The sequence below is a fragment of the Passer domesticus genome, chromosome 10 (genome assembly GCF_036417665.1).
Source record: "Passer domesticus isolate bPasDom1 chromosome 10, bPasDom1.hap1, whole genome shotgun sequence".
NCBI classification, from domain to species: domain Eukaryota; kingdom Metazoa; phylum Chordata; class Aves; order Passeriformes; family Passeridae; genus Passer; species Passer domesticus.
The window spans coordinates 30,834,786-30,906,874 of NC_087483.1; the positions used below are offsets into that span (position 1 = coordinate 30,834,786).

General features: G+C 38.5%; 2 long non-coding RNA genes across 3 annotated transcripts; both read right to left on the reverse strand.

Moving 5' to 3' along the window:
• Nucleotides 1-891: 891 nt before the first annotated feature.
• On the reverse strand, nt 892-16,900 carry LOC135309072 (uncharacterized). Its single transcript, XR_010369377.1, has 3 exons — nt 16,733-16,900; nt 9,969-10,072; nt 892-5,299 (listed from the first exon to the last, which is right to left on the reverse strand). It is a non-coding gene; the product is annotated as an uncharacterized LOC135309072 (long non-coding RNA).
• Nucleotides 16,901-34,176: 17,276 nt separating this feature from the next.
• Nucleotides 34,177-43,979, reverse strand: LOC135309073 (uncharacterized). 2 transcript variants are annotated; one of them, XR_010369378.1, is made up of 3 exons: nt 43,661-43,979; nt 37,034-37,276; nt 34,177-35,153 (listed from the first exon to the last, which is right to left on the reverse strand). It is a non-coding gene; the product is annotated as an uncharacterized LOC135309073 (long non-coding RNA). The 2 variants fall into 2 exon arrangements; XR_010369379.1 differs by lacking the exon at nt 34,177-35,153 and adding an exon at nt 35,416-36,329.
• Nucleotides 43,980-72,089: the final 28,110 nt, after the last annotated feature.

Genomic DNA, 72,089 nt, shown 5'->3' on the forward strand with positions numbered 1-72,089 from the left:
TTCAGTCTAATGCTTTGGATGTAAAACTAAACTCCTTCTGATAAGGATACCAACTCTAGCTATAAATTTTGTCCTGCAAATGCAGCAAAACACCACTAAGGCTTCTCATCTCTTCTTGCCGCAGCTTTGACTGTAATAATTTCTACACTCCAGTGTAGATGTTGAATTATTTGTAAAGTCTAACTTAGACTCTTATAGCCACCTCCTGACCTTTAGTTAAATCGAAAAAATTGCTACCAGCTGAAAATGATTTGGTGGCTTGAGTAGCAAGGCTGGATTTGGGAACAAATATCTGCCTAAATCCTGCCACTGGAGATAGATGCTTCTGCAGCAGCTCTCAGTCTGAAAAGACCATGATAATCCAATCATCCTTAAGGATTCTGTTTCATGTATCTCTCAAGCTCTAGCTGCCTCTTCATCTGTACAAGGAGACATTCTTTTCTGTGAGAGAATGTCATGCACAGTGAAAGATGCTTGGTTTGTCTTAACCATCAGAGCTCAAGTGCAAACAGTACAAGCACTTATTTCACCTTGACAGAACATCTGGCTCCTGGGCATCTGATGCAGCAGGAAATAATTTGCTTTGTAATCCATATTTGAAGAAGCAGTTTATGCTCCTGTATTCTTTATTTCTGGGTGTATGAAAATGAAATAAGCAAAGGGAGATTTCTAGCAGAACCCTGAATTTTGTGGGCACAATCTGTAACCTTCTAAGGTGCTCAGTAACACAACGAGGGGAATGAAAATTTTCTGCCTGTTTGTCTCCTTAGCAGACAGACAAGAAACAGGAACCAATTCTCATACACCGACAGCTTCTATCTCACTTTCTTTCTTTCTTTCTTTCTTTCTTTCTTAAGCTTATTTTTATTACTTCAAAAGTCCATAGTGGGTTACCTCAGGATTCTCTCTTCACCTTCACTTCCCTATATCCTGAGGAAAACACCTGAAAAGAAAGGCATGGGAGGGATTGTGGCAGGATGCTCTGGTAATCAAAGATTTTTTTCTCTTTACATTGAACATAAGTCATTAATTTTTGATGTTAAGAGATTAATCTGTGCATGAAGCAGAAAACCCACTGACTGCTATTTCCCTGGAACAGACAGATGTTCTAAATACCATGTAGCAAAGAAAATCTCTGTGCAAAGCAAAGGAAATCTGGTGGCCTTCCTGAAAGGTTAAAGTACAATTATAATTCATAGTGCTCCTGAATGTTGGTCCAACCAGTCTATATAACTTAGGACCATATTCTCCTGTAGTCACCTGTAAGTTAGGATCATATTCTCAACACAGTCACCAAACCACTTGTTGTTATTTTGTTGGAGTGAGTTTAAACCTTAGTTTCCTGTATGTGAATATTCCTGTAGAATTTAGTGACAGAGTAGCCTAAACAAGTAGGGTCTTAATATTTAATTTGATAATACTGATGCTTAGTATCTGTGGTATGGCAACTAAAATGGTGTTGGAAAATCTGATTTTCAGCTCCCCCACATACCCAATGTACGATTAGAGCTAGGCCAAACAAGCTCTCTGTGCTTTAGTTCCTCTGCATGCCAGTAGGATACAATAATTATTTCTCTACTTATGAATTTAGATTGGAAAACAGTTTTTATTCTTTCCTAGAAAGGAATATAGCTCACGATGTGTCCAAACAGCATCTCAGTCCTGGCTGGAATACCTTGATGTCACTCTTCTCAAGATAATAATGACAAAACAAGTACAAAATTTTCTCTTTTCAAAACATGTGTTTCCTGGGATGAAGTAAGGTTTTCTGCTGGCTAGAAAGTTTCTAAACTGGACAGGATCAGGCTAGACAGAAGGCCATCCACCTCAATAGACTGCTCTCCACACACAGAAGTTGCACTGGAAGCATTTGGAGACCTCTCAGCCCTTTAGGAAAGCAACACTGAAGTCACTGTTGGAAAAATTCACTCCTGCCTGCCAATTTAATCCCGTGATGCTGTCTCAGAGTGGGACATGTCAGGCATTGAGCCCAACCAGGGCATGACAGCACATTCCCACGAGACAGGACATGATCTTGAGTCTGATGTAAGATTCAGGGCAGAGCAACATGCTTCCCTGAATCATGCTTAGTGAGATGATCCAGAGCTGGGATGAAGAGATGCCCAAGCCCAGGAGTAGGCAGAACAGGTGTAAGGACAGGTCTGAGACCTCTGCAAGGGCTAGAAGAGCGAAAAGTATAAAGTCTGCAAAGTTTGCACAGCCAGAAGCTCTAGGCTGATAGTGAATACCAACACCTTTTGAGAATAGAACAATTATTTATGTTATTTACATTATTATGTAATGCAACAGCACCTTAAAATGGTCAGAAAGGTTTGTGTTTTGTGCAAGCTGTGATATCTTACTTTAGAAATCAGTTCAAGTGTATTGAAAAGCATAACAGCACAAAATGATCTTCTTAAAAACAGGGCAAGCCACTGTGAGGGTAAAGCAATACAGAAAAGTATAATTTGTATGATTTTCTTTCCCTGCTCCTTCCAGATGATTACAGTGTCAATTTGTAAACCACTATAAACCACTATAAAACTAAAGTACCTTAACAAGAGAAAATTAGTTAAGAAAAAATGTAGCTTTCAAGTACAGGAGCAGGTAAACTACTTCCAAATCAAAAGTTCAATTTAATCTGAAAGGAAAACAAATCCATCAATGTCTATTCAATTTGCAACAGCCTAGAGGGACACTCAACTCAGCTTCCACTGTGTCTGTATGTATGCTGTTTAAGATTTAAGTTCTCTGTTTTCTCAACATAAGCTTTCCACTTGGCTCTCTAATTTAATTTTCATTTCACACATCTGTGCATGTCTAAAAATTGTTGATTTTTTTCTAGTAGACCCTTAGATTTTCAGCATTCTCTTGGGTTTTCTTGTATTTGCTTATTTTTTGTGCTAAATGCCATGATATTTTTTATTTGACTTAAGACTTGACAATTTTAGTTACAGCGACAATCCCACAGGTTGTTCAAAAGGCACGTGGGCAACTTCACCATAGCAGACCTTTCTTTACAGTGGGAAACTGTAGAAACGTATTCCTATGACCTGTGGGGGACATTGCTAAAAGCTGAACAAGTTGCCAAAAGAGCTGGATAATCTCAGATAGCAGCCTAAGTGGAAAAAGATAAATGTGGGAAACCAGTGCTTGGCTTTGCTGTTATTCAGTGTGCAGCAATGTTCTGCTTTATAAAGCACAGGCAGTGAATTTGTACTGGGTTTGTGTGGCCAGGTTTTGGTAGCAAAGGGCTGCAGGGGTGGGTTTTCTGAGAAGTTCCCAGAGGCTTCCCCTCTGTCATCAGAGCAAGTGCTGCTCAAGGCTGGGTCCATGAGCAATGGCAGTGGAACCTCTGGGATTCCTTCAGGATCTGATCCCTGGCTGCTTGGACACTTTCTCTGTAATCCCCCTGCACTACCTGTTCTTGGTACCTTTTTGCATTGTTTTGTGTTACATTATTTAATTTTATTTTGGTTTTTGATGTGAGATTCCTACATGGACGGAATCTCCCACCAAGCTGTGTGAGTGCAAGTTTCTATTCTCCCTATAAATATCAGCTCTTTACACAATAATTAATTACTATATGCTGGTGTGCCTTGAAGTCCCTATGTAAAATAAACATTCCATGGAGACACAGATGATGTTCTGCAGAAAAGAATTGAGAATTGATCCTTCTTTTTCCCTTAGTATCTTAATCAAACTCTTGTGTAGTGCTAATGAAAAAAACTCAGGTGTTCTTATTCTCTTATTTTATTTTCATATCCTTATATTTATGAATAGATGTACTGTAAAACTAAATAGTTAACCCAATGCTGTGAGTGGGTTGGGTTTTTTTAAGGAAAAAAAATAAATTAATAAAAAAATATATATATATACCACTGAGAATGTGAAAGTATTGGAATTTTTCTACACATTGAGGTTGAGTCAGAACCATCAGTGCCTCATGTTCCCGTTCTTTCAAAACTCTTAGGGGGAAATTTACAGAAAACTAATATTAGTAAGAAACCTCGGGCCTTTTCTGTCCTTTGTTCTGCAGTGTGAAAATACACTTGTTTTGTTGAATCTATGGCAGTTTCACTCCGCTAATCCATTGCTGCACAAGGGGCTGTAGAAACTGACAAAACTTGTGATCTCACTTATTCTTCCCCACCATTTACTCAGAATTCTTGCAATGTTTTTCTTTCAGTCTCAAACTCGAACACATGGAAATGTTTTACGGCCTGGTATGTGTGGTGGTATCTTCTATGGGCCTCCCAAAAATCAGATTTCTGGTGAATAATTATGGTACCTAGGACTCTGTATCCCAGTTTGCCCCTTCCTTTCCCCCACTCCTTTGGTTCAGAATTCACAATAAAAACCATCCATGTCCCCAAAACAACCATGGTCAGCAAACCACTGAAAATCTTCATCTTAATCTATCAAATCTGGCAGTCATCACCCTTTAATATGGAAAGGGGCACACTAGAACCACCTGACAATGCAGCAGGCTACACAGAGGTAATAATCATGCCCTGCTGTGGAATAATCTGCACGTGTTGTAGAATTATCCAAGTGCCATGAGGCACTCAGCTGGACACTGGAGGTTTTGTTGGTTTGTATAAGCTGTATCTCTAATGGTATAAAGCAGGGTTGTTTTGAAAGATTTAGTTCTATCAAACGCTTCAAGTGTCACAGGCCAAATAATATTCCAAGGGTCTGAAAGGGGATATTTTCTTGCATGGCTAATATTTTAAAGTAAAAGCGAGTGGGAAGAGAAATGGGTTTGCCTCTTGCACTCAGATCAATGAGTTTAAGCCCTTTTTTATGCAGGGAAAAGAAAGAGCAATATTCTTAAATGTTTCCAAAATGACTGGAAAGTCACCTTTAAGCAATTTGTGTCCTTGTGAGAGATGTTTGATGAATTTCCTGCTGTTTTCTGCTTTGCGGTAAATTTTCAGTCAGCAAATGAGGTTTAGCTTCTCATATGGAGTCTAGTGACTAAACTTAGTGTGGGTGTACACACTCTGTAAATCAGCTACAGAGCTGAAAAGCTCCAAGTCAGACTTAAGAAATATTTGCAGTAGAGAGGGGATTTGATTACATGTTGGGGAAATCTATTTCTTGCAGGTTTTTTAATGATATTTTGTCTCCTAGATGCCCAAAGACATTGTCAGTAAGTGGAAAAATAAGCAGAAGCTAATTTTGCTGTTTTGATGGCTTGTTGGCTCATGTCTTGTCTGAAAGACCATATTCCTCTTCACTGCAATTCTGCAGCATCTCTCCCATGGTCGATAATATCACAATGCACTTACATTACCTTAAAAAAAAAAAAAAAAAAAGAAATAATTCAGCTCAAAGACTTCACATTTCTTGCCCACATATCAGTAGGTCGGGTGCTTAGCTCACATCTGAGCAGCTAAGAAACTTGACAATTAACATGCAAATGCTGTGGGTGAATGAATTTTTCCTTTTGCCTTCCTGACCCCTTGGCAGAAACAACCTAAATGGGAACTTGTATTTAATCATAGAGGATCTCCCTGAGGAGAGAGTGTAACCTCTGATACTTGTCATGGCAGCACACTAATTAGATGTCCCCTTCACAGAGGAACAAACAGAATGCTTCTTTCATATCAGGAGGCTTTCACAGATCTCCCCCATGGGGCAAAATTTCTTTAGAAGGACTCCTGTCCCTCACGCATCGATTTGCAGTCTAACAACTTGCAGAATTGTTTTACATGGATTGATCTTGTCATGTATTATCCAGCTTGCCATAGCAGAGCTTCTGACAAGGTTTCTCAATGGTACATCAGGCTGCCCATAGAATCTTATCACAACACTCCTGACCTAAGGAAAAAGGTAGAATAAAACCAAGGGAAAAAATACGATAATTTTATAAATTTTGATGCTTTGAAATTATATGTTCAATATGTTGGAAAGGTAAACATAGGTCGACAACAAAATTGTGAAAAATGTATTTTTATTTTTTATTTAAGGGAATTTTTTCATAGTGAGGTATTTTAAATAATGCTAAATTTTTAGCTCATACGACTCAAAAAATAAATTCTTTAGGGCAAGACTGAAAGTGTTGGATGTCCCAATGCTGTGCAGTACTATTGAATACTTGGGGGATAGAGTTTCTTTATACCTCTGTCCCATTCCACTGGGTCTCCAGGCCAGATTACACTGACTGGGTATGGCTGAATTTGGAGAGGATTGCCCAAGCAGCTGCTGGAAGAGAGTGCAGCTATTTGCCTTCTCCAGAGTTTCAAGTGCTATGAATACACTCAACCATAACTAAGTTTTTCATTAAACTCCTAATTAATTTACAATACAGTTTTCTATTTCAACCCACAATTTTGAAGCAATCAGTTTTTCACACATGCTCTCCATGAACAGAAGAGTTTTGATCCATGGTTGACAGTGAAAAATACACTCCTGATGAAGATTTCCAAGCCTAGGAATGTCAGCAAGATAAAACATTCACTTGTTAGGGGATCTGACAATAACTCCAATCTGAGCACCTCAATCCAAAAAAATCCTCTTTAAAACTGTCTTTATGAAGGGAATGATTCTTTCAGTATCAAAAAAAAAGGGAAAATGTAACGAAAATTTCATTAAACTTAGCATGTTTCTGTTGACACTGTTTTCACGTGGAAGATGCACAAATAGTAGAGTATAACAGCTTAAATAAAACTTTAAAATGTCTGTGCTACCTCCATTGGTTGGACATGAATAAAACAAGGCATCCAAGTTCCCTGGGGGCTTCCTGTTAAAATGTGTTATCAGTAAGTCTGTTATGGGCATTTCCCAATAACTTAATTAATGCTGTTTTAGTCCTAAAAAAACCAAGCAACTGAGTACTATTTACATAGTTAGCAATGAAAATCAGGCTGGTCAAAGAATTTTTATTAAATCTTTTCACCATTTTTTTAACAGAAAGTGTTTCTGCCAGGTTCTGGTGGGATTTTTTTATTATTATTTTTTATTATGAGAAGTGAGTTTTAGATATGCTGCCAAGGCATCTCATGGGAATTGCAGATCTGACATTTCATTTTTCTAACTTCCTCTGTGGGGCAGATTCCATGCTGCATTTTTTTTTCTATTTTATGCATAAGGCTCAGTTTCTCTAAAATACCTATGAATATTGGCTCCAGCAGAGCTAATTTTGTATCCAGATTGCTTACTGTCTGAAGCACCTGCCTTTGGTTTAGACCTCATATTTTTGTCCATAGTACCAACCATGCACTGCTTTCCAGTCGAGAGTTTTCTATTTTCATTTAATATGGCTAAACATTTATCCATATTACATCACCAGATTGACAGAGAAGACAAGAGCATTTAAAGTCTGCTTAGAATGAAATTCCACAGATTTCCCTACCAGAATGAATTGAATTTTACAAACATTTAAAATAGCCACCTGCCCATGTTGCTCTTTTTCTCACACATCCAACTAAAAGTTGCAAGAAGTAATTGGTAGAATTATCTCATGTGTTTTTTACTATATTAAATCCAAGTGTAAGACATAATCGGTTTAAGATAACACTTATGCTAGATAGCAGACTTAAAGTGGAAATCCATAACAAATTAAGGATTTTCTTTAGATTAATACCATGTTTGCTACAATGTGCAGAAAACAAGGCCAAAATGCACAATGCAAACAGGACTGCTACAATATCTGCTGTTCCTTGACTGATTCAGTAATTTGTCTTCTGAATTTCCTGGCACATCACACTGTGTTTAATCAGAGGCAGAATTATGTTCCTACCTCTCTGAAACTCTGCAGTGTCTGACTCAAAACTGAGCTGTATGTATTAACTCAGATTGGCTTTTCTTGACATTCTGCTGGCTGAATGTTAGATAATTGGCTCAGCCTCATGCAAATCCTCTGAAATTTGCAGAGAGCCTATATGAGCTTTACCATTATTCCAAGAATGAAAGCCTGCTTCTTAAACCTCCTCAATCAATACAGTTTTCATCAATACCCAAAATACATGGAATCCATGGTATGATGGGGGATGGGAAGCAAAGCACACACAACACAACACACAGTTATTATTAGCCTTTTTACTCAGATTTATATACAGGTCCCAAATATAGGTCAACACCTGTCATGGAGAAAACTCAATAATACAGTTAGTTAAAAGTTCAAGGCTAGATTATTCCCACTTGGTTTTGCTGTCTTCCTTTTAAAGGTTGAAGGAAGTGCAAGAGTCCTTTTGAGAAGGAGAGGAAGGCATGGGGATTTGGAGGCTATTCTGGTTTTACATTGTTCGTTTAGTCAGTATTTATAAATGTCACTTCTGTCTATTGGTATTTTCTTCTCTCAAGCTGCTGCAAATGAATTGTAATTGTTTTAGATGCCATTCAGAGACTTTAGGAATAAATATCTACATATATCCCGCACACAATTAGGCACAGGAATTTCTCTTTTGGATACCAAATTAAATACCTTATTTTCTCATATGGGGATATTCATAACAAAAATAATCCAGTCAACTCTTTGCTATCAGCTGCTACCAGATTGGTGTGAGTGGCCCAAAAGTAGCCTCTGCTGCTGTTGGACAGAGCTGCCCAAAGAGTGGATGTAGTTAATAATAGGGAAATTACCTAGTGAAGAGAAACACAGCAACAACAAAAAACTTCTTTTTTCCCTTTTTTCCATATTGTTAAGTCCCTGGCAGGGACAGATGCCAGGCATTGTTGCCCAGGTTCTTTGATTTAAGCCATACAGTATTCTGTAGAAACTCTGCTATTAATGTGTGATGTATAATCTGTAGCCAGGACATAATAATATTCCAGTTTATATGGAACACCATATTGCTTTTGAGTGAGAAAAGTTAATTTATACTCCACCAACCTCTTGGTTATGCATGTGTGTGCATCCAGTTGCTCCAGGCTCCAGGTAAATGATACAGTCTAGACTTCATGTAGCTCATTAGATCAATATTCTATCTCCTTACATGGATGGAATTTGTGATGTCCTCCAAAGTCCAATTTTATTTCTTTCACCTCTCAAATTAAACAGTGCCTTAAAGGTTTGCTTGATGGATTACTCTGTTTTATCTGATGATGGTCGTCAAGGCACATGTGGCAGTATATCTTATCCCATTAGTAAAGATCATTAGCTACAGCTAAATTGCCTCTCTATGACACATAATAGTTTCATCTATTATTATCGTTCCTGTCCTGTAATTCAATTTCATGATTATGGTTTAACAAATCAAGGGGCACGGCAAACAATATATTTTAGCCATCATTTAAAGTAAAGTCATGTTACTGACAAGATACATAGGGTGGTGCTACAAGACATATTGTGATTTCACTCTTTTTGGTTTACTGAAAAATTCTCTATCCTCTCTCATTTCCTAACGTAGAAAAATATTGAATCAGAAAAAAAAGTCAGCTCTTGTTTCTTTAGGAGAGCATCTGTACCTTGCTGGAGGCTTTCCAGGCATTGAGGGTAGCCCTGGTTTCCAGGGGATCAGGATTATGAAACAATGACACTTTCTAAGAGTGGCTCGTTAGGATTTGCCTAAAGGACATCTATTCCATAAGAATTTACTCAACACTCTACCTCACTTAAAGCTTACATGAGAAATCTCAAAATTCATCCCAACAACACCTGATAAACAGAGAGGAGAGTAAGTTAAGGGGTATTCTTGCCCTAGAGCCAATATCAAGAAAAGAAAATAAAAAATGTCTATATATACATATGCTGGGAAAGTCTTTCTTTTTCGTTTGCAAGCAGCTTTCTTTTTCATTTGAAAATGTATATTTTCAAGTACTCACTGGGCACTTACATAAGCATACATAGCCCAGGAGAGGACTGATATCCTCTCGCATCTGCAACTTCTCAGAGATTTCACCTGCAATAGAGTTTTCCCATATTTCTAAGGATCGATTTTGGGGCATTTCTCTGAGGCTATCAACTTTCGTCACTCCTTAACAAGCAGACCATTAAACCATTTCCCTCTCTTCTTACTCACTTGGTTTCATTGAATAATTATCCTTAGTTCCAAAAACTGTAATGGATGCTTTATCTCCTCTCCAGTGGCCGTTCACCAGAAAATATGACGCATAATTAAGAACTCTGGGGGGAAAAGAGAGAGAAGAATTATTCCCATTATGCAGACAATTTTTAATGAATTTTATATGAATATGAATTAATATGATTTAAAGCTAATTACCAGAGAGACATTAATTCTAACATACCTAAGTAAACCCTGGTAGGAACAGTGACCAGTGATTACTGGTTATCAGTAGTGCTGATGTTTTTATTTGGGAGGGAAATGGAAGTAAATGTAATCAAATAGGCAGGAAGCTTCCTGAAAGCAGATGAAAGCTCTCACATTTGTTGAGGAATAACAATTGAACTTTGTTGCATTAACAGATATTACATTTCCTTCCTGGCTGCATTCATATTTTCTTCTTGTATCCAAGGAAGGCTTTAGGGATGTACAGCTCAAAGGAAAGGTGATTTTTATGAGGGTGGTTCTTCGATGATTGATTGAATTCTTGAAAAGAATTTTGTCTGGCCTTTGGAAAGTCATTTATTAGGGGCTTTTGCAGCAAGGCAATTAGGAGTGCTAGGTTTGCTAAGAAATGTTTACGTTTCAGTACCATGCATGATTATTTGCAAGTATATGTGACAAAGAATGATTCATTTTGCCAAAGCTGTCACAAAGTTTGGGCGTGGCTCCTACACTTAGGTTCTTTCCTGCTACCTGCTTTCCTCAGCCAGCTGAGAAGCCTGACCTCAGTGATGGAGAGTATCCCATCATGTAAACACCATGGAGGCAAAAAATGCAAAAGTTACCACAACCTAATTCCTGGGCAACAGATTTTATGAGCAACCTCAGAATCTCAGGTTCCAGGATTGTTGGACAAGTTGCTTTGTAAACCTGAGGATCCCAGGCCTTTCATTACCTTTAAATTTAAATTAAGCTTCCAGATATATCGTCTGTGAGCCCAGCTCCAAGAGGATGTTTATGGCAACCCCCTAAAAAGAAGACTGTAGGGAGAACTCTTTTTAATGTCTTGCACAGTTAACTGATAATTATGAGGGGTTTTCTCCTAATAGAAGTGTCTATTTTTAATTTTTTTAAAATGAAATATCAATTACTCCTACAATGGAGAAGTGTCTTTTCTGCCTGAGACTGCAGCGCCTTAATTTCCCTTAGGGCTCCCAGTAGGATTCTTCTATTTCTATTCAAAAATCCCAGACAGTACTAAGATTTTCTGATTGTGTGCACATGCAGTGTCTTTTCCTTGGGGGTTATATTAGACTTCCTGCACTTGAGTAGCTCCAGGTGCTACAGTAAAAGTGGTTATGCTCATTCTAATAAATGGTAACAAAAAATAGATCCTCAAGGCCAAGGAATTTCAGATTGTAGCCAGTTCCCCACATTCAAGGATGGATAACTTCAGCCTTGTTAAAAGTGGGCTGTTGCAATCATTTCGCTGAGGTGCTCTGTGAGATGAGGTGAAGAAATTAAGCCATTCCCAATTAAGAAGAGAGAATGGCATACATTTTTGCAAAATAAAATCAATCAACTCGTGCACCTTCACATTAACAGCTAATCAATTATTACAGCGTCACATCATAAAAAGAAATTTATTCTCTTCAGCAAGTGTTTGTTAGTGTTGGCAATATTGTGGGAAGAGACTCTCATGGAGATTTTTACAAATATTGAAGTATAAAACAATCATATATCTTATGTGAGTTGGCTGCAGACAGACACTTACCTGGAATAGGATATCAGAGTTTCCAGCTGTAGAAGATAGAAAATACCTAGACACACTTTGGCTCAGACACTTATTGAAATAGAAACACCTGTGTTTGGGTTTTCTGCCTTCGGGGCAGGAATAGAAGGAAACAACTAAGTAATAATCATTTACAAATGGGCTGGCTGAGTTTAGCAAAGGTCATTGGGTGGTGAAACTTGCGCTAGGAGTGTATATTGCTGACTGCGGGCTAAAGGATTTCTTTTTTTCATCTGATTTAGGGCTTTCATGCCAGTCTACATCCTAAGTGAGGGGATTTTTTTTTTCTGGAGGCAGAGCCCTGGCAAGATAATATGGCTCTGACTATGAAAACATGCAGATTAGAAAATCACTGCTGTTTCTATATAAGTGCTTATTGGCAAGGATAAGGATTTTTATTTCAGGCCTCTCTGATTTCTGATTTCAGGAGCAGTGTTAGCTAGCACTCACTCTGAAAGAAAAGACCTTATAGTCACACATTCTCTCTAATGAAAGATCACAGAAGATGTGGGAGTTCTCGTGACCTCTGCTGGAAATTCATCTTCACTGCTGCTCCTGCTCCTCTGTTCTCACCTCTCCCTGTCTGCATCTCCTGGGTCCTTGAACAGATACTAGAAATGAAGGGAAAGAAGGCCATATTCTCCTACTGTTACCTTGGAGTGTTCATAATTACCACCAGCTCAAAGGCCAAATGCTTTTGTAAGCACAGGGAAATGAAATGTTGGAGTTCAGAATGAGGGAGCAGGTGGAAGCTCCAGAGCAGGGAAACAGCAGCTGTGGGCCAGCCTGAAGCATCAGTAAGCCTGTGGGTACTGCAGCACTGACCTTAACAGCTCATGTCAGGGAAATCCTTCCTTGGAAGGGACACTGGATATGCCTACCAAATTGTTTCAATGAATTACCCTTTCTGATTCGTGTCCTAGAAGGGCTGCTGGATTTGAGGCACAAAGTGCCCTCGTGCTCAGAAATCCAGGGCTGACTGATTGATATCGCTTGGAGGAGTTTTGAGTCCAGCTAGAGCTAAATGAGAAAATGGTTTGCCCACAAACCCTCCATGTAGGAACTAACCTAAGCAAATCAATGTCTACTGAGAGTAGCATAGATTTCTTGCTGTCATTGTGGAGAGCTTAATGTTTTAGCAGTTTCCAGTAGTCTGAAAAGCCCATTCCCACTGCGCAGCTGCAGGCTGCCTTGGGAGGATCTGTCTGCTGCAGTGCTGTATTTTGTGGCATGCCTCAAGCTCAGAGATCCCATTTGAATGGGCTTATGCTGTGGTTGAAAGTCAAGCTTTGTGTGGCAGCTTTTGATTGAGAAATATTTCACCTAATTCGTCTGTGTTAAGGATGGCAAAAAATCAAACCCTCCCACATACCCTTTATAAATCACCCTGGCTAACACACCAGTAAATGTGTTATCAAAAATGCAACACCTATTACAGTGAATTTCAAACAGCCAGCACTGTAAGCTGTATCTGAACCTGTGGGGAAGGTATAAATTGATTAGACTTTTTGAGAAGCTATAAATTACAGAAAAGCAAGACGAACATCTTTAAAGGGTTGACAACAAAGAAAAGAAAGATGATTGAACACAAAAATGCTGGGCTAAACCACAAATAGCTTGTTCCTAAGAGAACAAGGGTAGTGAAAACTTTTCTAGCTTTGAGTAAGGGAGGAAGGGCGAAGACAAAGACCTTAGTGGATTAGAAATATAGGCAAAGAAGGAAGATTAAAACCCTTGACAATACAAAGCCCTTAACTAGAAAAATAATGAAGCAAAATGACTCATTGTCATTAGTGAATATTTAGCTGGAAAAGAATGACAATTTATACCATGCCAGCTTTATTAAGATGCTCTCTGCAGCACCCCATCATCCCCATCTTCTGTAAAAACTGAAATGCAAATTTAATTAAAACATTTAAATGGAGGGTAGAAAAAAGTGATGTGGCTATGAGATCCATGGGTAGGTTTGCAACAGGGTCCATTTTAATGTCCAGCTATTGTCACCTTTTATTATATCTGCAAGCCTGCAGAACCAAGAAATAATCACATACTATGCAATAAAAATGTAAGAGAATTTTCTCAGTGTGCAAAGGCTCCAGGAGGAGTGGCAAAGAGAGAGCAAATAGGGGTGTTTTCTGTAAGTAGCATAATGGCCCACCTCAGATGGAAACCCCAGTGCTCAGAGGCTCAGAGACCACAGCTCTTGGGAACTGATAGAAAAGAGGAGTTACACAGAGGAGGATTCCTGGGAATATATCAGAGGACAGTTAGATAAACTCCAATTGCACAAGATTGTCTTGAGGACAGTTTTGTATACATATATCCCCCTGCACAGCAAACCTCAGTTTGCCTGGTACACTACTTTGAGAATTATGGTATTGTGGCATTATTTCTTTTCCACTCTGTTATTTTATAAAGAGAGACCTTCCAGTCATTTACCATTTGGCCCCTTCCTTTATTTCATTAGTGGGAGTAATTGAACACTGAGCTAACCTTGAGGGAACATCTAAATAAACAGTTGCAGAAGATGTGTTGATCTGATTTATGCTTTGAGCAGTATTTTCTGTGTGCAACAAGCCACATTTGTAAGGAGCCTCAGCCAGTACTATCAAATGAACTTTGTATGGCCTCACCCTGAAGAAGATTTTGTATAGAATACAGTCAAGAAAACAACATCAAGTTGGAAAAAACGTTTACATCTATATATTCTTCAAATTTCATACTCATATAATCTCTGTATTAATATTCCACATAAAATCAAGTTAAAGGTTTTCAAGTGTACTGCAGGAGTAGAACAACTTATTTTTTTATTTTTTTTTTAAATCCATGTTATCTGAAAAAAATCATCAGAATATTCTTCATCTATCTAAAGTATGCTTCTCTCCTTTTTCCTGTGGACAATGCATTTAACAAATGGGAAGTCAGGAATGTCTTTGATGACTGGAACCTGTAGTCCAGTATGAAGATAATGATCAGTAATGAAATCTTCAAAAAGAGATGAATGCCATCCTGAAGTAAGCTGACATGGAATGGGTCTTCTTTAAAAGATATTTTTCCTTAGCCTTTGTACTTGTCCTTAAGGGGCAGTTTGTAAGCTTACTAGAACAGATGCCAGCCTTAACTATAATTTTAATAAAATTAAGTAATATAAGATAGCTGCCTTTTAAAAAGTGTGCTTCTTTTTAGCCTCCCCTTTCATTCTTTGAGATTCTTTATTTATACACATTTTTGTTCTTCATTGCATCTTTTAAATTGAATACTCATTCTTATTCCCAGAAGACAAAGTTAATTAACCAAAAAATGAAAACAAACCACCTTTGTTTCTGCTTGCTTTCTACATTAGAGGGCAGAGTTCCACCTCATCTCTCTGTTCATCTTTTATTTATTCAAAGATGTTTGATAAAATTAATTGGGAATTTATTAAAAAGGCTATGCTAACATCTGGGGGAAAGAAAGACCTTTATTCAATATGCAGATATGCAGATACAATGTGTCTGAATCAATGTAGCTGTTTGAGGTATTATTTCAGGAAAATTAACTCTGTGGGCCCCTTCAAATTTAATTTTGTGCTATGACAAACATGATCCAGCAAGGAGGCAAGAATTTCTAAGAATCATGATAAAAAAGTGACGTTTTTATGTTGTCTTCTATATTTACTAAACTTTTGAACTTTTTTTCTTTTGTAAAATTGGCACTAAAACAAAAGTTTCTGATCACTTTCCATTATAATTTTGGCATTTTTTTTAAGTGTTTGGGGTTGTATTACAAGAAAATCAGTGTGAGGGGGCAGTAAATACAGTCTAATGCTATGAAGCATCCACTTAAAAAAGGAAGATAAAGGATGAAATCAGCATTTTTTCTGTAGTCTAACTACATAACTAACAGTCATTATCACCTGCTTATTGTTTCCTTAACAATATCTGTATATTTCTCTTGGGTTTTGAGTGATTTCCTAGTCCTTGCTTGCATGTTGGTTGTTTATTTTTCTGCAGGGTGCCACATTAAACTTGACATAAATAGACAAGACGGAGAGTTTGCAGGATGCAGCCAGAAGTGGAAAATGAGTAATTCCGTGTCAGTATATGGTCTTGGTAATTAACTAGTGTTCATGATGATCCAATACGTGTGGCTCAATATTAAACACATCTGAAATAACTCTCCAAAATTGCTTTTAATTCCATTCTACATGTTTAAAGTTTAAAATAAAAACTGAATGCTTTAATTTATGTATTTTTCCCCAGGTTCTCCATTTCATAAAGATTTGTTCTTAACCACACTGCTCTGTCAGGAGCACAGGTCTTTTGCATCCCATGACCCTGTCCTGTCTCTGGAGCCAGGCACTATTGATAAAATGCCTGCTAGATCTCCTTAAAGCTCAGCCATTAAAGCATGAATCCCTTAATACAGGCTGAATCAGATATTGCATATCTAATCTGAATTCCAGCTTTCCCTGGGCATCTCCAGCCTGGAAGGGCTTCATCTTCAAGCCTGGACAGAAGAATAAGTAGCAGACTAGACAAAATTGATTTGAAAGATATCTCCAGAAGACACATTCTCCATACCTCTTCTTGAAGCAAGAAAAACTACATCTAAATTGTTCCTGACAGAAGTTCATCTACCTCTTGAAAAGGACCCAGAGCCAAGGTCTTGGCACATTCCTCTGGCAATCTGAACTTCTATTTCCTTCTCATAAAAAGGGTCCTCCTACAAGCTGACCTGAATGCCTCCTGCTCCAGCTGAAGCTGTATTTGGGTTGAGTGCAGGTTCAAACCCAGGAAACAACAAAGTGCCACAATGCCAGTCTCAAATATCAAGCTCCTGTCTCAAGATAAAAACAGTTCAATAATTGAAATAAAATGTAATAGCAATATAATAATGGAAAGAGAGAAATTGAAAGAGAGGAAGAAATAAAATAAAAGAGGAAAAAAAAGAAAAAGAGAGTCATAAAACCCACGAAAGACAAGTGATACACAATACAACTGCTCACCCCCTGCTGACTGATGCACAGCATGTCCCTGAGCAGGGATTCATCCGTCACAGCCAATCCTCCCATCTTATACACTGAGAATGATGTTCTGTGGCATTGAACATCCCCCTCCCAGCTTCTTGTGCACCTGCACCTTGTCAGAGCATGGGAAACTGAAAAATCCTTGACTCAGTGTAAGCACTGCTTAGCAACAGCTAAAAATCAGTGTGTTATCAACATTATTCTCATACAAAATCCAACACACACCACTGTAGCAGCTGCTGGGAAGAAAATTAACTCTATCCCAACTGAAACCAGGGCATAAATAAATTGGTGTCACCTCATCCTTGGTCCCCCTTCCTAATATTAATTCCAGTTGGTTTTTTCAGTGTTTGAGGAGCAAGACAGCAGCATGTCTTGGTAAGTGCAATTATCAGGAGTCCATCTCTCTGTATGTAGCAGGCACCTACAGTGGAAAATTTATTGAGATAAGGCAGGAACCAGGCTGATAAAAAAATAAATAAATTATCTGCTCTTGCATGAACTGTGTGACTTTCAAGCACCCTCCCAGGAATGTGCAGCTGTGTGCTCTAAGGCAGCCATTAGTGTCAGGGGAACACAGGGAGTGGGAAGTCCATGGATCAGCTGGTGGCAGCTTAACCAAACAATAAGCATTGTCCTTTGTTGGTTTTGATGTGGCAGCTCTGAAGGACCCCTCCAGAATGTTTTTCAGGAGAAAGCCTTTATAAATAGTGGCTAATCATGCATCACAGCATGGAAAGTTTTTTTCCTTCCCTCTAGAAAAGCCCTGAACATTAAATTTTCTTTCATCTTGTCAGGCAGACAGCCCAAAGGAGAGACATGGACAGAGTAGAAGTCAAGTGTCTACTCATCTTGCACCCATCCTTTCTTCTTGAATCAAAGGAGAGAGATCTTTTTCTCCAGTGTAGAATAGATAAGTACCAGGGTGATTGTAAAAAGAGTTGTATTGATCTGATCTCCACAGTGTGAGGAATGGAGAAGAACTGGTAATTACCTGCCTCATAATTCTGAACATGATGAACCAGAAAAATGCTGCAAGAAATTGCTTCCCATGAAGTAATTAATCTTTTAATTTTCTTTTCCCATCACATGGCTTCTTTAAGTCTCTTTAATTCTCATCTAATACCACAGAAGTAGTCAGCACTACATCCCTCAATGCATATATCAGTTCCTAAGTCCTTCCTTATCTGTTCATATATTCTGCTCCTGTAAAGTGGAGTTGCTCATTAGGTTAAAGATCTTTATTTGAGTAGAAAAATACACTGTGATTCTAAATCAGAGCAGATAAATTTAGTTGAAGGCCCTGTTCTTCAGTCCCTCCATCCCAGTTTAACTACTATCCTTAATGGTGTCAAATGCTAACTTCCCTGAGTAATATCAAACCCAGTCACATGTAAAGAATCCTTCACGTGTCCTTTCATCTTGGTTTCATCCATGTAGGATTGAACTTGGTGAGCTGTGCAGAGTTCATGGCTCTTTTTAATGCAAAAGATGAATGAAACCATGGAGTTTTCACACTATTTCAGAAGGCTGAATTTCAAGGCTGACCCATTTTATTTCGATTCAGTTTCTTCACATGGAGAATACACATCAGAAACTGAGTTTAATGGGTCTGGGTGGGAGCTGAACAGGCCAGGTAGATTTGCAATAGGGTGGTAGCCAAAGACACTGGCTGGCAGGTCAAGTCCTGGGTCCCCAGAAATCTCTCTCCTTGACCCAAGGCAATACATTTAATCTGTCTGCAATTTTATCTTCTGCATTAAAACATGAGTTGTATTCCCTTTGTCTGTGTGGCCATTTTAAGTGATAAGGTCTTTGAGGCAAACAAATTGAATTTCATTTGCACAGGTCCTTGTTCGGTTTAGGAGTATGAACAAAACCCAAACTCCCAATTCTTACTGAAAGTTTGTACACAACTTAGAGAACTGATAAATGTCTCCACTGCTCTTGTTACAGACTTGGCAAATAGCCATATTATGGCATCATTATATTTGCAATATAACTGCAGAAGAGCTCAGTGGAAGAGTGTGCTCTCCACATTCATGATACCATGAATTTGATTTTTAAGTACTTACGTTCTAATGCTGCAACTTCAAACCAAGTAAAGATTAGATGTGAAAAGGTGAGAAGGCTTACAGAATTGTATTCTCTAAAAGCTTATGAAAATACAGCAAGAAGTATCAGAGTAGTAAACATGGGATGGAAATCAGAATAAGCAAAGTACTATCTTCATTAAATGACCTCATTAAAAAGGTAGTTGTATGTTTGCTAAACTCCTGCTGCGATGAGATTATAAAAAAGATCCTTTACAAATGCAAGATATTAAAGGATACCAAGAAAATAATATATTCCTTTGTAAATGCTACACTTCATGCTATTAATTTCAATGACTGTTTCATATTTGCCTATCTTTCACCTTGATAATGCAATTATAGTAGTACAAGATATTCCAAATAGGTGCCAAGATGCAATTTAACTGTCTCCATGTTTCCCAGTCAGATTGTACCTTGCATTTGACCCAAGTACTGTATGGTTATTAATAAATGTGCAATGGGAAGTCCCACTGATGCTTTTGCTAGGATTTCATTGTCATTTACCTGACAGTAAAGAAGAGGCAAGTGAACGTGACTTCATTTTTTGGTGCAATCTAAGAGACTGCAAAAATTAAAATTGTGTGGATTATCGGTGCAAAGGCTTAAAACAAGGTCAATTTCTATCACTAAAACCCTTATCCCCTTATGCTTTTATTGGCTGCAGATGAATGTTCATGCAGGTTTCCCAACAGGATGCAGCAAATTTGCACATTGTCTGGGATCAGCAGTAACGGAACAAGTTCATCAGGGTGCAATCCTCCTGTAGCCAGAGCAGCTGGATTCAGTTTTGTTTTTCTATACATTGGTCCCCGTGCTTCCAAAATTAATAGGTTTTATAATAAAGAAAGAAGACAAACACCATTGCACCCTACTCTAATAATGATAATTTTTAAATATCAAATAAAACAAGCCAAAGCAAGACATGCAGAAGACATGCAAAAGATGTAGATGTCAGTGGAGGTAATCCAGAATTCAGATGGAATTTTAGTGGTGGCACTTTTGTCTGTATATTCCTATAAACCAAATTCTGACACTAAGAATTTTATCCTACCTCATGAAAAAAATAAAGTTTTGTTCAAGTAGTTTCACTGAGGAAGGGCAATATGCATGAGTTTAGGGTTTGCAGAACAAAATGTTGAGCCTGTGGTTCATCTTTTTGAACAGAAATTTCTGGGAGACCTTTTTCTGATGAAAAATGTTGATTCACTGAAAATTAATTTCTTCCTATTAGCTTTCTGCAAGGAAAAATTTCTCACATTGTGAGAAGAGGAGCAGCCTAATCTAAAACTCACAGTGCTTTAGAGATTTTAAGCAGGGATATGATCTCCAGTCACATAATGCTGTTCTTTTAAGCCTGTTTCTGTTACACTCTGCCAGAAATACTATCATATTATTCTTTTCTCTTCAAGCAATTATTTTTATTTTAGTCCCAGACAACCTATTTGACATGTGTATATATATTCATATGGCAACCTATTTTCACTTCAGCCCACTCTTTCTCTGACTGATTTCCTTACGTTGTTTTTCACACTTCTCTCACACAATCACACATAATGGAAATGACCAGATGTACTATACGAAGTTCTAAGCTGCCCTTGCATAATCCATACTATCTAGCCTTCCTTTTCACCAAATTTGTTTATCAAGGACATAAGAAAACAAAATAAAAACAATAAAAGCAAAAATTTGCTTCTAGGACAATCTTCAGTTTTAGACTAGCCCCTACTTTCCATTTGAGGATGGATATTCAGATCAAAAACTTTAACTGTGATCTTGCTTCAGCCCTTTTCATGAGCATTTACTAATGTCACCATAATAAAATAGTCAAATATTGGGTTTTTCAAAGGACAGTGATGAAGTCCGTCCCTTCACATGTATAGAATCTTTTGAATACCTAAGCCTCATCTGTTCTGATTGATACTGAAGCTTTTTCTGTAATTACATTCCAGACAATAACACAATACTTTTCTTCTTCACTGCTGAACTCTTGATCTACCATCTTTATTATGTTTCCTTTTAGAAATAATTTTATGGTCAAATACCCAGCTGAAATTTAAATAAAATGAAATCATGACTTCTTTTCACCATTAGCCCAAGATAACATAATAGCATTATGACAGGTGAAGGTTAACATTTCTATTGGCAACTTTCATTTAAACCATCTCAGAGCAGGATGGCATGCATAATTGCTTTGTACCAATAGAGGAAATAACTCCCATTAATCCTGTAGTGAAGGTCATAGAAACATTGCAGGCTCAGAACAATCACAGAATGAAGACACAAGAGAACAACAGGGTCATTTAATTCACACACCCCTAGCTACAAGCCTCAGACAACTATTTACCCAGCCGTTACAAATTTTTTTCAGTTCAAGTCTTCTGGCAATTAAGAAAAGGAAAACTCAGGGAAAAAATAAAGTAAGTCTTTGTTAAGAGTTAGGAATTACTTAAAATAATATTTTTAAATAGCACAAGCGACCACAGATGAGTTGGATCTGGTCTATTATAAAATAAAAGCTCCTCTTTTTCAGCAAAACAGCAAAAAAATCCTGATGCAGAGAGAATCAGACCTTGTATTTTTAATTATTTTTCATTTTTGCTATTATTAACATGCCCTTGTTCCATTCAGGAATACCAAGAGGCAATCTATTCTTGTGATAATTCTGGCCCAGTTTTTCAAGCCCAAGAGAATCTGTTAGTTTGGAATTCAGTGATTAGATGAGCCAAAGCAGAGCTCCATCATTACTTTTAACTTTCCCCTTAAAGGTGAAAACCACAAATCTGCACACTACGAACTTTCAGAGTAGTTATTGCCAGGGGATATCCTTCCATTTTAGGGATTTTAAACTGATACCCCACTCCTAAACCAAAAGATTTCCATAGAAAACTCCAGAAGTCACTCTGGAGAGGAGGAATGCACAGAAGGTAGACAGCATTTCAGAAGGATTAATAATCCACTATACTTCAAGCATTCCTCTAGGTCATAGAGATAACCCAGCTTCATCCACATCAGGGAATGCAAACAGAGGTGACACATCATGTCATTTGAGCAATAGCAGTAATCATGGGAAACATCTTCTGCTTCTGGACACATGTGAAAATCATGGACTGTGTTTCCATACTGCTTCATTATGTGCTGCTGAGGGAAGGAACATCTCTTATTGTATAAGCACTTTTTTTTCCAGAGGATTGACTCTGGACTTGATGATTAACTGGCTGTTGTCTACTCTCCATCTCCTTCACTCTGCTTCCCTGTTCCCTTGCACACACCCTCAGTTTCTCAGTCAGTTCCTCATTTTCTCTGAGACTAATCCTGCCTCAGCCACATTCCATGTTAGAAAAATTTCCCCCTTCTGTGCCATTTTTCAGCCATCATTCCCTTCATTTTATTTCTGCTATTTACCCATATCTATAATTTACTTGGACTAAAAGATACCACTAAAAAAGCTATTTCTCTCTCTCTTCAGCTGAGTCTTCTTCTCTTACTCTTGCTATTATCACTGTCTGAGATTGCTCTTTCTGAAGAGTATGAAACCCTCCACAAGCTCATTGCTTATAAACCCTTACATGGATAGTTTGTTTTGTACATGCTTTGTAGCTGCACAACCAAACTGGGCATGCAAGTATGCAAGAGATAGAGAAGTTACCACAGGTCATTTGATCAACAGAACATAGTGATGTACATGTTTTTGATCTGTCCCATTGAAAAATAAAAGACACAGGAATAATTTGCTCTTGGTTTTCAATTCTGGTGGACCAAGAACACACAACTCTCAGTTACTGTAGCCTAGGAAACCACTGCAGCCCCTGCCATTTCTCCCAGACAGCAACTCCTTTAAACATCTTCCCATGAGCTTTTTGCCATTTCTCTCAGTGTCTTACCCACTATGGTTTTTATTTCATTAGTGCAATGCAGGAGGCAGATAAGTATGGGAAAATCACAACCTTCACTGAGTATGCCTAGCCACACACTATATTGTGTGAAGGTCAATGCTGCATAAATAGATGCTCCAGAACTTGTTTATATTTGGGGCCATGAAAACTCTAAATGTTATATAAACAATTAGGACTGATTTAATTACACTCAGCTACTCTTTTGTTTGATTCGTTTCAGTTATTAAGAAATGCTGAAATCTCTCAAAGCAAATATACAGAACTCAGAAAGTCTCAGCAGAAATGAAATTTCTGACTTCCAATATGTGATACCCCTCTTTTACTAGAGCTTGAGAGACTTCTAAATTAAACAGTTGTTCTTTTCCTCCCAACAATTTCAAGAATGAAACTAAAGCATTTTTGCCTTCACATATTAGTCCTAAAGTATGTAAAAAGTGACAAGAACAATCTTAAAACAGCAGCTGTAAATACAGGGTGACATTTCTTTACAAGAGTGCCACTGGGTACAGAATAAAAAGCAATAAAATTACAACTGTGCCAACAGGTAACCTATCTACCTACCTCTGGGCAAGAATTCCTGCCAGCATGGCACACAGCCAAACTAGCCTGTGTCCCAAAAGTAGATTCATTGAATTGGAGTGCAGATAAAGATCATTTTACTCTGACACAGAACTAAATTGTTGCCAAGTCTTGTTGTTTATTCTTGGTCTTGTGAAGACATCAGCATCTGTAAAGTCATTCAGTGATCCAGAAAATAGATCCTGACACTAACTTGCTGAAAATAAAGTTAACTTTCACAGAATCACAGAAGAATGGAAGAGGTAAGGCTGGAAGGGACCATGGTGGGTCATCTGGTCCAACCTCTCTGCTTAAGTAGGCTCATCCCAAAGCACATGGCACAGGATTGTTTCTAGAAAGGTGTGGAATATCTTCAGTCAGGGACACTTAAGAAACTCTCAGGCGATCTGTTCCAGTGCTCGATCCCCTGTACAGTAAAGGAGTTCTTTCTCATGTTCAGGTGGCATTTCTGTGCATCAGTTTCTGTCCATTGCCTCTTGTCCTGCTGCCCAGCACCACCTAGAAGAGGCTGGTCCATCCTCTGATGCCCTCCCTTCAGATACTCACAGTCATTGATGAGGTTCCCTCTCAATCATCTCCTCTCGAGGCTGAACAGGCCCAACTCTCTCAGCCTGTCCTTCTAAGTGAGGTGCTCTGGTCCCTTACTCATCTTTGTGGCCTCTTCTGGACCCGCTCCAGGAGCTCCATGTCTCTTTTGTACTAAGGAGTCCAGAACTGGACACAGCACTGCAGATATGGCCTCACCAGGGCTGAAAGGGCCAGGACCACTTCCCTCAAACTGGCAGTGTTCCTCCCAATGCACCTCAGGGTACAAATGGCAGGACACACTGCTGGCTCATGGACGACTGGTCATCCATCAGGACCCCCAGGTCCTTCTTCACAGAGCTGCTTTTCAGCAGCTCAGCCCCCAGCCTTTAGTGGTGCATAGGGTTATTCTTCAACCTTTCAGACACATCAGTCTTTGATCTGATGAAAGACTGGTCTCCATCATGTGCCACAAAATCGTTATGTCAGCACAGACAGACCAGCAGAAAAACATGTCTTTGACTGGAGAGGAAGCTGAGTCCTTCCTTTCACTACAAACTGATATTTATGTCATTTTCAAGGGACACAGTCGTAGTGCAAGGCTTAGCCAGTTTTCACTGCCTCTACTTGCTACCTATTCCTCAACCATAGCTATGACTTTCATGTCCAGTTCTGTTCCTGACACAGCACAATTTGTCTTTGAACTGAATTTATCTCCCTTTTTACTAGTTTGCTGTATTCTCACAGGTACTGTTGGTCTCCGCAACAAAACCAGCTGCACCATTCCCTTGGGAGAGATTTCTGTCAATGAGAATACATCATTTCAATGTCCATCTAGGGTTTTCTACTCAAAGAGTTCAGGGTTATTACCTCTGTGAACCCACCATCAGTGAAAGCTGCAGCAGCAACCCACTCCTCAAATAGCAGGGCAATATCCTGTCAGTTGAACATCACAGCTAATTATAGGACAAAAAATACATTCAAGACTACCCCCTGATTGAAAAATGGTGTAGGTCTTGACATTCAGTCTTTAAATTCTATTTGGTTCTTCCCATGGCTGATCTTCCAGATTTTCCCTTGGCTTTCCTTCAGTGCTACACCTGCTTGTTTTATAGTAGGAATATTGTGATGTGTTGCATTAACTGCGGAAATAAGTCCATGAATATATACCTGAGCATAAGGGTCTCACTGTGGTATTTAATTAATGACATATGGGGCAAAATCATAAATTTTAGTCATGGAAGGTTGAAGTGCTGTAAGATAAAAAACCAAATAATCTCTGAAGTACAAGGATACAAATTATGTCTGGAGAGTTTTCAGAAAGAATTGGGGGAAACAGCAGTTGAAGAGAACTCTGTTCAATTTTTTTGCTTTCAATATCAAGGAAATCAGACAAAAAGGCAGGCAAGGCTGACATGTGCTGTATAGGATTCAGCTGAGCATCTGGCCATTCATACTAAAACATTTGTCACAAATGTCCCTGCTCAAACTGCACCAATGTGGACTAGCAAATCTGAATCACATCTCACCACAGTTCATTATGCAAAAATGGAACAAATATTTGGGATTTTCTTAAATATGGTGAGTTCAACACAGCAGAAAAACTTGTTTCAGTTATAGTGATATTCTGGAATATCATTTTTTTGCTAGATCTTGATACCTTAGTGTGAATATAAAATTTCAGCACATAACTGACACTATAAAAGATGATTGAAAACAACTTCCAAATAGAAATGTACTGGTGTCACCTCCTCAGACTTCCTATCAACTTACTTTTTTATAAAGAATGCTTCAATCTCAAATAAATTGTACTTTGGTTACACCCTGAGTTTGCCTTAAATATGTCTCCTTTAGGGTGAAAATCAAAATCACAAACAAGTCATCTGAAAATTTCAAATATATTGTGATTTTATACAATCACAACTGAATTCTGTATCAACAGGTCAAGATGCTTATATATAAGAATCTGACCAATACCCTTTAGCTGGAATATCAAGGAAGTTGTGAATATTCCTGTCCTTTAATTAGAGGCATGGAGTAAATGGATAGATTCAAAAGGAGAACATGAGAAGTTTAAAATGGTATAAAAGACAGTGGCATATATTCTCTACAGGGAGTGCTTTTGGAGCTTTTTTTACTGTAGATAAAAGACAACAGAGGAAGCTACTATACCTTATCCTTAAATATGTAAGAAGTTGTTATAGAGAGGAAGAGAATAAGCCAAGTCTACAGCATATTTTTTTAATTGCAGGTCTTTTTCTGTAACATCCCCCATGTTGAGCATGGTCCTGTCTGTTCTGTCATTTAGCAAACATCAGAGTGATGACCAGTCTTTCATATGTTTTCAGGACAGTGCCACTGGCATAGAGCTCTTTGTTGCAGATAGTGATGCTAATAAAGTTGGGTTTCACTATATCATTTAGATTAGTTATATTAAATCTGTGTAGGGCAAAACATCCATATTTATGCTGTATTTAACTTTCTATTAATAATAAATTTATGTGAAATACTTTTGTTATCAATATTGATCACTATTCCAATTGAAAGCCAAGATGTCAAGATTTCCTTTAGCATCCTCAGTTATATTTAATAGCCCTGTTGATGAGTGAGAGACTAATGAAGGCTAACAGATGGTCTATTTAATATTGCTGTAGGGTTTGAAGCACTTGCCAAAACAGATACACAAAAGGATTTGACAACCCTGTAGCTGAAAACCTTTAATTACAGCTACTTCACTCCTAGGGGTTTCTGTGAGGCCAACACAACAGCACAGCTCTGGGATGGGTCAGCTTGGTGAGCAAAGGCTTTGCAGAGCCAGACAGTGAGTGCTGGTAAAACTGTTTGCTGAACATTCATAAACTGGGCTTGTTGCAGGAAGCTTACAAAGCCAAGCCTGGACAGAGAGAGGGAAATAAGTGATGATGTTTCCTCTGCCTCTGAGAACAGTTTGCCCTTTTCCTAAAATACCACCTCTTGAAGACTGTCATCACCTGCTGAGCAGGTAGATAGGGAGAAAGTCTGCAGCCAAAGTGGGCTTTTAATTATGCCTGAGTTATAGCTGGGATTTCACCTTAAAATCATGTGAACTTCAGTTCCATTTACTACTATTAGGAACAGCAGTCTGCAGGTAAGGGGGCTAAAATTTGCTGAGGTCGCAAAACTCTATCTTTGGAGGAGTGCAAAAATTTATTCAGGGCAAAAGAATACATAGAGAAATCTAAAGTTTCTAAAAACTCTTCTGATTTGTTGTTCTAAGTTTGAGTTGAAAGAAAGAGCTTTCAGTAACTTTCAATGATTTTCCCCTGGCTCTACCTGCAACAATTGCCCCCTGCTTTTCTGGCACAAATTCACACCACTTCCAAAATTAAAGCGTATAATTAGCTGTTGCATTCTGATTTTCCTGAATTGATTTCTTGGCAATTGCTTAGAAATTGAATCCATTCCTTCAGAAAGAATAGGTGTTTTCACTGCCCTTACTGTCTCTGGCAGATCTGTCTGTAACTAAAGGTATTGATTCTTTCTGAGTGCCAGGAGGAGCTAGTGAAGTTGTTCATATATAATTCCAAATATCTGATCAGCACTTGTTTTACACAGTATTTTCTAGACAAAGGAATATGTGGATACGTGCACAGACAGCTATGTAGGCAGGTTTTGAGACTTTCTGACAACGTAAGAAAGGTTTATCCTCACTACCATGCCCCTTGCTGCACCCAACAGCAGAGACCATCCCTGCAATCAAGAATAAATTATTTCATGGAGAAAATGGTGGGGGAGGGAGGGGGGAAGATGACAAAACAGAAGAATAGACAGGAAACAATATTTCCTAAACTAATCTGCAAAGCAGCTTAGGCCAACAGAGTAATAACAAATTTTTCCAGTCCCTAGAGAACTGGCACTCACAGATTTCATGCTCCAGTGTGGTGAGAAAGTCTTTACATCTTTAAAAATTCAGAAACTATATGAACAATTGAAAGGCAGGTATGGAAAAATGCACGGGGGAGAACCCCTTTTTTCAATACAACTGGCAGAGTCAGTCCCTTTTGCACATATTGCTCTGTCTGTTGGCAGATTGTGAATTATCTCATGCAAAAGCAGTTGTTTCTCATTATCCCAGACAATGCTGAAGACTGATATTTTTACTGGCTCATGCAGGAATCTGCCTTTTTGGCTCCATCCAAACTGCAGGTAGAGGTGACTGGACACCAAACACCAGTCTGGAGGAGAGAGTGTACTGGCCTGGCCCCAGCTACTCAGGCAAATGAAGCAAACGTAAAGAAACGAGCTGGAATTTAGAGCAATCCTGATCCAGCGACTGGGGAAGGAACTGGGAAGATTCTGATTGGATTCAATCAGCCTCAAGAGACAAACTACCTCCCTAATGGACAGGGAAGTGCAACTGCAGCACAACACCCCAAAAGAGACACAGTCAGGATACTAGTAACACAGGCTGCCAAATTTGAGGGTAATTGGAAGAGAATCACTAATTACAAGGGCTGTGAAATCAGACAACTTTCATCCCTGGATGCAGTTAAACATGATAAGCAATGGATAGATGGTGGGGATGTTTTGAAGTTAAATATATTTTTAATGTGATATGCATCTTCTTTGATGTATATATTTTCGGTAAATGTTCGTCTGTTTAATTATTATTTACTTTGTACAGAGCTTTGGGATTTACTAAGATGAAAGAGGTGTTTGTTTGTTTGTTATCTTGTAAGTGACAGTGCCAGGGCTGACTCTTAAACTACTCCATCACTTTTAACATAGGACCTCAAGCCATTCCAATACAGACAATATTCTTGCAAAAATCAACTTTGATGAAAATGCATATACACAAAGGATATTCCATAATTAGAGAAGGTACAAAGCATTGAATGTGCCAGTAAAGTCAATTAAGCTCTAATTACTATTGGATTCAGATCTGCCATTGCATGATAAATTGCTCAAGTAAAAGTATCTTCTCCACACAGAGGTGCTAAATTCACCCCTGCTGATGTTACAGATGTTTTTTCAACTGCCCCTCTGATTCTATTTGACATAAAAAATGCAGAAACTTTCTCCTGTTTTAGGCAGCAGTGTGAAAAACTCATTAGCTGATATAATCTTTATAGGTAGTTTTCTTTGTGTGGTTACGTGACAATCCCTCACTTTCCACATTTCTGGGCTGTGCTAATGACTTCACACCCTCTTTTTCTCAGGAGGCAGAAGATCTTTCTGCAATGAGCAGTTGACATATGGTTAGTGTCTGCCCTTTGCTATCATTCAGGTGATGGAGAGCTTTGGAAAACTCTTGACTTCATCTCAATCTCAATGTGCTCCATCAGGAATTCTGCAGATGACAGTGATTCAGCTTTTTAAACATTTCCAAGTAGTTCATCACTCACTGCCACTTTTCTCCTTACCTTTCAGTGTTAACAAGTTTCCATATGCTGTTTCCATATGCCATGTGGATTTTACAAAATCTCAGGCAGTAACTTCTCCAAAAGCTCCCATACCTTTGTGGTAGTTTTGTTTAGCAGACTATTCATGCAACCGTGACAACAAAGTGAAAGGCATCCATTCCATGGACTTCAGTACATTTTGAAATGGCCTCTCATGAAGTTTAGTTTGAAAAATTTTAGGATGAGATTATACCAGAGTGATCTCTTGGAATAATTCTGCTTGAGTCACTCACTTGTCCTTCATCCAGTCTCCCTTCATGCTAAAATTATAAAAAAAATATATATTTTAATTAGAATGGAAAGCTTGAATTGATGTTAGCACAAATATCATGTTCTTCCACCTTTCAGGTCTCAGCTGCTCTAACCATGTTCCTGACAGTAACTTGCTGTCAACTTACTGAAACTCCTTTAGATTTGTCAGTCTGATCAGTGCATATCTTACAGCCCCAGAACAAAATACAGATGGTGGCTCCATAGTGCAGATGCACAAGATAAGGTGTTTAAATCTGTTTAGAGGGGGATAAAAGTCATGCCCAACTAGTTTCTTGAAACTAGTACCTCAATCCCTACTCCTCCAGACTGGTTTTCCTTTGCCACATCTGAATATAGTAAAAGTTCCCTTTCTACATTAAAAGAAGCCTTCTTTTCTCTGCTCTCTTGAAGTCTTTCTTTCATTTCCTGCTGTGTGCCTTTTCAAAGGAGACTGAGAAGCTTTTTGTAACCGGTGATTACAGACTGAGGTACCAAGACTTACACGTTTCTCTTCACCTTTGGCTGAGAGAAAACATCTTCTTTCCTCCTAAGCACTTCTATTTGCAGTTCACAATGTTCCTGCCCCTCCAGTGTCTGCTATTGCTGCTCAGTGGTGTGGTGGGGCCCGTAGAAAGAGTTGTTCAGGAATCCCACACAAATAACATTTATTACTGCTCACCTTGGGTGTCATGGAAACACAAATCTTCCAGCACTGCACTAAAGTGAGCAATCTGAGCCCAGTCACAGCAGCAGAAGCACCTCATTTATTAGTTATTTAGATCATTATCACCACAGTGCAGTAGGAATGAAAAGTCCATGGGAAGAGTGATTTAACTTCGGTGCAAGCCCATTAGTCACGAAGGAACACGCTGCTCACATTACACCCCACAGACATCACCAGGATTAATCCTCTGCAGCTTGAGAGAACACAGAACAGGAACAAACAAGGGGCTTTCTTCACCACTTCACCACACTTGATTCTGCAAGTTGAAGAGATTGAATATTCCTCACTGTGAAGTACAGGTGCCGGAAGCACCATCCCTGGCAGCTCCACCTGGTACCGGCTGCAAAATCTGTACTGAAGACAGGAGGTTAAGGGGTGCTTTCTCCAGTGCTCACTATTTCTCCTTTAATTAGTAAAACTTGAAGTGCAGTGCTTCCAGATAAACTTTTTTTTCATTATTTTACCATTAGAAGCACTAGGAAAAAGGAAATTTTGTGATTGGTATCTTACTGGAAATAATTTAAATGGGACTACTGATGTTTGTAATTCAGTTTATTATGTGGGGGTTTTTACTATGAATACTAATTCTTCTGCCTAGAGGGCATTTCCAGAGATTCTTAGGTGTTTGGCCTCATACCTTGCTTTCAGTCACAATTAAATAATTAAGCATATAAATTATGCAAACTAAATCTCTTCCTCTGTGTCATCACAGGCAGTCAAAGGAAATGTCAGTGTTTATTTTGCCATAAAAACATGAGTGCAACTGCTCCCTCATGTATGTATCTACTACTCGCACTGTTCTGAGTCCAATTTTAAAGAAAATATGATCAAATAATGGCAAGATATACAGATTGACCAAAATAATTTATAGCTGAAGCATGAAATACTTTCAGCTTTCAGATTCTTGAAAGGTTGAGGAGAGGAATGAAAAGCTTATGGCAATTCTTTTTAGGGAGGAGATGGTTTCATGAAAAAGCAGGAAAAGAATTGTATCTGAGATCAGGAAAAATGGAGTTTGAAATCCAAAAAAAGGTTTAAAGCAAGAGTTCCAAGCAGTCAACAGTTTACAGAGCACTTCCCACAGTCACAGTGAAATACATTCTTAACTCAAATACTTTACTTATTATAAACAATTTAAATTACTTATAAATTAAAACTGGTTATTAAGTGCTTGCTGCACTTTTATTTTTAAGTGTGTTTATAACATTTAACAAGCACTGTAGGCTCCCAAATTCTATGTGTGTCTGTATCTGCTAAAGCTGTAACTAAATTTCCAAAAGACACTAAAACAGGGATAGAAAAACAAACACTTATAAACTTCAAAACCTTGTTAGCAAAAATATAATTAAAGTCTTACATGGGGAGAAAACTCACTCATAAACCAGCCAATGCTTAAAACCTTCTTAATAGAGAATAAATAATAACAATAATAATACATTATTCCTTTCTGAAAATTATTACCTTATCTATAAACTCTACTGAAAACACTTTAAAGTATTTCTAAAAGGTATTCAGAAGTCTCCAAACCAAAAGATTGATAATTTCCATCTTCTATTAAAACCTGGTGTTTTCTTGACAAAGCTGAAACCTGGCAAAGTGTGGCTTAAAAGCAGCAATTATCAATGTCTGTGTATTGTCACTGTAAAAAATAAAAATGTTTTTAATTTTAAAAAGAACTCAGTTTATTATCCTCCCTTCTTTCTGCTAGTGCAGTAAATAATTAAGATAGTAATAAAAAGGTCTATTTAAAATGTGGACTGTACTTTTAAATCATGTAGTGATATTCAAAGGAAGACAGGAATTTCTTCAAAGTTTTAGTTAAATTACTAAGGATGCACAGTCCAGCTCCAGATCCCCTGTCTAAGTCTGTATCTGCTGCTCAGCTATTGGGAAAGACACATGTTAAATTTGTTTCTGAAATGAATACAGGGATTTTTATCCTCATCATTTCTATGTCAATAGAACAAGACAAGAGCAAGTCTTCATCTAAATTAGTCCTTAATCCCTCCAGGCATATCCTATGCCAAGGTCATTAGGGTTTATTACTTGAACAGAACAAAGCTAGTAAACAAAGCCAAACTGGAAGTGTAAGAGATTTCCTCCCTTGTTCTTATTCAAAATTATTTCAGGATTGTGGGAGGCATGAATTTATTAAGAACTGTAAAGAAAGATGTGGCCTGTCACCTTATTTTTCCTGGTATTTGTGCCATTTTTATGTCTGATGACTGGTCCTCACACTCCCAGGCTTGCAATGCTTGGCTAACTTCTATCTTTTCCCTGTGTGGCTGCAGCCCAGCTCAAGGTTGACAAATTGTCACCCTTTGGGAAAGGTGTCCCCTTCCCTGGGTCAGGGGCTGGCTGGGGGCTGGCCCTGAGGGTGGTGCTGCACCCAGTGGCAGCCACTGCAGAGCTGACACCGCTGATCCCAAACAGGGCATGAGTCCCTGCAGAGAGCCAGGCACAGGGACTTGTCCCCCACACACTGCCCAAGTGCTCCAGCTTCTCTGACTTTTGCTCTCTAAAAGGAAAACCTGACCCTGTTGCCTGTGACATTTTTGGAAAATGGGGTGGGATATCTAGATTAGTTTACTTTTTCCTTAAAACAACTCTTCCACTAAAGCCTTTAAGCAAGATGTTGCTAAAAGTGAAAACCTGTCACGAGTACAGTCACAAGCCTATTCAGATAAATTGGAGAACTTCTGTTGGCTTCCCCAATGCTGTTAACAGCAGAGACTGAGCTCTGATATTCCTGGTTATAAATGCCTGGCTTACCCACAGGATGCATTAGAGGCCACCTGAGATACCAAATCCTTTGTGGTCTGTTTGGTTCTCCAAACACTTAATTCTCAAGACCAGGGTCAGATACAAGCCCAAATAAAATCTCAGAAATATTTTTCATTGTTATAATGACATTTGAGTCAGGAAACAGAGCTAGAGAGGGCATAGAGGATCATGTTGTCTGAGATTTCCAATAAAATGATTGCCATTAAAATGTCAATAGTTAGCACCAGTCACTATGAAACTGCATCTGCTCTGGCACATTTCCCCTAGAACCTTAGGACAGAAATGTATCTGAATTGAGGATTTCAGAACTACTCAATATTGGTTTAATTCTACTGCCATTGAAACAGTAAGATTTCCATTAATTTCAATAGAACAACATTAAACTCAGTGTAAAAACTACATCATCTATTGTGTCAATGTGTCATTTTATATCACGTTAATGATAATGGCATAAAAAAATCTAAGAGCACTTCATTTTGCACTATTATGGAACTAAAGGAAGAAATTGCTGTGACCTGAAGAGATATATGACTTTTTACAGAGTTCAGCTAACCTTTGATCACTTTTAAAAATTAAAGTGATTTTAGGGCTGAAAAATGCTCATAATAAAAGACTTAAAGAGCTCAATCTGTTCATCAAAAAAGATCAATAGTTACTTAATTGCAATGTAGCAGTGCCTTCACAGAGAGAAAATGCCATGTAGTAAAGGACTCAATCTATTACAGAAAAGCACAAGAACCACAAACTTCACATTACACCAGGTAAAATCTTCATAGAAATTAAGCTTCTGGCTCATTGGGTTTTGAGGTTTTCTGTTAGGTTTTTGTGGATTCTGTTTTGTTTTGTTTTAATGAAATGTTCTGATTAGGTATTAACAGCTTCAGACAAGGACTGAAGCTGTTTTCCTAAAATTGTCATGATTATCACACACAAGTTATCAGTCTCACTAACAGGCTCAATAGGAAAAGAAAGAAAAGAGAAAGAAAAAAATTAATTTTACTACGAAGAACACTAGAAACACTTAAAACTTCTATTTTCTGGAATTTTTTTCCCTGTATTCCACATTTCCAACAAAGTGGAAGAGAGAGAGTGGGGTCCAGAAAGGAGAAGAGAGAAGAATAAACTCCCAATTTAAATCAGTTCCCCAGCTGAGGATTGAGGCAACAATCTGCAGGAATACAGCAAAGGTGGGGGCTGGTTGCTTTGTTTTCTTTATTTCAGAAACATATATTTCATGACACAGATTAAATACTCAGATCAAGTGGCACTTTAAAATACAGATTATTGTTTACATTGTAAGAAAAATGTTTGTTTGTTTTTGTTTTTGTTTGGTACTACTCTTTATTTTGTCCCATTCTAGTGGGTGTCACTGTATTGTGACTTTACATTACCGGTAGAACTAAAAGTAAACTAATATAAAACATTCATTTGGATATTCACTCTGTTACCTCAGTAGCTGTTACGTGATTTTTTTAATATGATTTTAAAAAATATGTTATTCTACTGCTTTAGTAATGCTGCCAGCTGTACTTTCCACTTCACATGAATTCAGGTCTATTCCAATTTTCCACTTCCCTGACTTTAATCCCAGCGTTACAAACGGAATCCCATGCTACACTAATATCTCTTACTCACTGGCACAGAAGAGATCAATATTTTAAAATGCCATATGTTTTATAGATCAACTGTCTTGTGCATAGGAATCCAATGGCATCTGAACCATTACACAATATTTGTAAGCTACACAAGTCAAGGACTGTGAGGTCTGTCTTTGCACACGCTATCAGTTCCTAAAATGTTTGTACTCATCTGTGAAATGTTTTAGTATTTTTATAAAACTTAAATAAGTTAACCAAATGCTTGATCTCCTCTCACCATAAGCCATCCTCTGTGGTTTACAGGCATGGTAGAAGCTTTAATAATGTGAACGTTTTGTCCTTCACACAGACTGGAATTCCCTGGAAGCTTTTCAGAAGGTTTCACACACGTCCATCAAAAGTTGACTTGAGCTCTTGCTGAAGCAGAGGTGAAGTCAGTGGCTGAAAGGCACACCTCTGGCATGTGTTTGGCCACTGAGGTTAGTTTTACCAGCACTTCAGTCTGATTAACCTGGGGGTACAGATACAGATGTTCAGGAACATACCCAGTGCAGGGATCTCTGTGGGCAGCAGCAGTGAGAGCTGCAGCTGGAGCTTTGGAGGGCAGGAACCTGAGCCCCAGATGAGAGGCCATGAGCTGCTGACTCCTTTGCACAGCCAAGGGCACAGAAACCTTGGGCACAGCTGGCACTGGACACTCAGAGACACAGCAGGAGCCAACGACCCCCAGACTTTCCTGTCTTAGACTGTGAGGGGATAAAAGCCCACAGGTTCCTTTGCTTGGGGTCTCTGCTTGGACGCACCAGCTTGAGCTGTTATTTTGTTATTTAGTTATTGTGCCAGGATTAGATTGTTTTAAGGATCTGGACATCTGAGGCTCTGCTATGGGAAACCTTGTGACGAGCAGGTAAGGAAATGTGGTCTGTGTGAGAGTGTGGGGTGTGTAGGTGCAAAGGGGCCTCTGGTGTGTGAGTGACCCTGGTAACAGCCAGAGCAGCTTCTGGGTGGCCCAACAGGGATGTCCCTAACACAGAACCAGTCAAAGGATGAACCAAAGGATGAGCAACACAGACCTTGGAGGAAACCACAAGGCATTTTGCCTTTCATGATGTGCTAATTATTCCTCCATTAGTTCTGATTCCATTCCCTGAGCCAAGCAAACTTCTAAACACCACACCATGGTTTTGTGGAACTATTTTGGTAAGTTTGGGAGAGAACATGGATTCATCTCAATGTCAAAACTGGAGCTCCAGACCAGACTCCTTGGAATTGATATTCTGTTCTGCTCTTTGGGAAGTTTTCCTAGTTTGCTGCTAAATTAACTCTCAGATCCCCCACCCCACCTCCCCCTGCAGAAGTGCAGCTCCTAAATTTCTTCAGGGTTAACAATCCCATGAGTTCCAGAGACCAAAGCCACCATGCAGACTGTCCCAAAGCACCATCTCTGTTCCCTTTCCTGGAAAATAATGGTGTTAGGTCTCTATTCCAAAAAGAAGAAAAACAAACCTTTTAAAAAATCCTCTTTTTCACCAACTAAAATGACCTTTGCCTGTTTATGTTTACTCCACACATACTTCACTGGTGATGGTGACAAGCCTGAGATGATGGGAGAAATCTTCCTTGCTTAAGAGAATTTCTTGACTTTGCCCTTCACTATCATACAACTATGTCAGTATGTGTGAATTGCCTTTAAAAAAGCCCAGAACAAAATATTATTCAATAGACTTTTCCCAGTGGAGAGAGGATTAGACAACAAGCATATGATATGTTAGATATGCTGCTTAACACAGTAATGACATTTGGAGTAAGAAATGGAATGGGAGAGGAAGAGAAGAGAAGAGGAAGAGAAGAGAAGAGAAGAGAAGAGAAGAGAAGAGAAGAGAAGAGAAGAGAAGAGAAGAGAAGAGAAGAGAAGAGAAGAGAAGAGAAGAGAAGAGAAGAGAAGAGAAGAGAAGAGAAGAGAAGAGAAGAGAAGAGAAGAGAAGAGAAGAGAAGAGAAGAGAAGAGGCAAAAGAACTTTTAAACCTTCCAAGTAATTTCAAACAAAAGAAATTTTCAGGTGGTAAAAAATTAATTGTGAGTGAAACTTACTAAGTAGCTTCCACTCTGCAGAAACATATTTTTTTCCTGCATGTAGCATTGTATCTTCATGGTGTAGTTTACATGAAATTTAGTTTAAATAGCAGCCTGAGGCCCTGAAGAAGTCTCTGAGCAAGTAATCTGGATTTTAATAATGCCGTTGTATTTCTTCACCATATTATTGCAAATTTGTATAATGAGTAGTTTCCTCTAAGGAAATGGCCAAGATAGTATACTTGAGGGAAGCTCTTTAACGGCTATTAAAATGTGGTTATTATAAGTTTTTAATAACAAGTTGGAAAAAGGCCTTACCAGTGAGGGTCAACTGGGAATCATTCATCAGACTTCAGACTTTACATCCTTCTATAATGAGTACAGTCAGAGGACATCTGGTCACACAGATTTGAGAACTGTGTGTTTAGGTGAAGCTTGAATTCAGTCTGGGATGTCTTTGTAAAAGCCCTCTCTTCTGCTGAATGCAAGAACATGTAAAAAGAGGATTTTGATCTGGCAATAAGGGTTCTTCTCTTCAGAAGGAATTTCTGCCTATAGGAACTGGGAATGGAAGAGACAAGAGCATTGAAAATGTCTTACTTAAGTATACAAATTTACTATAGCTCTCTCCACACAGAGGCAGAGTACTTTAAAATATCTCCATCCTTTCTTATTTTCAGTGATTTTTTTTCTGGTGGGTATTTTTATTTATTTATTGTAATGGCTGACTTATCTAAGTATTATTTCAAATGGTAGACCATAATAGTAATTCCAGAGCTCTCCCACTGTATGTTGTTTGTGTAGGGAAGTACATTTCATTTCACACAACATTTACAACTTCATGCTATAATTCCAGGAAGTCAGAAAGCTTTTAAAATTTAATGAACAAAAATTTTATGCTTTTACGACATCTAAAATTGGGCTATACCAAGCAGTTGTATGCAGAAGATTTTCTCTTGACACTGGTTTCATTTTCTTTCCACTACACCAATAAGAATTCATCTACTCTGAAGTTAATTAAGCTGAATAGGAAAAAAGACATTTATGTGAATCATATCCAATGTCTTAATCCATTTGTGCAGATATTTTTTCTCTAAGACCCTCCCAGAAGCTATATTTCATAAACAAATTGCATGTAGAAGTTGCAATTTTCTTTCCTCTTTACAGAATGATCCTTTAAAGGAGCTCTGAAATATCTCCCTATCATAGAGGATAAATTTTCAATCCCACTGAAGAACCCTTTTCCATGTGCTGCCTTGCCTGGCAATATCACAGTCTGAGCAAATTTGTGCTGGATTATTACACAGTTGTAAACTAGTTAATTTATCCTATCATGTCTTGTGTCCATATGCAATGTCTTTTTAAATAATTTACCATGTTTGGGCACAGTAATTAGTCTTATTTGGAACAAACACCCTGCAGTGTGCTGCCCTAAGTAAACAGAGATGAGAAATGGAGAGGGAGAGCAATGTATGGGTAAAATGCCACTTCCTTAAGCCTGACATTTTTGTTTCAGAGCATCACAGATTGGGCAAACATTTGTGAAGTCCATCTTGAAACTTCTGAAGACAGAAACAGTGATCCAGAAATCACACAGGCACTGGAATCCATGGGGCACAGTGCCAGCCAACAAATCTGGAGTCATGTACATGCACCAGGAGATGGAGATGATGCCCAGAAATATGCAGCCTCTGCTTTTAGGAAGTCATTTTTAGGAAGCAGAAGTAGGTAGGGATCTCAGGTCCCTGCCTTACCACTGGCTTCTGGGAAAAGTATTCCACCTTCCACAACTGTTGAATAGAGCTGAGGCTGACCTCCATTCCAAAGCACTTGGATATAAATACAGGAGTAATTCTGCTGGATGAAGAGGCTCATGTTGTTATTCATAAGTGAGAACAAAATACTTTGTTTTCAGAGTATTAAAAGATCCACTGAGAGAGCAGGCAGTCACCCTGGATTTGAAACCTGGGATCTTGGGGCTTGTCTTGCAGCAACAGGCATGCATTGGAGCCTTTCAGTGTGAATTGTGATGGATGCACCCACTCCATTATGCAACTCCCACTTTTTTCAGTTTGCAGTAACAGGGAGAGGAGAAGGGAAGCATTTAGGGGCAAGCTGATTTCTTGCTGCTTTTCTGTTAATGACACATGCAGCCTCTGCCATAAACCCCTGTTCACATTTAAAGTGAAGTCAAGCTGCCCTGCCTGACAGAGGGAGCAAGAGATGCAGTGAGTTCAGCTGCTGTCATTGCCTGACTGTGGGACTGGTTCTGACTGAGCCCTTGATGATCACTCTTTCTTTGCTGAAGAAATGCTGGACAGTAATGTCTGCAAGAAACTTTCTCAAAAGTTTCTTGCAGACATTATTCCCATGCCCGCTGCAAAGCACCAGGACACCTCCATGCTCGCCCCACCTGTGCCCTTGAGGATGCAGCCAGCTTTTCACCTCTGATGTGGAAAATCTATTTCCTTTTTTTTATTTTCCACTGAGATTGTGGAAACATGATCAGGCTTTCAAAAGGCTACAGCAGTCATTGAGGTAACTAATTAGCATTCTCCTCCCTGTGGATATTACCTGAGTGTATTTTATGCTCTTTGCAGCAGTGATACTCTATTTGAAATCAAATACATTTCTCAGAATAAGATACAGGAAAAAAACTTATGGAGTGACTGATTTTGAATTACAAAAACACAGGATTGATGGAAATGCAAAACTTTCACCGCACACACACTGTTAATGCGTTTTAAATATGATTTATTCTCAATAAAATGTTCCTGTTAAATAAAGCTAAAATATTGCTCTGCATCACTTGAAATATTTCAACTGTGATGTAAGAGTATAATTTTCAATTATGTATATTTTGTAAATATACATGATAATTGATTGCAATTTTATTTTAGAATATTGACATTTAAAAAATTTTGAAACTTTTTTAGAGAAACCATATAGGAGAAGCCTCTGTTATATTATAACTATATAGAGTCAACAAAATTGAAATTAAATAAATGAAACAATCTTTTCCTAACTGTGTAAAATGAATTATTTTGGCCTGATTCAATTATTAAAGAGAAAAATACTACTTTGTCAAGTTGATATGTTTCAATGAGCCAAGAAACTTTTTCTTCAACAAGTTACAGCTTTCCAGTTTAATACAGTGCATTCTTCTGGATTACTTTTTCTTTTTTTGTTCTGTTTTACAAAACTAACACAAAAAACCCCAAAAAATACATTGCAGCTGTACTGGACAGATCTTCATTGTTGTCTACAGGAGCAGATCCCTGTACATATTAATTAGCTGTAATTCAAATGAGTTCTCTTTCAGTTGAACCTCACGCAGATGTACCATTCTCATAGAAGTGGCTTCACTGCCTCCACAAAAGTGGTTTCCAGCTTCTGGGACAGGGAAGGAGCCCCACCTCACTTGGTACACTTGAAGTTTGCCAGCTCCTCTCTCAGGTCTGTCCAAAGCAGAGGCAGAGCATTGAAGGATTTAAGGATCTCCAGCTGAAGTAACAGAAATCCTGTCACATGAACATGAGTGTCAACAGTCCTGCAGTGGCTGATTCATTTGCTCTCAAAATAATTGCTACTCTCCCTGCCCTGTCTAAGCAGAAAGAGAGGTGATCAAATGGAAGAGATTTTCTCTTTTCTGTTTGTTTGATTTCCTCAGCAAATAGCAAATTCACCAAGCAGATTTACATTGAATAAAAGCCTGTGACCACTTGAGTCCATTTCACTAGGTGTAGGAAAACAAGAGTGGCTATGGGGAAGATGCAGGAGATTAGTGGTGACATTTCCAAAATTAAATATATGAACTGCACATTCTGAACGATCCAGCTTTGTTTTGATATCTAATTCCTCTTTAAAAAGGTTAATTCTTCTTGAATGTATGCTTAACATTCTTTGTTGTTTCTCTTTGTTTATTTAGCAGCTGTTCTAAAATTACAAAAAACAAAAAGGAAGAAAAAGTAAAGGCAGAACTAATTCTTTTTCTTTCTCCAAATTAAATACACAGTCTTGTTACAAGTTTAAATGGCATCTTTTTCTCACTTTCAGTAAACAATGCAGACAATTCTGTAATTTTCACATATCTCTTTGGAGTCTGCTGTACTTTGCCCCATCCTCTTTGCAGTGAAGTTCAGCACACCCCAGGGACACAAGCTCTTTGATATTACTGGTAGTTCTTTGGTGCAAGAAAAGAGGATCTGATCCAGCTTTAATTCCACATTTCTGCAGAAGAACAGCACAAATACTTCAGAAGCTATAGAATACATACACCCTTATGTAATTTTGTGAAGTATGTTTGTTTCTTTTCTTCTGAAAAGATAACACTTTAAATGCTCTGGTTCGTTTATTCTAATGTCCTATAAGCAGCACCAGTTCCTTTCAGACAATTTAAAATTCTTTCACACTCCAGAAATACCATAGGCAGTAGGAAGTTAGATAAGTCATTCTCAGAGTTATTAGTTGATAATGATGATAGCTTCAGTTCATCTGAAAAATTATTGCTCATAAAATTACTGTATCATAGGAAAACTGCACCTTTTACTGATTTGTTTATCCTTGCTAGACTTTCAGTTTGGATAACACTCTTTTTCTATTAATATTGGTATTATTTATTTCCCCCCATCAGTTCCATAAGATACCTCATAAAATATATCTTACACTTGCTAGCATTAAGGAAATTACTAAATTCCAATACAGCTGAAGTTGACTCTCTCTATCAGGGAGAGGAAGCAAAGAAGAAACCCTGACAGTCCAATTTGGATACATTTGGCTATTTCCCACAGACCAAGTGATGGACAAAATATTAAAAACCCAGTCACCATCATACAGCAGAACTCTGAATTCCTAACCCTCCTTAGACCTTTTTTCCCCACAGCAAAAGACAGGCTCTCCTTTCCTCCATAATTTCTCTGTGGTGACAATGTGGAATCCTCAGCCCCTGCACATGCAGAGCAGTTCTTGTGTCAGGGTACCCCTACCCCAGAGACAGGGTTTGGACTGTGTTCTGTCTTGTCAGGGGAAAGAGCAACAGCAGTGATGAACCCCAACGTATAATAGCTGGAAGAAAATATTAGAACTACATTATTTTTAAAGGAGCAAAACCAAAATGAACACATTTCAAATCCTTAGATTTTAATTTTGCCCACCAGCTGAGTGCAAAAAGCTTTCTGTGTTCAGTTACAGGAGTACAGCAGGTATTTTTTTTCTGGAAAAAAAGTCTTGGGTAAATTCCCAGAGAATGCTTTCTTGGTCTGTTTAAAAACCAACTCTCTTCTTCCCAGTACTCTCTAGGACTTGTGTAATAACTACACAACTGCAGTAATAACTTGTAATAACTTGTTATTAACACTGCCTTTGCACTACCAGCTGCTTTTTCACTTCTTAGGACAGGGAAAGGTCTCTTTGAAGTTCACTACTGCCCCAGGCATGAAAGTTTAGGCATATTCACAAGATCCTGTCACTTAGCAATGTACCCCAGCTCAGCCAAGGTACCACAAACAATCAAATAAGTACTCTTAAGATCTTTTATTGATTTCCAAGCTAACTCGTTTTACCTTAGATTTGTGGCAGGCTTAAACATGCTCATCCACTCAGTTATGGCCAGTTAGTCCATCTGAGCCATCATCCTGTGTGTGCCTACATCCATTTAGCCTGAAAGGCTTGTCATCACTCATGCTCTATCTGCACATGGGAGACTGGGCTGTAATGGTCTGCTTTCCCCTTGATATCGTTCAGCCCAGAAATGTAGGACATAAACTACATTTAGGGACATGGATCAATATGCATTACTGTATTGCCCATCTCCGTCCCTGATGAGGTAAAAGGCTCAGCATGGTCAGGCAGCTGTAAATTCTCCGATGTTGCATCTGCAACAACAAGAGCACTGCAGTGAAACTTTGAGGGCTGGACATCTGCTGGGATGCTCTATCACTTTTCTCACAGATATCACAGAGAAATTATCTTGTCCCAGCTCTGGGGACTCTCTTTCTAAGTGCCAAGCTAAAAAATCACTTGCAACCTGCTCAAAAACTGCCATAAGAGCAGCACTGAAACAGGGAGATCCTTGCAAGCTGAGCACTGCCAGTAAGCTGCAGGGACTTGGCTTCCTTTGCAGTTCGTCTTTTCTATTGCTCTCCAGACTTTCTGTATCCTAGTTATTTCAGGGTTGAGCTTATTTTACTGGCCAGAAACTAGTACAGTCTTGCTGGGACTCCTCTGGTACAAGAGGTGTTCTAATAAATAGCATCACATAATAACAAATAGTTTCAATTAAGTGAAAGCAGGCGCTGTGTGGCTGTGCAGAAGTGAGTTTCAGAAGCTTCCAAGGACAGAATGCCATTAAAATCATTTTGTTACTGTTTCTAAGGCAGGTCTGCTTTGCAAACAAACCAGGAACCCCTCAGGTTTTCCAATATACAGAAATTAAAGTATCTGTAACACCTGTCATCTTTCATCTGTATCATTAAGTTGGTTGCATGGAAATATCACTTTTTAGTGGTGATTAAACTGTTTATTGGGGACTGCACTAACCCACAGAGAAAGCCAGCTAGATTTCCACAGATAGCAGTGGCTAGCACAAGTAAGCATAAGTAGATTATGAAAAGAAATCTAAAATTGCCGAGTCCTCAGCGACTGCATTCAAATCTCACAGTTTAAAGGAAAATTGCACTGTTTCAATGCCTGGCAATCAACAAGATTATATGGTAAGAGTCGTTCTGCATAAACTGTGAAATATGTTTGGAAATAATCTCCTTCCCTTCCACCTGACTTGTACTGCATATTCAACTAACTTGACAGCTTTAGCTAATTTATTACCAAAGATAAAGTCTGTTAAAGAGGAGGAAACTGAAGCAAATGGGGATGACCTCAGTTGCTATAGGACATGAAGGAAACAATTCCCTTCGTCCTTTCCTGGACAAAGGCATAAAATGTACCTACCCTAAGGATGTTTGCTGATGATATGATACTGGGGGAGGTGGCTGGTACACCTGAAGGCCCTGTTTCCATTCAGCCAGACTCCTCTAGGCTGGAGAGTTGGGCAGAGAGAAATTTAACAAGGTTCCACAAGGGCAAGGCAGGGTCCTGGACCTGGGGAGGAATAACCCAGCACAGGTTTGGATCTGACCTCCTAGAGAGCAGCTCTGTGGAGAAGCACCCTGGAGTTCTGGTGGAGGACCAGAGCTGGCAGTGCCCTGAGGACCAGGAGGTCCAGTGGTGTCCTGGGGTGCACTGGAAAGAGTCTGACCAGTAGGTCAAGGCAGGTGATCCTCCCCCTCTACTCTGCCCCAGTGAGGCCATATCTGGACTGCTGTGTCCAGTTCTGGCCTCTTCAATAAAAGGCAAGGAGTTACTGGAGAGGGTTCAGTTGAGGCTGCAAAGATGATGAGGGGTCTGGAACACCTCTGTGAAGAGAAGAGACTGGTGCTGGACCTGTTTAGTTGAGGATGAGAAGACTGAGAGGAATCTCATCAATGTACATAAATATTTCAAAAACAGGTGTCAAAAGGACGGTGACAGACTCATTCTGGTGGTGCACAGGGGCAGAAAGAGAAGCAACAGCAATAAACTAAACCACAAGAAATTCCTCCTCAATATGAGGAAGAATATCTTTACAGTGAGGGTGGCAGAGCACTGGGATATTATGAAGGGGGCCAGGTGTTTTGTGGGGCCAGTGGTCGCAGGCAGGGACAACACACACACCTCGGAGCTTCATGGGACAACAGCAAACTTATTGTTTAAACCTATTTTACAATAGGGGGTGTGAAACAGCCCGGCCTAAACTGCTGATTGGTCTGATCCCCTCACAGCCCAGCTTTCTGACCTGCAGCTAAGGATGCATGATGTGATGAAGTCTCTGTACAGATTTGAATCCAACCTATCCCTGCCTCATCTGGGGACCTGTTTTACCTCTCGTCTGGCTGAAGTTGAAGGTCTGATATGATCAAATTTATCTGGCAGCTACAAGCCAGCTCCAACCATGACACTGGGAGAGGCTGCCAAGGGAAATTGTGAAGCCTCCCTCCCTGGAGACATTCAGAACCCACCTGGATGGGTTCCTTGTAACCTGCTCTAGGTGAGAGGTGTTGGGCTCCATGACCTCCAGAGGTCCCTTCCAGACTGTGATTCTGTGATAAAGGAACACAAGGCAGTTTCTGGGGACTCAAAGTCCCTTCAATACCTCTCTCTGACCCATGTGTCTGGGTGAACACTAGCAAGCAGCCAGTGATGCAAATTCAGTGCTTCACAGGCTGAGAGGATGGGCTTGACTGCCCTCTTTTCTGTTGTTCTCCACACCCTTATCAAAGGACCAGTGGCCAAATAAGATTTGCTCTTTCTTCCTCTGAAGTTTAGTTGCAGTTCCTTTCTCTCATTCTCTCAAGATTTGACTGAATCCTTCTCATTATGATCTCTGCTTCCCACTCCCAGTCCTTGAAGAAAATTGCCCCTCTCAAGGCTACTGACCATATTTAAAATTACAATAAAGTTTCAACACTAAAACTCAAACGAAGCTTCCTGTGTAGCCAGCGTGGTGAAAGCCAGAACCACAAATCTCATTCACCAAGCTGCTTGGAGAATTCAAAGAGGGAAAAATATTATGTGCAAGCAGCAGCTGAGACTAGAAGTGTAGAGGAAAATTGATTTAAATGTAGACCACAAAGAGACTGGATGACACAGACCTTGCCAGCTCAGTGCCACTTACACAACAGCCGCACTCAGATCTCAAAAAGTCATTCTTCTGGAGCTTTAACACAAAAGGTAACTCCATCAAATACCCCACAAAACACAGCAGACAGCTCATTCAAGCACAGCCCTTCTACGCTGTCGTATAAACCCTTTATGCTGAATTGCTGCAACTCCATACTGCACAAATAGAGTATCTTCATATTCATGTCTGGTTTCACAAAGTCCCCTCAAACTCTCAGCAAAACTCAAGGCTTCATGGTGAACAAGAAGTGAAAACTTTTCTTTGGGGAATTATCAAAAGTAATAGATGCCATTATGTTCTTTCTAGAGAACTTATAATTAATAATATTCATAGATTGAATAACCAAGTACAGAACTAAAGCTGATACAAACAGGACAAATTAATTCCCTCCATCTGATGCAAAACCTTAATATTTTCTTTATATTTTTTCCTAAATGTACCAGCACACACTTGATTTAATGTTTTACACTTCATGTGATCACAGCCGTATGCCATTCAATATCTCTGCATCTAAAAGACGTGTTTGTTGTGTGTTTTGTCTCCTCTTTGTGGTTCTTCTACCTGTTCTGCAACTTGGCAGACTCCTTCCATGGTCACAATTCACTCTGTCTCACCTTTGTGTTTGCACAGCTCCCAAAAGCTACCCCTTTGAGCTTAAAGCCTTCTGCATGGGCTGAGCTGCTCTGCCTGCAAGGAGCTGGGGGGGAGGAACCAGCCCTCAGGCAGGACACACAGCACCAGACCCACAGCCCAGGCGAACTGTGATAAAAAAGAAGTTGGACCTGCACCCCACTGCTCACAAATACTTCCTGTCTCCTGTCAGTTCACACACAAAAGGACTGCACAGAGACCTTGACCGGAAAAATGTCAGATGCTCTGTAATGGTCAGGATGTGGAGGTCAGACACTGAAAGACCTCCAAGTACTGGGACTGAAGCAGGGCTAGATCCTTACCACTGTGATGCACAGAGGAGCTGAATGGACCTACCTGTGATACCAGTGAGTCACGGTGCCATGTGCAGGATTTTGGTTGCTGTGGCAGGAATTTGAGTCCTGTCTCCAGAACCAGGCCAGTGTGTCAAGTGGAGATACTATTACAGGTTTATGTCAGTATGGACAACATCTGAACACTGATTATTAATAAATGCATGAACACTCACACCTGAAATCAAAATAAACAGGAGAAAAATCATTCTTGGAAACTGTACAGTGATACCTTAGTCCCTTAATTCTGGAGTGTTTATTATCTTCCCATTGCTTCTCACCTCTTCTCCACTCATGTTAAACCACGACTTTGCTTCTAATTCCTCTTTCTTCCTTATCATAAATTAGTCTCATCACTTCTCTTTAGGGCATTTTGGTTCCATGCCTTGTATCTCTTGCTCAGAGAGCTCCATACCTTCCCTACTGCTGCTCACAAGATTGAGAGCAATGTTGACTGCTCTTCTCTTCTCTTCTCTTCTCTTCTCTTCTCTTCTCTTCTCTTCTCTTCTCTTCTCTTCTCTTCTCTTCTCTTCTCTTCTCTTCTCTTCTCTTCTCTTCTCTTCTCTTCTCTTCTCTTCTCTTCTCTTCTCTTCTCTTCTCTTCTCCTCTTCTCTTCTCTTCTCCTCTCCTTCTCTCAGATCTGTTTGGAAAAATGTCTTTTCATATTTTCCCCAACTCTTCTTTCCCCCAGCAAGTACATTATTATAATTATATGTATTATTGATAATAAACTATATAAATGTGTTCAGCTCCCTAACACAGCTGAGAGGCATTGCAGAGTGAATAAGAATCTGAGAAAATGCTCAAACAGAATAAAGAATCCGCTGCAGTAGAGAGAGCAAGAGTGCTAAACAAAGAGATTTTATACCCTTGCAAACAACAGGCTCCAGCTTTTCCAGTTTGTTACTATGATATAGATTAAAACAGTAAAATCTGAATTTAGGAGAACATTTACTCTGTTTTCATGTTAATCAATAGGATAATTATGTTAGTCATAATTTTCCAGAAATCCTATGAAGTTTTTGCCTCCAGGTGATTGACATTTTGCCATCTCATTGTTATTTCCTTCTCCAGCTTCTTGTGTTGTAGGCACGTGACATTCAGAACAGCTTGGTGAGACATGTGAAGCTGGTTTTCAGCCACTTTGTTATGTTTGAACTCCCAGCCTTGCATTAATTTCAGTCTTCATGATTAAGTAAATACCTCTTATGAGAGAAAAATTAACTAAAGCAAAGATATAATTGTTTTTCTTCATGTGGTTACTCAGTTAAAAAACTGAATTACTCTGTTTCTCCTCATGTAAACTTGGAAAGAAATACGTTCCAGGAAGAATTCTGACTGAACAGAAATAATTATAAATTAGGCTGTTATAATGGGTCTAATTGTGTGGTTTAATTATTAGATTATCCAGGAGAATAAAAAGTGGGCATTTTGTTAGATGAAGGCAGTGTCATCTGTCTTTTTGATGAAAACTGTAGGCTTTAAAAACACTTTTGTTTTTCTAGTATATATAATTCTTCAAGGCTGGACAACTACTAAACCCACTAATTATATACAATAATAACCACAACTACCCAGAAATTACTTTTATATATGAATTATAAAGCTCCTAATCATGCCATGAGGTCACAAATAAGGACAACAGATATCTTACTTACAAGGCAGGAGATCCAAATATCCAGTGCATAATTTTGCCCTTTTCTGTACCTCTCATACTTCCCCAAGTCAGCAGAGGAGATGCTTCAGCACTGTGCATGGTCAAATTGCACTGACAAGTATTCTTGAATAAAAGCTGTCTGCCTATGCCTCTCCTCCTGCAGGCACCTGTCCAATCAAGCCAGTTTAACAGTGTTTTTAGAAGCTTATGGAGGGTCAGAAATGTCCCATAAACATGTGAAACGATAACTCAGAGGGTATTTTGGAGTGATGCATATTGATGTTCCTTTTATCTCACAAGTGGTTGTTTTGGGTTTTTTTGGGTTTTTTTGTTTTCAATTTTTGTATAACTCGGTTGTTCAGTGGATAAACAGCTCTTCCTTTGATGTTCACTTTTTCCTTAATGGCATTCTGCTGCCTGGAGATTTTTAGCCATTCATTGTTGCTGTCCTAGAGAATGCATTTTTATGCTCAGTTTTCATTCAGGGTTTATTCACTTAAAACTTATAAGGATTTTGGGGTAGCCTAAATGTAGTAATTTTAAATCCTGCTACCTCTCTCCAGTTTTTACCATTCTGAACTCCAGCTGTAGAGTTTTTATAGGATTGTGATATTCTCACAGACCTGATACTGTGAGACGCTGATAAGCTCCAGAAAAGCTGAAAACATTGCTGTTAATAATACCCTTCTTTCTAATGAATATAATTCTAAACTGACTTGATATATGTGACTCTATGTCCACTAATGAAATATGAATGTATGTACATATTAATTTTATGGGTTTTTCTTGAAAAGAGACCAGTCTTCTGCTGACTCAGAGTGGATTTTCATTCAAGCAGCACAAATAAGGTCAAAGACAATCTCTTCTTAATTAAAGGAAGCACATAATATTGATTTAATAAAAATTTAACATTACCTAATGACAGCTAGATATTATGCTCAGAGCAGAAAGACTGACATTTTATTATAATCAATATGTATTTTATTAAAATCAATGTCCTACACGAACTCTTCTACTGAGCCTTAATAATATCTAGTCTACCACTGCAGAAAAGGAGAGTTTGTCATCTGGAGGTAAGGTTGCTTGACAGAAGAATTCCTACACGTACAATACACAGGTTTCGATTTTTCTTAGAGTACAATGAAGGTGATCATTATCATTCTAAGTGGGAGGTGTTTAACCCCAGCTAATTTCAGTAGCCAAGAGGAATAAAGACCTGGAGGGAACAAAATACCACGGCCAGTGTTTGCCTGACAGCTTTAAATTCAGCCCTGCTCCAACCTGCGTGTGGCAGGAGAGAGGTTTCCATCCAGGACAGCCCTCAGTCCCTGTGCAAGTAAGTCCACTCTTACTGCCCCAAAACATGACAAAGAGCTGCATCTTTTACAGGACTCATCTTTCACTGATCACAGCCTCGACTGCTCTAACAATGCTTTCCTTACCCATCCCCTAAATTACCCCAGGGCTTTGGTAAAAAAATATGCTATTTTCCTTCATTTCTTTATTTAACCTGCATCATAATTGCTTTAAAGAGCATTTCTTATCCTAAAAGCTAATGGGCAAATGACCCAAATATGCTTTGGTGGTTAATTTTGTTTATTTTTGTTCAGTTATATTCAGAGAAGAAAAGGAGTGAAAGCTGGCAGTTCTTGTTAACCAGTGCTAGAACTGTCTCCCTTCAGCCTTCTCATTCAGTTCTCTTTTTTGATCCTGTGCACAGCCACGAGAAGCAAAGTGCTCCAACTTTGAGAGATCCCTTATTCTATACACATTGTGCATACAGGAGTACCAATCTCTTTCATCTGGTTCTACAGAGTAAGACAAAGATTGTTTCCATTTCTTCCATTGTATTTCAGCACAGTATTGACAGAATTGGTGACACGAGACAGTGGCCATCACCCACTGTTCCTTGCCTGCCATATCTGCAGAGAGGCTTTTAAGGAGGGGAAGAAAGAGTTGAGATGCTGCAAGGGAAAATCATACAGCCACACAGTTTGGGGATGGCTGTAGACAAGGCTTGAGTGAACAGAGAATATTTTCATCATATAACATCCAGAGTCACAAAATTCAATGTGTGAATCCCTGGCAGAGGCTTTCATTCTGTTCCTTTCAAATGGGTTTTGTTTGATCATTTAGTGTGCACAAAGGAGAGGGTGGATGAAACCTGCTGTCTTCAGGAGAGTTCTGCAGAAAAAGCTCTTTTCACAGCTCTGGGTGAATCTATGGACCCAACACTACTTGGTTTACAGGCTCTGCTCCCAGTTTTAGCAGAGTTTACATTCATCAGCCCATGATTCACCTTGAAGGCTTACTTCTAATTACTCAACAGAGAAATAAACAGCATTTGTGCCTGCCATGATCACAAAACTCAGTGAGAATTGATTTGAGTCTGCTTATCTCCACCAAAGAGAATTGAACAGTACAGAATGTTCTGAACAGGGCTATACAAAATGCTGAGGTGAAAGCATCAGTACAAATTAAGGGACAGTTGAAAGGTGTTTCCAATTTTAACAAATATTTATGACCAACAAAAGTCAAGATAAAAAAACACCAGCAGTAAATTATAGCTAGAACTGCATCCCAGATCACCTATCAAAAAAAAAAACCCAAACCAAACCAACATTGCTCTGGGTCTGAAGCCTGGCCATCTGTATGCATTTTATTCCTAGTTAACCCATAATCATTCAAATTCTGAAAGAACAGGAAAAATCGGGATTGAACCTGGGACCTAAGATCACTTCCATTTAAGATTCCCACTTCTATGCACTGTAATGTGTGGTTCCTCTGTGCTTAGAATATCCACTGGTACACATGTTTGTAAAGAATGTATTTACTCTTTAGAATAATCATTTTCTGATTCTGGTCTTATAACTGAAATCCTATTATACATATCTAGGTTTCTAAACAAGTATTTTTCATGCACTCTAAAGCAAAGGGAGGGAAAACAAGTTTAGGCACAACAAAAGCAGAACACAGGGAAAAAATATAATCAGTATAAATTTGCTTTCCAGAAGGAATATCAGAAGACGTAGCCAGAAGTCTATTATGCAAGACTTTGAAAATGAGTAGCTTGGGAAAGCCTTTAACCTAATTATGGTTTTCTTATTATTTTATTGGCAGTATCAGATTTTCATGGCTGAGCCAGCACAACTGCTGTAGCCTTGCTGCAGTCATTACTCAATGTTATCTTTTATTTATAAAAAATTATAAATGTGTTTGTGGCATTCTGCAAACAAACAAGGAATGCAGCCTGTGCTTCTTGGCTAAATTTTATCAGTGCTATACTCTATACACAGATTAGATGGCATTTTCTTCAAGGTCTGCTGAGGTCTCCTCAGACCCCCATAGCCAGTCATAAATTTGTGCTCATGAGACACATTAAATTGCCCTTCTTCTATTGCCAAGCCTTATCTGGTAGCACATCTAATCACCGAGGAGCTGCTGGGCCTGTCAGCAGTTCAGCTTTGTAAGAGTGTGAGGCAGCTCTTTGTGCTTTTCACACTGAGAGTGAAGCTGAGGCAGCTCTTTGTGCTTTTCATACTGAGTGAACCTTTATCTGGCCTGCTGATCCAGGTTTTCCTAGGCTGGAGGAGCTGGCCAGCAGCTGGGAAAGATGCTTTACTGTCTCCAGCCCAAGAGCCTGACTGTCATCAGGCCCAGCCCATCTCTGTCCTCCTGGTCAGTGGGTAGAGAATTCCTTCATGTAAACTCAAACAGATCCAAGTGGAGTGATTAAAAGCACCTCCAAGAGCCCTCTGAGTTAAGGAACACATTCTAGGAGCAGTCACATCATCGATACCTGAACTCAGCTTGTGCATCCAGCATCATCCAGGATTTCAGACTAAGCTAAAGCAGGGATGGTAAGAGACATTGTATGTGATGGGATGTGATTTACTCAACTCAGCATTTATGGTGGGTTTGCTTAGCAACACACCCCTGGAGGGCCCCATATATTACTTTTTATAAAAATACTGGGTTTACTGCACACCCAGATACCAAGGATTTATGACAGAGTAAGTCAAGTGATAGAAATAAAAAGTAAAGCATATTTTTAATGTAGTTTTGGGGGGAAAAAAAGGCACAAATTTAGTTTAACATGAACAGAACGCTTTGTACATTACAGGCAGCATGCATTTCTGGGGAAAAAAGGTTCAAACCACCTTAGGTTAAAGATACTTAGGTAAGTTTAGGTGACACATAGGTGTCTGACTTTCACTGGCCTTTTAATATTTCTCTATAATCATTGGAGGGAAAGAAAGATTGCTCCATGCCTGTGAGAGAGATTTTTCTCTGTTCAGGATGGAATTGCTTTCTAGAGATTGAGTAATATCTCTGTTGATGTTAGAGTAGAACTGGACAATTGACTTAAACTGGATTTTTAATTTCCCATAGCTGGATCATATGTAATGTGATTTTTGGAGACTGAGGCTCTGAATAATAAACAATATGTAAAATTAAAAAGTTTCATAAAACTCAGACATGCTTGTTAAAAATTGAAAAAAAGTATGTATAGTAAGCATAAAGAAACAGAATAAATATGGATAAAGAATCCATTAACTAATCAAAATCTCTGAAACACCTCTTAATCATATTATGAAGTCCAGTCATTTCAACAGAGAAGGAACTTTTGGAGTCCTGGTTTTGTGACTATTGACTGAATATCATTCCAGTGGAAGACAGGCATCTAAGCAGTATTTTTCAGGTTGAAATCCAACTACTCTGTGATCTTAAAGCAGGAATTATTGCTTTAAGATCCAGACCCTGACTAATGAAAGGAGTTAAGCACATCCTTATATTTCAGGTCAGTATGATCAGGCACATTGAACTTTTCCTTAAGAAAGGATATTTTTTTTTTTATGTGTGAGTGTCCCAAAATGTGGTCCTGTTAATTTTTATGCCAGTTCTTCATATAAGAGAAAAATATATAAAAGAAACTAAAGTTTAACTTAAAATTTAGCATTTGTAGTATGGTATATAATGAATTTGGGGGAGGTTAATATCTGCATATATACTTGTGAGAAATCTTAATTTCAAATTATAATTAGGTCAAATCACCACTTCCCTTGTTGCACTCGCAAGCCTAGGTGAAAAGCTAAAATGAGTGTTTTGACTGGGACAATGTCTTGCATTTATAAAATATTCCTTCCTCTGTTTTATTTTACATGAATGCTGAATCAACAACTTCTGATAATATAAGGTAATGAATTGCAAACTTGCCAAACTCCAATTATTAATCTGATATTCAGATATTTATTTCAGTCCTTGTAAGAATCCTGCAGTATCAGCTCTGAATAATTGCACTTTCTGGGAGGCTTCCATGCTAGCCCCCATTTAAAAGCTCATTCTTTAATACACAGTACTGCTGCAATGCCATGAGGATAGAAGCACCCCTCGTACACATTCAATAACTGTCAGATGAGTGAAAGCAAAAAAGGCACAGAGTTATAATTAATGAATGTGATACTGGCAAAGGCATCCTATTTTCAATATTCAGGTACGTTGTGCAGTATATTTAGTTTAATAAAACAAGATATTATTAGAATTAAAACATAGAAATTTGGTACAATGATATTAAACTCTATAATTAGGAAACAACGTTTGTGCTAATGTAGCAATATGCTGTGGTTTCACAATTAGTTTAGTCTCCTAGAAATCAGCAGTGTTGCTCAGTATTGCTCAGAATTGCATTTACTCCTCTCTCTGATGACTGTTTTCTCACAACCCCACTTTGTCTTCTGCCACATGGGTAACTTTGTTTCAAAAAATAACATGGCAGCAGTCATATGAAAATGGGGTTTAAATTAATATTATTTTCCCATTTTGATCCCCTGTGCGTCATCATCAGTGAAAAGAGAGGGGGAAAGGTAAAATGGCCTGTCCTGTTTGGTGTTGGTTCTAAGATATGTTATCCACAATAGGTGTGAAAGTATGGCAGACAATCAACACACTGAGAACTTCTGTGGTGGAACCACTTGCTTAGGAAGCACTGTACTTCCCAAAGGCTATAGATGTTTTTAGTATATGGAAACTGAATATTTCACTAATCTCCCATATTTCTACTTTTAAAGTATTTCAAATCTGACACATGACAGAAGCTTTAGCATCCAAATATTTAGCATTTGTTCAGATCGTGTGAAATGGATTATGACCATTTACGGTTATTACATGGGACACAAAGCATGGGGAACAGCAAGGCAACACTTCGTCACTGAGATCAAATCCCATCTCCACCAAATATTTTGTCATGTTTCTCCTTTTTCACCTTTTTCCTTGTTCTGTTGTATAAATAAGCTAAAAATCTACCCTGCTTTTCTCTCTTGGCTCTTATGGTGAATCAAGGACTGTGAATGTGATGTTTGATGAGAAGACAAACACTTCCCTTTTCCTCGTTCCTGAGTGTGGGGTGGGCTGAATGCCATGGGCTAACGTGGGGCAATGGAAAGTGTGTGTCCATTGTCACTGCCACCACACCTCAGTGTTGGTGATGAGCCTGCTGTGACAGCGTGTCACGGTCACCCCCACACTCAGCAGTGCCCTTCTCTCTTGCATCCTCTCTTCTGGTCTGAAAATCTGGTTTGGAAATCCTACCTAGGACGTAATGGAAAAATGGGGGTTTCTGTCCAGAGTTTACTGTAATTTAGGAATCTGAAAAACTGCACTTAGGACAAATATAAGTGAGAAGAGTAGAATAAAATAGCAAACTTTCCACTGCTTAAAATGCATGAGCCATTCACCTGTGTCACTGCAGGGGCTTTTGAGATGCAAACGGAAAGTTCTGATTTTCTCCTGCAGCAGACAATAGTCCACCTGCATAATACATGCTACTTAAAGTCATTACACAACCTGGGGTGTGCAGTAAATAAGTAATAAAAAAATCTTGCACTGCTTTTTGCCGTAAAACTGCCTGCAATATAATTTATCCCTCAAGCAAAATGAAACAATCACCTACAAATCTACTCTGCTACTATGAATAATTGAAATGACCACAAAATCTGTAGTTTAGACCCATCCTAACATTTTCAGAGAGTAAAGTAAAAAGTTTTAAGTGTCTGCATTGTATAAAATCAATGAAATTTGCTGTTCCATTTCTATATGTAGGTAATTTAGAAACTTATTTCCAGCTGGCTTGCATTATGAGAGGTTGTTTGTTTGTTTGCTTGTTTGTTTTGACCAGGTGTTATTCCACAGAAGGCTGAGAACAGGAGCAACAAAATTAGTAAATCCAGGTCAAAGAGAGAATAATCCCTGCTCTCCAGGTTCATACACTAGATATGACTTGATGACCTCATCCATGATTAGCAGGGTTATTTATCAAAACCTTTCTCCTCTTAGGAGTCCAAAGAGACTCCTTCAAAAAGCATTTGGGTGGACTTCAAAGAGAATCACTGCTGAGAGATGCTCCCAACAAGTGGAGATTTATCCCCTGCTACAAAAAGTAATTAACATAACTTTTATGCTGTATTTGTTTTGATTTGAAGGGAAATCCACTTCATATTGTAAAAATTGTGATATTTTACAGTACCTATTTACTTATGTAATTGTTCCACTATTAGCTAGGTTTTATGAGCATCATAGCAAGCACAATATATTGATCATAGTTAATAAAGTCTATCTCCTCCCTGGTGTCACATCACCAGTTTTTGCTCTGGTACAGCAAAGGGTGAAAATAGGAGGGAGATAAAATTGGTGTCCCAGTTCTTTTGGTGTGGATAACATGTAAATGTTGGCTGGGCAGATCTGAAGTCTGTCCTTGAATTAAAGGACAGCTATTGACAGGTGTGGTCACTATGCCAATACCAGGGCTGGCCAGGTGATCTAATGTCCACCTGTGGAAGGTGTGTCAACCAGCTGTGACCAGCATTGCAGGGACTGCTTGTTACAGGGGTGAATTCCACAATGCAATGACTGCAAGGACCTGGTGAGCTTTAATACTTCAGGACCTTTCTTTCCCCTGGTTTCTCCAAGGTATGTGATGTGTGTCCAGTGAATATACAAATGGGACTTGCAGAGTCAAGACGTTGGTCAGCCTAGGTCTACCATGACTAGCACCTACTTTACAGTCTTTGTTTTCTGTGGATGGAGAAGATATGAGGCTGGCACATTTTCAATGTCTGGGAGCAGTTTTCTGCAGCAAGCATAAAGTTATTTTCTAACTATTTGAGACTAGCTTTTTATCTCTTCTGCTGTTTGAGTGGTGCAAAAGGCTGTATGCCAATAAGCAGTGCAGCCATATGGTTTGCCTTTCCATGGAAATGTCAGCCAGGAAGACTTTGAGGACACTCATGCCTACTGCCTAAGCACTCATCGTGTCTGTGGTGATAGGAAAGGACAAATGTCACTGTCTGCATGCTTGTCCCCAGGCATGCCAAGCTGGCCATTGGGGACTGCAGCACCCTGTCTGACTCTGAACTGGGAGTATTCTTGACACACCTGTAGGGCAGCTCTGCATTGACTTTGCTTGATGCACAGGTTAAAAAGTCATAAAAGCCTTAGTCAAGAAACAAGCAGGGCTTGCTTATAAGCCTGAGAGATCCTGAGTTTTGGGATCCCATCATGATAACATGAAATTCAGACCTTCATTTCTGCACCCTTTGGGGAAGAGTGTATCTCCTCATTGCATGAGCACTCAGAGCAATGGAAGCCTGTGCAGGGTTGTATCAAGAGCACATAAATTCCTTATTTATGGAGTAACCTGTGCCCAGAGTGTGAGCAAGCAGACCTCTTCACAGTCAAGAAAGTTTTATATTACAAAGAAGGTAAAAAACTTCTCAAGCTCTTTCAACCAAAGGTTCTGACTCCTGACCCTTTTGTAATCCCACCAGTTCCCATCTGTATTCTCACAGTGGCTGGAATCCAGCAAGGCAGGACCCATTCAAGAAGGCAATGTGGGTGCATATGTGTAGTTACTGCAATGGCTAGGAACACTTTCTGCATACCAAAGAGACCTAAAACAGGAAAGCTTTCATTGCCAGAAGTTAAAGTGCCTTTAATATTTATTATACTGTTAATATGCCTCTTCAGAAAATCCTTTGAGGGAAATAACAAAGATCAATAGAGGCCTGATGAATCCTAAATGGAGAAACTAAAAGTATTTATATTTCTGTCTATGTATCTCCTAGAGATGACAGCAAATCTGGAGGCATATTATAACAACAGCCAAGGGTATTCTGTGGAATTAAGGAAAGGGGAAGACGCTTTCAAACACAAGAACAAAGACTGTGCCCTACTAAAGTGTTAATTAACATGCAAAGCATCAAACCACACATCTGCCCTTCAAGAAACAATGTGCTCATGGAAATAAAGAATAAAATACTAGTTTATTTATCAAAATACCATGCATAAAATTCATCAAGAACATGACATCCATAAGAAAATATCAACCATCTCCTGTAGGAAAATGAATGACCCATCTCTCTTTCACTGTGCTAAACTAAACTGAGTTTATTTCTTGAGAGCACATTTAATTATGGAAAAGAATGAGAAAACCCTTAGGAAATGATCAAATTGTTAATAAAATTTTTGGATGTGTTGTGCAATTACAACCCCTTGAAGAGTCAAAAACTCAGCTTCTTTATTTACATGTAGAAAAAGGCCCAGTGCTTGACAGCCATTTGTCAAAAATTCCATTGAAATTACAGTTGATGCAAAATTTCAATTATATCAATATCATACAGTAAGCACAGAGTGAAGACAAATAAGATGATATTTGGCAGAGAACCATAACTGTTGGTGTCCCAAATGGACCCTGTAATGCTGATGCATACAGCTCACTGATAAGAACTTCTTAGTAACCCTGGATAATGAAACTTGTCACCAGCATTATGCTAACTTCACTTAGCATTTAGAATTAGAATTCACAAATGGGTTATGTCTGCACAGGGGTTTTTGTACAATATTATTAAGTTATCCTTGTATAATGCCACAGTGAATGTGCAAGGCAAATAGAATACATCATCCATGTTAATGGAGGTTTTCCCTCATGGCTTGCTTTTTCCATGAAATGAAGCCCTTCAAAACCAGGCATTTACTTCCTCAACAAATTTACCCAAATAGATTGATACAGCAGTAAGACTCTTTCAGCTTCCCCTAGCTTACATCATTTCCAAAATAACCTTTCTAGACATTTTAAATGCTATTTAGGCTTCAGAGGAATAAGATGTAGTTTGGTATCTTCAGCTGACAGCTTGAATCAGAATATGTATATGCCACCCGGCTGCTTGCCCCTTCTCTGTGCTTGACTGGAAACAGAAGGGTCTGCAACTTGATAGAAAATCTTTTTTGCTAAGTTTGTTATTGACTAGAGTGGTTCCACTAGGCTTCCATCTGGATGCTGAATGCTTCCCAACACCACCCACTTCCATCTTAAAATTTGAATTTAAATGTTACATTAAATAAGCTGAAGCCTGGTGAAGAAATACCATCTCATTCCTCGAGACTATTCAACAGAGTTTATGTCCCTAAATTTGAATAAATACAATGTGAACAAAATTTCTCATCAATGCTTCATGACTTTGGTGTCTAACAGACTGAGATATACTTACTTGGAAAAAGATCACACATCTAAAAGTTTCAGGGCACTTTCTCCTGAACCCTATCATAACCGTGGGGTGTAGCATCAATATTTCAGCACAAGTGTTGGCCAAATTTTTTAATGTGCCCATTTCTGGAGAAGATGGATGCTGAAATATTTCTTATAATATATAAATGATTTGTTGTGACTATGTCTTGATAGAATAGTCAATTAACTGAAGGCAGTATCTCCAAAAGAGCTGTTCAATTGGCCAGCCACCAAAACAACAAGAAAGGCATATTTGTTTATTGTTACCTACATAAATGTCTAAAAGAGCAACAACTTGTTAAAATAATTTTTAAAATTCACTGCAGATACAAAATCAAACTGAAATTATTTGTTTATAGAGGATATTTGGCACCAAAATGAAAGTTAATTTTTCAGAACTCTGTACTTAAATGGCCTTTTGAAAACCTACCCTGCAGTCATTGATTTAGATTTTCAATTTTTGCCTTTTTTTAAAAACTTCATGGGCTTTGCCACCTACCTTTCATATTCTACCTTTTATTCAAAACACCCTGTTTAGATTAGGAAGAATCAACAGATGATTATCTGCCCATTAAATCAAATCTCTTGGCATAGAGTAATTCTAGCTTCTTGGCAGCAGGTTATTTATGCAGAAAAAAGTTGGCAATAAAGAATAGCCAACCATTACAGTTTTAGCATTTGAAATACCTGTAATAACTCTCAAAAGATTGGATGTTTGCTTTATTTATTAAAATAGCCCCTTGCTGAGGAAATAGTTTTGAAAATTATTGTTTAACAGAGTGCATTAATTAAATCCTGCCTAAAATTCTGTATCCTAGATTTAATGATTTATTTATTTTGGTTGTATGATTTATGTAGCAAAAAACAGTTGGATGCCTTTCCTCCTCATTTCATCCCAACAGTGTTTTTACTGTATTCTTCTTTCACTATGTAAGCCTATAAAGTAATCCCTGTTGATTTAAAGACAATGGTAGACCTGTGGTTGTTCTTTTAACAAAATTACTTCCTTAGCAAAAAAACAAAAATGATAAATGACTTTGTTTAGAGTATTTGTTCTCTGAATATAATTTTTTTAAATCAAAAGTAAAGTTAATAGACTTCTACTCGGCTTCAAAACACTTTGGAAACTCACAGAGGCAGTAGCAAACCAGAGCTGATCGTGTTGTGTTGGCTTGCCTTGCTGTCATCTCCTCTCATTAACAAGACACCTGGCTGTTCCTTAAGGCACCAAACAAATAGTAGGCATCTCAAATAACTAGGAATGAAGCAAACTGCTTTGTCATCAAGCAGCACTGTAATGAAAGGCAGAGAGAAGGAAGAAAGCCCTGGCTGTACAATATTTACAGCAGTATGGCAGAGGAACCGTGCATCATTGCGCGTACTCATCAACAAAAGCATGTTTCAATTGAAGCATAAATTGAAGAACAGAAATAATTTACAACATATAATATGTAGTCTCATCAAATATTTTATATGTATTTCAAGACAGAAAAATTACTATTTTTCATAGTGTGAAAAGAACAACTTTTTATTATACCTATTTTTTTCCACTTTACATGACTATGTTTGTTGTTTAGCAACCTTTCTGAGAGACTCAATAGAAGTATCAAGTATTGATGATTAAAATAGCATAACATGGAATATATAAGACAGGAATACATGGAAGTGTAAAGAATTTGTATCTAGTTCACTTTCTAGTTAAGAAGAGAGAAATTGGATCATAATGATCCAATTAGTAGATTTTTTTTCTCTAATCTTTTTGATTGTTTATATGATGCAGTGATAATTGCCGTTTGCTAAACTACCTTCTATAGAAAGGCAGATTTCACTGCTTATTTGTCTGAAAGAGAAGAAAACCATTGTTGTCTCCCTTTGAGAACTGATCACTTCTTTTTGATCAGAAAAGTGAGAGAAACATTTTAGTGAATCCTTGCTTATCCTACAAGCGAGCAGAGGACTCAAGACTCAAATGACCCAAGCAAGCTGTCTTTGCCAGAGCAGAGGCAAACAAGTACTAATTTGAGAAAATGTCATCATAAATTCTCAAATCTGACCTTAAAGGGCTCTAAAGTTTTGAATGCCAACCATTGAAACATTTTCAGGAAAAATGCTTTCCAGATGACGTCTCATCAACATTTCACAAAAGCAGTGACTTCAAAAATTATCCTCTAGAGTTCTGTAAAAGAAGTACACAATATCATTATGATCTTTGTGAAATTCTATCACTCTCACTTTTTTGAAAATATTTTGAATTGTAAAAGATTGTATAGCCAAGACACCTTGAGACTTTAGCTATTTAATAGACTGCCAGAGATTCCAATATAATATTGGAAATATTTACTCAGGAGTACAAGACATACAGGATAATTTTACAGTTATTTGCAAAGAGAATGTATATCTTCTATAATTAATTAATGGTAATCTGCAAGATGCTTAGGAGACAAAATTTCAACTAGTATGACTTGGAAGATTGTGACAGCAAATGTAATAGATCTGGAATATTTAAAGAGAAATATTCTGTTGCCATGACACTTCACAATGAAAGATATATACTCCTGTTAGCTATGGTTTGACAATTTACCACTTTTTCAATTATAGCTAGGGTGTTAAACACCACCTAGAGGTCAGGATTTGCAGCAGACCTCAGGGTCAACAACCATGGTGACTCAGGATGTCTCTCAGCAGATTTAATTCAAAGGATGTAGAATAAAAACAAGAAAACTAAAGCCTTTCCAGCTTGTGCCTGCTGCACAGTGTATATTCAAGTACATGTGATAAAGAAGTAACAAAATTAAACATAAACTGTAAGTAGTTTTGTAAACTTTTATATTTTATTCTGCTATCTTTGAGAGGCATAGAGGCAAAAAAAAATTGTGGCAAACACAATGTATAATAAAGTGCAGTGTTTGAGACCTGCAGGTTAATCAAAGAATTGGAACAGCAGGAAGTGAATATTTCCCTTCAGTGATGATTCATCAGTTTAAATCTGTACCAATGTATGCCACAGGATCCTGAAATCAAAATTTGTTTTGATACAGAGTTTTTCAGATTTTCTATTGTTAAAACAAATACTTTGTCTAACATGTAACTCTTTCTAAAAATTGCACACACATGCAAAAAAAAAAAAAAACCCACAACAAACAAACAAAAAAAAGCCCCAAACAAACAAATAAAAAACACCAAAAACCCTAACAACAACAACAACAAAACAAACAAACAAAAAAACCCAACAAAAATGCTCCTAATTATAATGAGATTTAATGTAGGATATAAGGTTCAGTCTTAAGATGAAGAAAGCTTTGAGATCTAAAACCTCTTTGAATTTCAGACTTTCTGAATTAACTATAATTCTGATGCAAGGATTAAATAGAGGAGAAGAAGCATCATAGGAAAATAATAGATGGGTTTGGGCCCTGCATTCACAGGTGCTTGTCATCAGGGTTTGGAGGCTGAGATCAAAACTAATCTTAAGAAAGAACAGTGTCTATCTAAAACAAAATCCATTTATTTGAAGAGAAAGGAATCAAGCAGGGTATAATTAGATGTTAAACTGACAGAGGTCATGTCAGGAGCAGCACAAATAGTTTGCTTAGACCTGCAGTGAGATTGACATCATGGTGAGCATCAGATTAATTACATATATTACTGAGGAGGTAGAACACCAACATACTTCACCCTAAATATGAGCCTGTTGTCATGAGCTCAAGTGTATAACATAACTTGTATGGTTGCCATAAGAAACCATCAGTCTTTCAAAAATAGAAGATGACATAAAATGAAATTATAAATTACTGGAAGAAATAGGTAAAAAGGTTCTTGAACAAAAACAATAACTAATTTTTTTTTTTAAATCCAGCGGTTCAAATTAAAACGTGGATTTTGGTTGAGTCATTGGAGCAAACAAGAAAGTTCAAAAATAAAAACAAAATAAATCCAAATGAGAAAACTAGGAAGGAATAGCTAGCAGAAAACCAACACATGCACTCTCTGCTGAGATGGGATAAAGACTCATCAGCTACATCAGTTATCAGTTTGAGACACTGGAACAGAAAAATAACAAGGATATACCTATAGAGATGTTCAATCGAGAGACGTTTCTGAATACTTGGAAGCAAGAATGGTTATGTAGTCAAGCATTGTCAAAAGAATATTCTAACAGCATATAAAAGATATTCTAATCAATTGTAAAGAGGAATAAAGCTCTAAAATGGCTCAAATGTCTTTTGTACAAAGAAGAATAATTAACAATCAAATTGAAAGCTGCTATCTTGACAGATGATGTATGTTAGGACAATGAAAATGCAGTCCATAATTTGAATGCTGAAGAAAATTTCAGATTGTTGTAAGTGTAGTATTCTTTTTAGTGAAACTTCAACTGATTTTAAATTAAAATTAATTTGACAAAGTTTTCATAAAAATTTAGAACTTGCCTTAAATGTCTCTTTCTCTCTTCAGTTCAGCTCAGCTCAGCTTTTATCTGAATTTAAAGAATGAATTTTCAGAAGTGACTCTAGCTAAGTTTGGCTTCCTGAAACCAAGACAGCCTCAATCAGATGTATACTTCCTTGTTTAAAATTAGAAAATCTGTGCTTTCTGCAAGAGGGTGCAGAAAGTGGTTTTCAAACCCCGAGGTTAATGCTCTCACTGCCATAACAGGAATCAGAAGTTGTCAAGCCTGCAATATATCAAAGAGCACAAGTAATTTAATGCTGGAGCAACATTTCAATAGACCAAAATGGTATTCAATCCCCTGCATCCAGATGGTGAATTTTGGGGTGGAATGTCAAACCAGGCTTTTGTTGTGTCTTGGAACACATGTTCCTAAAGTGAATATGTCATTCAAACACCTCCAAAACATCCTTGGTTTAGACTTCCTGTCTCCACTGGGTTTGGAGCATATTTGGTGACATCTGACAAAATTATCTAGTTCTTCACCTAGTTTAAAGAGGTCTGGGCCTAGTTTCTTTTGAAGGAAATTGAGTTTACATTCAGCAAAACCATTCTGCAAACAGAAACAGTGACATTCAAGGCATTAACTACCAAAATACACTGTGTTTTTTCATTAAACATTATAAATATAGCAATATCTCTCACCAGACAAGAATTAGAATCATAGAATCATTTAATATTTTGGGTTCAAAAAGAGGTCTAAGGCCATCAAGGCCAACCACTGACCTCACACTATCAAGCCCATCATTAAACCATGTCCCTAAGTGCCACATCTACACATCTTCAAATTATCTTTAGGGATGGTGACTCCACCACTTCCCTAGGCAGCCTGTTCTAATGCTTGGCAACCCTTACAAAGAAGAAATTTTTCTCAATATCCAATCCAAACCTCCACTGGTACTGTCTGAGGCCATTTCCTCTTGTCCTATCACTTGTTACCTGGGGGAAGAGACTGACCCCCACCCCCCTGCAATCACCTTTAGGGTAGTTGTAGAGAGCAATGAGGCTCCCCTGAACCTCTTTTTCTCCAGGCTAATTAACCCCAGCTCCTCACTCATTCCTCATTTACCGGACAAGTGGGAAGCCTGAGACACCTAAATTTACAATTGAGTCACATTCCAGGAGGATGTCAGCCTCACATGTGCAGGTTCTGGTTGAGCATACCAAGAGTGTGCAGAGCTGGGTGTAATAACTGGTGTGTCTGCCTACAAAATGGGGGAAAAATCTGAATTACAGCTAGGCAGCTATCACAGTACCCAAACTAAATTCCCGTAAAATAAACTGCTTTATAAGAAGGAACATTATGATCAGCATGGGACATCCCTCAGGCAGGCCAACAAGACAAATGTCCAGACAAAAAGATGATTGAGCATCATAATATTTTTTTTAGTAAGTCTTGCTGGTTTGTTTCTGAAAGTAGGCAATGGAGAAAAAAAGCTGGCAAAAGTTTCTCATTTATAATTAACCCTAAAAGTCCTCCCATTCATTTGTCCTGCAAGCAAAGTATCACTATGGGTCAAGAGAAGAAAACAATCCTGGCTGGTAAAATGATGCCAGAAAACACCGAGTTGAGCAATATAGGATGGACTCCTTCAGCTGAAAGACAGTTACAGAATTGACAGAGGACCCAAACCAGAGACATTAGATACACTCTATTGACTACATGAAAGCTTTTGACTTGGCAGGTCAGCTGAGATCATTCAGCCCATGGAGCAATAAATAGTTCCTTCTAAAAGCTGGCAAAAAGCTGAAATCAATGCCTATTAAAGACTTTTAGGAAAAAAACAAAAGGTATCCAGAGAAGGAAAATTTCTTTTCTCTCACATGTCTTTATAATTATAAGGTACTGAAAGAGCAACACAGCTCCAGGGCTCAGTAGGCACCTTCAGCTAACAAAACTCTCTGTTACCACCAGCAAACTTATGAGTGTTGCTGGATGAGTTGTTCATTGTTCTAAGGTAATAATTACCTACTGAATGGTTGCAGGATAAAGCTGACAAACACACTAGCCTGGAGACAGAATAAAATGTGCAAGTATGCATTAGAAGCAGCATAAAAAGTAAGTTTTTTGGTGTTGCAGGGTCTATCTGTCATGAAAATCACTAGGGCTCTGGTGCAGAGCTGACAGCTGCAATGTAAGAAGCAAATAGAATAGAGCAGAGTAGGTAATCATTTTTTTAGAGATGGCCTTGTTGGCCACAGACGTGTTCTGTATTGTTAGCTGTGTCACTTGATTATATCCCATTTGCAACCATCCCGCTGCTACTGCACTTCCCTGTGTCTCCTGGAGATTTCTGAGGCAGTGAAATCTCTGGGATTTCTCTGCCTGGCTTGAAGAGGCAGGCTAATCAGCTTAACCACACATCACTTAGGAGAGAAGAGCAGAGACACGTGCAAAGACTACAAGCAGAAGCTCCCACATTCCTGGATCCACAGATCCAAAACACCTCCCAGTTTTGGGCTGTTTTGTGACACTGCTGCTGACAGTGATACTAGAAGGGATAAATGTAAATCCCTTCTACATTTTGATGCTGTAAGTTTGAAACCTAATTGCTAAACACTCTTTGAACAACATAATAATTCAGGAACTATTGGGTCCTAATAAGCATCAATAAGTTGTGCTGTTCCAGTAGGTTTTCATTCTACTGATGACATGTTAAATAGAAATAGAGTTACTTTTCATATTTTGTAAATGTCTATTTCTTAATAGGTCTTTTCTCCTCATATCTGGTTTGCTTTATTTGTTTTACTTATGTATAATCCAATATTGAAATTCTGCTTTCTCTCCTGCCCATGTACACTAGGAACAGCTCTGAAAATTAGATTGATACTGACCCATCAGAGAGGAAAATTTGGCCATTTCTACATAATTTAACTATGTTTAATTGATCCACAGCTGTAGCATGAACACACTAGGAATGAATTTTCAATACTGTTTTCCTATTTAAGCGTATGGGTGTAATTTACAGATTTCTTCTCAAGATGTGGGCAGAATTTAAGCAACTAATTTCACTAGGTAGTGAACAACCTATTCCTTAGGCATTTGTAATTGTTGCAGGTTCTTTGCCAGGTTTTTGACCATCAAAGACATTGAAATACTGAAATTCTGCCACTCTTATCCTAAATTCTTGCTGTGTAAGCAGACGAGAAGGATGTTGCAGGTCTCAGGCTGTGTGCTGGATTTTTTCCCAGTCAACAAAAAGCACTCTGCACAGAGATGTGTTTCTGGCTGAAACAGACAGCAGACCTTAGCTCCTCCTTGATAGGGAAGGAATGCACCCCCTGAGGAATCTTTACAGCAATGTCATCTACTGCCCCTCACTGCTACAGATGGAGTTTCAGTCTCCATAACCATGGGCACGCCAATGGCATCAGACAACATTCTCAAGCCTGAAATTCTCCAGTAGCCTTTGTGACATGAATTTTATTATCAGGAACTGGAATTATATTCCATCTATTGCAATGGGTTGATGGCCTCTTTTCCTTCCAGAGGGACTGCTGAGGCTGAGTGGTGGGGCTGCTGCCCATGGGGGTGCATCACCACAGAGCAGGACCTCCTCGCATCTTGCTTCTGCAGACATCTCTCTTTGTGACCTTCAGAGCCTCAAAATGCTGAGTGGTTATAAAAGGCTCTTAAACAGCCCTTCCTCTTGCCCACATCTTCACAAAGCTTTTATTTCATTGCTGTGATAGGATTGCAGTTTTATCAGCCCTAGCTTTATTCCAGAAGTAACTTTTAAAGAGTTATAACTAGGCCGTGTTTCCCCAGCTCCTGTAATCCTCTACCACAAAGAAGGGATATAAATGAGGTACATTATCATTATATATTACCACAAGAACCAACATTATAATTAGGTACTGTATCCACTTTGTAATCACTGTGGCTTTAATTTCCAATCAAAAGCATCAAAGTCTGCAGACAGTGACCCCGCTATTGAACAATTCCTTTTCATTTTCTTTGACAATGGATTTTCAAAGGTAAAAGGGGGGCAGGGAAAAATGGTATTTTATTCTAGAGCTTCTACATAATTATAGCAATTATAGAAATCTTTCATATGCTTGGTCAGCTTTTACTGCATACGTTTAGCTGTTGGTTAGAAGTGTCTCTGGAAGTTATAATGCGTTTGGGGCACCAGAGTCTGTCCCACCATTATAAATACTGGCTAGGCAGACTAATAATTGCAGAGTGTAGTGGAAAAGGTTAGTCATAAATATGGAGGATGTTAGTGCAGGTAACATAAAAAGAATTTAGAAATCTACTTCAGCAAATTGCTGTGTGCTATTTTGGCTGTTTCTTTTTCTCCCTTGTTATAAGCAGTATTAAAACAGCCCCTAAATGCCACAGTAAAGACTCAGGCTTTGTTGTGCTAGGTTTCCACCAAGTGCAGAAGGTATCCTTGCCCTAGGTTTGCTACCATACTGCACTCCAAAGGTCTGGAGCACAGAAACTATTCAAGCAGAAAAGGCTCTTCTTTTGTATACTACGCCTTTGAGGAGATTAAATTACAGCCAAACACCAGATATTATTTTCTCACTAGTATAACTCTGTGCCTGTTACTTTAGGACACAAAATAGAAAGACGCAGACACTGGATTCTCTAAGGTAGAAAAGAGGCAAGTTCAATTTTGACTCCAACATTTATAGATTTCCAAAAGTGACAGTGGATTTGAGGGCAAAAGTGCCACCTCTCCAATGACACTGGACAAACCAACAGTCTGTCAAATTTCTCCTCCTCTAGAAAAGAATGCAAAACAATTAATTATTTACATAAAGTCCGTGAGAAAGTTCATTACAAGAATGTAAACATCAGAGCACTTAGAAGAACTCAAAAGAACAGGGGAACATGTGCTCCCCCCTGCAGGGCTTTTCCCAGAGCAGGTGTATTAACAAGAGCTGAAGGTAAAAGGTCAGGTATCCACGTGGCAGAGATGTGCCCAAATTTCACTGTAAACACATTGGGCAGCCAGAGTAGGCAGGACAGTGAGAAGCACAGGAGATAGATCTGCTGTGGACCACAGAGCAGAGGCTTCCCAGCGCTGAGACCAACAGAAATGCCAAGATTCACTGAAATCCTTCAGAGGGATTTTTTCTCAAATGGAGAATCCAATATATTTTCTTAAGGATGGAAAGAGATTTCAGCCTGCTCTTCCCTTTGGAGATGAGGGCAGCTGAATGGAAAGGATTATGTGACTACAAAAACTGCAGCCAAAGAAACATCAGCTGGGGGCTGTGAATCAGTCCAAGTTGTTCAATAAGTGGAGCTCACAGCTCAGTTTAAATGGCTGAGTAAGCTCTGGAACTGCTTGATTGAGTGTGCTCAGTGTTTTCAAATCACAAAAGTTTTTTGTTATCATTATCAATATCATTTTGTTCTGAAATTTGCCTACATATTAATAAAAAGTTAAATGTCAAAATGCTACATATTGACATTATCAAACAATTTCCAATATTTTGAGTTTGGTCTTTTGACTTATATGTTTATTGATACTTTTAATATTCTGATGTTTCAATCACTTTTGCACAGAATTTTTTTTTACTCTGCAAGTTCTCTCAGGAAAGCAAATCATTGCTGCCTTGTTCTACTCAAAGCTTTTCTTTGCTTAAAGACAATATATTTCAAACAAAATTAAAACACCATTATATCATATCCTATCTGGAAAATTTAGTCATATTGAATATTGTCTAATTCCTACAAAAGTCTAGGATTAACATGAAATAAAGAGGCAATATTTTGAGACGAGAGACACAATTAAATGTTTGGTACACTAGATTGTTCTGTCCTACAAATTATACTTCTTAATATCCTTATTATTGCCTGCTGATATTGTCAGCCATATATCTAGTCTTCAAGGTGGGAGCAGAGAGATGTGCCATGTGTGCCTACCTGTCATATGCACTGTGCCTTATTTATATTAAATCCATCCATCATAATCTTCCCTTCCCCTTCTCTTTTTATCTCATTCATTTTCCTCCATCATATTATAACCTCCAACCGACTTTTCCTTCATAAGTTTCATGGCACTCAGGCATTTTGGTCTGTTTCCTTGACCTTTCATAATAACTTCTATCATAGCAGTTTCCTTCATAACATTTTCTCTGTCACTGATGGTCTCTCCTGGGCTTTGTTAATTTTCTTAGCCTTAAAACTGGTCTCAGAAGCCTCTGGTGGGGTGGCAATGAAAGGGAGAAAAAAACCAAAAATGGAATGGCAAATAAAAGTAAAATGCAAAAGGAAAAAATAAAAAAGGAAAGGAAAGGAAAGAAAAGAAAAGAAACAGAAATACCAATTGCAAAAACTCTCCTTACATATATTCTCTGCTTTCTTTCTGAGTTCAAATCCCTCAGTTATGTAATTTCATTTCCACATGAATTTCTTATTGATTATCCTCTCTCCTGACTATTTACTTTTCTTCTTTTATTTAATATAAATAGTCTTTTCAGAAGTGTCTTCAAAGTATAGCAATTGCTTCCACAACTTTGTTTTTCAACATTTTTCACCCAGGCCAAAGCAACCTTCTACACAGGGCAGTGTAGGGTGGTTTTGTGGGCCATTTGGTCTGTTTGGGCGTAGAGTTGTTTGTGTAGAGGCAGGGCTGCCTTGGCCTTGTTTCTAAAATCCACATCATTCAACATGGAAAGGTTTTATGGCTCTGTGAGCTCTGTACCATCACTATAAGTAGTGGTATAACTATTAGTGGTACACTGCTATGTGTATATATAGGCAGCATGTGTATTGACTAACTTTGCTCTCTCATAGCACCTCAAATTGTGCTGGAATTGTGAAAAGAGAACAATTTAATGACAAAGGAAGTAAAATGCAAACAATAGCTAAAGATTGTTTCTCCCAAGAGGTTTTCTCGGGCGTACGGAAAATGTTTGTGAACATTCCTGTACAATAAGGGGAAAATCTACAGGTTTTCTCATGGTTTGGGTGGCTCCCATAAGTATGGTATGTCCACTCCATACTTGTGAGCAGAGCACGGGGGATTAAGGACATGGAGAGAGCAGTGAATTGTCCTGATACCACTCACAGTCAGCATATGGATCAGGAAGAGCCGTCTAAATCCATCCAGAAGGTCTCAGGATTTCCTTAGTAAGTCTCAAAGCTAATAAATCTATTAAACCTTGGGTGAATTAACATTTTATTCTCCTTCCTTATTACAAGAATATATGTGTTATTATCCATACTGTTTAAAGAGTTTTTATCACTCTATGACTTTTCTTCGCATAGGTAATGTTTTGGGCTTCATCCAGATGCCTTTGCAGCTTGGCCTTTTTTCATGCAGAGAGAGATTTACTTTCCCAAACCTGGGTAATAAATCCTTAAATTATTATTTAAGTGGAAATTTACTATCATGTTAAATCGCTATTAGAAGCATGGTTCTCATTGAAAGTATCCAGGAAAGTACAACTTCAGAAATGAGCCATGCCATTGACTAGAATTATAGATCAGTTTTGTGCTGCTATTTATTGCTGTGCAGGCTCCTGAAGTCAGGCAGTTCCTTTTCATTTATTGGCTCTTTCTAAGAATTTTGAAAGTACTCATGCCTCTGTGCAAACAGTTACCAGCACAAAGCATCAGATATGGGTGCAGGGGAAAAGGGGCTTCCCTGGGCTGCTTGATTACTGGATATCTCACTGTTCATCACTTACTGGACATCAGCATCAGCACTAATGTTATGGAAACCGAAGCTTATCAAACTATGGATCATTAGGGCTGTTCTGCTGAACATTTATGTAGATGCTCTGGGGATTCACTGAGCCCATTATTTATCTTCTGATGTCTTGAAAGTTCGATTGGTGGCTGATTAGCAAGTGTAAATTACGTTGCAGAAGCAATAGTGAATTCATTCTACACTGAAGCCCAGTGCAACACAGAGCATCAGGCTCCTAAGGCACAATGGTGACTCTGGCCTGAGTCTGAAAATCAAAATGCACTAATCCACAAATTTCATTTTCCCATATGACACAGAATTTTAACGGAGATATTTGCAATGTGGGCACACACACCCATTACAGAAAATATTAAGCATATTTTGAGCCAAGACTCCCACACACACCCCCAAATAATTTGCATTTCATTTACAATTCATAGGCTGATTTCTTCAAACCTTCAGACTAGAATCAAACCACTCCTCCAAAGCAAGAAAAATGTTAGTTAGACAGCAGAACCCAAAATATTTCTATATTCATCTGTTTTCTAAATTTTTAACTGTTTTCCCCAATGTACCCAGTGATTTATCTCTCCCTTTTTTTCCCTAAATTAATTTTTTCATATCCCACAAATGATCTGTTTAAAAACAGAAAAAATGATCCATCAAATTCTTATCATTATGTGAATATGGTGCCACACCAGCAAAAATATCTACACTATCCCCTAGGAAAGGAACATAAATTTTATATTTACCACTCATACAAGCTTTTTAGCTGCTGAACAGGAACTGGTAAGAAAAGAGCAATAATTTTATCCTCATACACTTAGAAAAGACCACCTTTTCTGATCATAATTTAATAAGCAAGATTGATATTTTTTTCCAAAGAAAAAAGCAGTTTACAGCAAAAAAAAAATACTGTAATATAATAATCAGCATATTTTGTAGATCTCAGAATATTATAAACCTCTTTTGATTACAGGAAAAATCACTTATAACAGTACCAAGCTGCCTGGTGCTGCTGATTCATGCTGGTTTGACAGTGAAACCAGTTGGGTCTTACCAGCTTTGACTCAAGAAAGTACTTTAACTTAAACACCCTCCCTCAAAGGCAGAAGAAATTGGGTCACAAAATCCAAGACACTGCAAGCAAGTGGGGAGAACCAAGCTGAGAGCCAGGCTGTGCAAGAGCCAGTCATGGGATGGAGGCAGAGGGTGAGGTCTCCCAGCCTTTGCTCTGGCTGTCAGTCTGGGACTGCCCTGGTTATATCTGCTTTCTGCTGCTCCTCACCTGTGAGGAAGATCAGACTGAGCTTTACCTGTCCTGCAGGCCAATACCTGTCTCTTTCCTGTTGGTAACAT